This window comes from Gobio gobio, assembly GCF_949357685.1.
Source record: "Gobio gobio genome assembly, chromosome: 17".
In the NCBI taxonomy this organism is placed as follows: Eukaryota; Metazoa; Chordata; class Actinopteri; order Cypriniformes; family Gobionidae; genus Gobio; species Gobio gobio.
Genome location: NC_137110.1, coordinates 38,312,074 through 38,384,162, shown reverse-complemented (window position 1 = coordinate 38,384,162; position 72,089 = coordinate 38,312,074). Strand labels below are relative to the sequence as shown.

At 41.5% G+C, this 72,089-nt stretch overlaps 1 protein-coding gene across 2 annotated transcripts; it reads left to right on the top strand.

Moving 5' to 3' along the window:
* The first annotated feature begins 37,547 nt into the window (after positions 1 to 37,547).
* Positions 37,548 to 54,448, top strand: calcrlb (calcitonin receptor-like b). 2 transcript variants are annotated; one of them, XR_013818341.1, is made up of 14 exons: positions 37,548 to 37,636; positions 43,012 to 43,093; positions 43,645 to 43,792; positions 45,577 to 45,690; positions 45,785 to 45,897; positions 46,756 to 46,847; positions 46,941 to 47,067; positions 47,177 to 47,330; positions 47,448 to 47,508; positions 49,184 to 49,250; positions 49,931 to 50,149; positions 51,321 to 51,362; positions 51,487 to 52,046; positions 53,684 to 54,448. XR_013818341.1 is itself a non-coding variant. In XM_079841403.1 (13 exons), exons 2-13 carry the CDS (start codon positions 43,043 to 43,045, stop codon positions 51,703 to 51,705), a joined length of 1,407 nt encoding a protein of 468 aa, XP_079697529.1. In that variant the 5' UTR covers positions 37,548 to 37,636; positions 43,012 to 43,042; the 3' UTR covers positions 51,706 to 52,575. The 2 variants fall into 2 exon arrangements, 1 of the variants encoding a protein (XP_079697529.1); XM_079841403.1 differs by lacking the exon at positions 53,684 to 54,448 and having other exon boundaries at positions 51,487 to 52,575.
* Positions 54,449 to 72,089: the final 17,641 nt, after the last annotated feature.

Sequence of the window (72,089 nt, the reverse complement as noted above, 5' to 3'; positions counted from 1 at the left end):
GATATTTGTAGAGCTGCGGGCTGGGCGACACCTAACACGTTCGCTAGATTCTATAGCCTCCGTGTAGAGCCGGTATCTTCCTCTGTGCTCACTTCCCATAGTCAGTAACACCGATATGCCTGTTCTAGTGTCGGCTTGCTGCGCCATTCCCTCCCCTATGGTAGACGGATGCGTGCGCTTATTCTGCTCCAGTCGAGTTCCCCGGATCGGCGAACCCTGTTGAGTCCTCCGCAACCCACGGCAGTCGGACGTGGCGGAGCGTTCGACGCCAGGTCTAACACTCGTATGCATTGGTGGAACTTGTGTTAGGCTGGGTTCCATATGTAGTGACCCCCACGGCGGTCCCATATGTGTATTCTTCCACGGTACGGCTCCCTACGGCGAACCCATGTCTTTCCCTCGGCAGAGTCTCCTCTGCCGTCCCAGGTACGTGTTGTCCCCCTCCACTAATTGGCCGGGGCCACCCCTGGGACTTCTGTATGTTGTGCTGCCCACGGCCAGCCCATACGTGTATTCTCCACATGGTAACTCCCTCTGGGCATGATGTGGCTTCCGCAGCGGCCTTCACAGGCACGCCTTCCCAGCGTTATCCAATACAGTCAGCTGAATGGACTTTTGCGGAACAGCAGCTTGGACTCTCCCTGCGTGAATTCCCCGGCCGCATCAGATCGGGGTCTGAGGGGCTCATCGCTGGGCGCTGGAAGTGGTAGTAACTATGGCGTTTTCCATAAGGGATCCCAATTCGTCGGTACGTCCGACGTACGTCGAACGTGACCGACTGAATGGGAACGTCACGGTTACGTATGGAAACCCACGTTCCCTGAAGGAGGGAACGGAGACGTACGTCCCGTCGCCACAGTTGCTGTACCATCACTGCAGGTTGAGCCACTAAGTTCGGCTCCTCAGTGAAAAACAGCGTGCATTCGCTCTCGCTTCCTGTTTATACCCGCGGCGCGGGGCGGAGCTTGAGATGCAAATCTCGCACGCCAATGGCCCATTGGCCTGTTCTCTATATCTCGAAGCTGATAGGGGCTCCCTGAAGTGATCCCAATTCGTTGGTACGTCCGACGTACGTCTCCGTTCCCTCCTTCAGGGAACGTGGGTTACCATACGTAACCGAGACGTTTTTGCTCACCAGCCACTGTGGCTAGTGGTTTTCCAAAGTTACTAGCCACTCAGCATTTTCACTGGCCACAATGAATGCATGGACGTTGTAACGAGTAGGAATATAGTGTGGCCCCTTTAAGAGTGCACGCTCCCTGTTGAGAATGCGTATCAATAGTACAAGTGTGCAGTGTCGTGGAATGTATACGCCACGCAGTTTTTTGCGTGTATATGATACGCACTTTATGCCGTGTATATGACACACTCTTGGGTAGGATAGTGGACATTGCAGGACATCGCAGACGACTTTATTTTTTATCAGCACTTCCATCAGGCCGTTTTTATATAGGCTACGTAAATGTTCCAATCAATGATCCAGGCAGTGCGTTCTTGTCTCCCTCCTTCATTTTACAGCTCAAGGTCAAAGTCCAATACAGAATGGATTAATCTGCGTTATTTTTTTTTAACGCGTTATTTTGACAGCCCTAAAAAAATGCAAGATATGTAAGAAAATGTAAAAATATCAGATCATTTTACCTTTTTTATAAGAAGGCGTGGTTTGTTCAGGTTATGCAATATCATGTAGAGTAACTCCCCAAAAACATAATAATATTACTGAATTGATAATTGATGATATTGGTATTGTGGACATTCTTATTTGTCAGTGATGAAGATTTTGAATTGCAAACCTTCACCAGCTGAGCAACTGCCATTGAGATGCATGAGAATGCTAAAAGATATAAAAGATGATTTGTATTTCTTTTCTAACATTTTTGGAACTCAGTTTCAAAAACAGATCTTCAAACACTTAAAAAAAACAGAATTTCAGTTCTATAACTAGACGAGAGCGCTGTGTATGGGGGTTTGGAGGCCTTCCCTTTTGACAGTGTAGCAAAGGCCTGTATGTTTGTCTGTTAAACAGATCGGCTCAATGGCACATGCATTCAGATTCCCAAATCCCACTCTACCTCATTAACTCTAAAATATGAATATTCATAGCTTTATTAATATAGCCAATGCTTGCTGTCAGTGCTATAGAACAATGCAGCCGATGGCCTGAAAAATCCAGACAACCCAGTTGAATGTGAAGCATTATTTTAGCCTCCTTGATGTTTAAACTATTTATGGCAGACAACAAGCAAACAAACAAACAAACAAAACAAACAAACATGAGCAGTCAGTTAATTGTGCGTAATGATTTATCTTAATTACTAAATCAGTTCCACTAATGCTCATTACACACCAGCATGATTTTTAAAACATGTTACTGATGCACCCTGATAACAGATGCTGTTTAGACAAATATGATAGAGAACTCAGTAATTAAATATGAAACATGACTATGTATCACCATGAATAATTCATTGTGGTAATAAAGTGGACATGAGGAGTGCAACAGATAACAACCAATCACCTGATTATGGATGCCCCATGTTTTCTAATTATAATAATCAACAGAGCTCCATGTGGAGAGTGCTTACGTTGTTGCTGTGGATGGTTATGACCTAGGAAGTGGCCTTCCTTCAGGAACATGATATCAGAGTGCACTTTACTGCACTCCATTATTCATGGAACCATGAGAAGTGGATAAAAATACCCAGCATCCTCAGACTTCTGACAGTTTATAATCTCTGGAGGTTTTATTGTGATGGTCCCTCGTGGCTCTTGTTGCACTGATTTTCATTCAGAGACGTTTTCAACAGGCATCAGCACCTGACATATGATGCTATGGCAGGGCAATGAACCTGGGCTTTTCAAAGGCAAATGAGATTCTACATTTTTCGAGGCAAACCTCTCTGCTGAACTTTCAGGCTTTCTTTTTTTCTGGTTAGCAGGGCTTTACATTAACACTAGCCAACCCGCCAAATACGGGTGGATTTCAGCAGTGGCGTGTAACATAGTCACGCCTACTAACCACTTTGGCGGGTTGAATTTTATATATAATACACATTTTTCCATTGTAGTCATTTAAAGGTGTCATGAAATGGCTTTTTACATTTTTTTATATTGTTGTCTGAGGTCAACTTATGACGTTCACGTGGTTTTTACATTCAAAAACATCATAATGAATAAGTAATAGGCTTTTTTCTGCCTTGGCTCTCTGAAAAACAGTCAGTTTTGATGGGTGTGCTGCACTTAAGACTTGGAAATAAACGCCCACGGCTAGGATTGGATAAGATTTGCATATTTAATGAGCTTCAGCTCCCCTGTCAGTACACGTGAGGAATTGTTTTGAAAGCGTGTGGGAAAACACTCACAGGGCTTGAAAAATGTCTTTATCAAACAAACACAATGATTCACCTCTCATCCACCCGCGGTTGATTGGAATGTTATTTCTGTATTGCTTGGTTCGCCCGATCATCAGTGAATATAACCGCGAACCGTACACACACACACACGCTCGTGGCCGCGCGTGCAAGAAAGGAATGTTATTTCACTACAGCCCGTCGCCAGGCCGGTGATAGCCCGTCTGAAAAGCACATAGCCCCGGGACTTTGGGCTTTGCGAGCTGACGTTACAAGTCCGATTCTGATGACGAATGAACCAATAACACCTTCTCCAGCCTGGGACAGCGTGCTAATGTCTGTAATCAATAGATATCAAACGATCTGTAACAATGCAATACTAACACATATAAAAAAACATGTTTTACTCACATAAGTGTGTTGCACCATTCCTGTCGGATCCAATATGGAAGGCACAGCATTGTGTTTTCTCGACCTGTATCTTGTTTACAATCGATTCTGCGGTGAAATGAAGCGAAGAAACGCAATGTCTTACGCACGTGAGCTGGAACCAGGGCCGTTTGAAGGAATTTGGGGGCCCCAAGCAAAATGGACATGGAGGCCCCCCCCCCAATACCAACCCCTACCACCCAATACCAACCACTAGGGGCGCTCACACAGTTTGTCGTTGCATTTTATTCTTAACCTGTCGTTGTCTTGGGGCCCCAGGCCAGCTCGGCCCCCAAGCAATTGCTTGGTTTGCCTGCCTTGTCGCGACGGGCCTGGCTGGAACTAGGGGAGGGAATCTCTAGGCACCTCACGATTCGATTCGATTACGATTCAGAGGGCTGCGATGCGATTATAAAACGATTATCGGTGCATCTTTTTCTCTATACAGATTTTCTTTTTTCTCTATTGGTAATTTTAAAGCAAAGTATTTGTAATGACCCATAATGAATTTACTTCTAATATTTTGTATTAATAAAACAAATAGAAGTGTTACAGAAAGGTTACATTTGCCAGAATATGTCCCAACATTCGAAGAACCAACAAGAAACGTGTAGCAGCATACTTGTAAATTAATGCTGACTTCAGCATATTCTAAATCACTAACATAAAGTAATGAGCAATACCCTCCTGTTATGTGCAATGAATAATATAATCCTTCAGACATAAAAATAAAATAAAAATGTTGCTGTACAAAAATCACTTTTATACAAAAAATATAGAATTCTGTACCAGCAGCTCTCATACAAAAGTAATGCTTGTGGACTTCAGCATATTCTGAATAACTAGTAACATACAGCTGCTCTTATACACAAATAAAGTCTAGCACAGAAAATTTTTTGCTCTATACCACAATAAAAAAATATTTTATGCAACGAACATCTGAACACTAAATTAATATCTGCAGAGAATACGGACGCAAATCCTTGACCATCAAATTAGCGATTGAGTTTGTGGTCCTCTGGCTGGCAGCGTCTAACGTTACCGGTTCAGCCAAACGTTGGAAACGTGTGATATGGTTTTGCGTGTTTCGAAAATATTTTAGTTTAGTTTGACACAACTTGCATATATTGTGGCTCTTGTCCAGGTTATTTTCCCCTTCGACTTATAGAAGCCAATGTGCTTCCATATGTACGCTAGCTTTTAATGCAGAGGGTGCCGGTCTGATGTCGCTCAGTTATCATGCGTCTCTGTTATGTGCACACTGACGCCACAGGTGGTCCGGGCGCACGCTTCAGAGTTGCGTCTTTTGCGTTCCGTCAACATTACGCTATCAACATTTAGAAAATCGATTTTTTGAAATTTGTGAATCGATTCAGAATCGTCCACGTCCGCATCGCGATGCATCTAAGAATCGAAATTTTCCCCCACCCCTAGCTGGAACCGGCATGTTTATGTAGCACCGGTATCACACCACTTACTGCGCCACTGGACCAGTTCTAGGTTCTAAGGAGTGGGGAGCAAAAATAATTACACCAGAGACCGTTGCTTTAAATACAAAAGGCCGGCAATTTACTGAATGCAAAAACACATAGAATAAACAGAATGCAAAACAAAGAAAAATACCCTGCAGGTTCTTAATATTGAGGTAAGTAAAATAAATGAAAAGGTATTTCACTCTCTCTTTGTTCTTTAGTTCACTCGAGTTATAATCAGACTAATCTAAGTTAGACCGGTCTTTTTCTATCTTAGAATTCCTATTTTCTTCCTGAGTTAACTCAGTTTCCTTCCTTTTACAGGTGAGAAAATACCTTCAATTTACACAACCAATCAAAGTGGACCACAAGCATTTCAAGTAACATTCAACATATGAACTCAATTTGAAAATAAAAGTGTGAAACCTTAAACTCAAGTTCAAGTCCAAATGTGCGTGTTCAATTGTTCAGTCCAATGAAAAGTCTCAGCTCAATTCAGTTCAGTTCAAAAATGATAGTTCAATCGGTTTCCAGTTCAGTTCAAAACAATTTCTGATACTCCTACCACTCTGGCAGCGAGTCACCATACGCAGCAGATTTCCTCACTGATGCGATGGGGAAGATGAGTTGAAAGTCTGGGTCTGGCTCGCCATCTTGAATCCTGTCTGTGCATGCCATGTGCACACTCACACACTGCAGGCCAATCCTCGCTCCGACCGAGCCTCAAACCAAGCAAAAAAACCTGACCTGTGTAACAGGTCATAAGCACAATAAATCAATTTTTAAATCCTCAAATTACACAAATAAATGTTTCAGTCTCTGAGTTGTAACGTTACTGCTACAGTGCTTTTTTCACCTCTAAAATGGCAGCGGAGCGGTCTCTTTTAACACAGCTCCGTTTCCACACAACTACCGCACACATCTTTCATTTACAAAGCATACATTCACTTTTATAACATTCACAGTTTTCATAAACCCAAAATATTAACTGGTAAACAGTTTATGGCGAAGCATTTCCTTGTAAACAGCTACGTTTTTAATGTTAGCTCTCCGCCAGAAAAAGGAAAAAAATACAACATGGCAAAATGCAAGAAAACAACTCAAAACTCACCAAAACCGGGGTGGCTTAGTTCTCATAAAATCCCTGTCAGTTCCCAACCAGGTAAGTTATGTTTTTCAGCTGCAAAATCAACTTTATCACTCTTTTCTCTGCTAATTAAACACAGTTCGTTCTCTCCGATCTATCCTCTGCTCTCACATTCAGGCTTCCGCGCTGCAGCGTCACTGAAGTACTGTGTCTAACGTCACTAGTCTCTTAAAGGGGCAGTGACATTAATTTTCTGTCAGCATACTATTAATCTTAAACATTAAATTGTTGTATTAACATTTTTAACTCTGATGAATAAACTTACATTAAATTAATCACAACCTTCAAACTTATTTATACAGCTTTTAAACTATTTATTCTTATTTATGTCATATTTACATGGGTTACATTTAGCTCCACGAGTCGGCGGGCGGGCTTGAGGCGTTGCTTCTGCATCCTATTACATCAGTGGTTGACATATTGTGAGACATATCTCTCGTTTTCTGGGCCTGGTGTCTATAAAAGCTTTTTTTTGACTAACAAGGACGTTTTCAGCTCTGAAACTTACAGGATATTCTTATATCACGATGAACTTTTATATACCAAAGGCTCAAAGGAAAGTTGATTTCTCAATTCATCATCCCTTTAAAAAGGCATCTGAAATAATAAAAAGGTGCAATGTAGTGTTGTCAAATAATCGATTTTTCGATACATATCGATACTGAAATATCTGAAACGCTTTCAATACTCATTTCCTGCTGAATAGATACACGATACCAACTGTGCCACTCACTCACTCATCATTTGCTCAGGATGAATATTGTTAGTGTTACAGGGCTTGAATTTCGTAGGATTGCGTGTTTTGCGCATTATTTTACTCATTCACGTAGATTTTGGAAACAGTTGAGAAAGAAAATGCATGTCTAACAGTATAATGGGTCCAAGTGTCCGGTCCTAAAGTGACAGCAACCTAATATACCTGCTGCCAAATTATGAGATAATATAAAAAATACCTATGGCATCTATATCTATATGGTTTTTCCCCATGGCATCGTTGTCAAAATTGTGGCGAGTGAAAATGCTGAGTGGCTAGTAACTTTGGAAAAGCACTAGCCACAGTGGCTGGTGAGCAAAAAAGTTCATGTCAAGCCCTGCTGGTTAATGCTGTTCTGATGCTAGTCTAGCTGGTAGAAAAGTATAGCTATGCTGTTCCAAACATAGCATTTATCATAATATTGCAACATCACCTCTTTTCTCAGTGTCTGAAACGGTTCAATCAAGGATCCAGTCTCTCTAAACCCCTCCTTTCCGAGAGCCTACTCTGCTCTGGTCAAATATCAGTCAGTTGTGATTGGTCTACCGTTTGCTTATGTCGGAAATGAAATGCCCAATGCCATATCTGAATTTCAGCTCTGGAGGCATCCTCAGTGCTTGTATACACAGTTATACAAACAGTAACAATGGAGTCGGTTTTACTGTATAAGTTCGAGCATGAGTCTGAAAATAAAACATTGGAAGAGGTAGCTGATCAACCCAAACCACTGTTGTAAGAACGACTTGAGCAGGGCGTTTATAAGTGGTATATGTTGTTTGTGGGTAGCCAATGAAAACCATGGGTGAAAATTTGTTACAACCTACGTAGGGAGCAAGAAGTAAGTCAAGAATTACTGATGACTCATTTCAGGCAGTTAAGAATCGGTTCTTTCTTTTGGGAGACAATAAATCCATTTGTCATAAACTTTGATCTTTAAAACTTGGCAGACCTTTTAAATTGACAAACAGCTATATAGCACACTACATGAACGGTAATATCTGAAAAAGCATAATAGAAGCACTTAAAAAAAAACAGTTTTTGCATGTTCCAGTCCATTGAATTTGGCTGAGCGGCATTCCAAAAATGATGATATACAGTCCAGCAGCACTGGGCCTTTTTACTGTTTGTATCACTCTGCTTGTTCTTTAGTTTTTTTGCCAATGTAAATGTAGCTACTGATACATTAATTGAACCGTTTTTTTCCAAATTAATTTAATTAGAATGGAACACTGATTCATAAAAAAAAAGAGCTTTATTCAGGAAGGTAGGAGTCGGAACAGTTGATTCTGTTTAACTTTGTTTGTACTAAGCACAAATAGATAGAGTAAAGTGCTGTTCATACAAAAGACGATAACTGTAATGATAACTATAGTCCACACCACATCTTTTTTTTAGCTGGTGAACAATAAGCTTGAATATTTAAAGAGGGGGCAGATGATTTTTGGGGAAAATATATTTCAGTAGCATAACAAACAGTTAAAGATTATTGAATGCACTGTACTTCTATCTCTCACAACCTAGTGCACATTCCTGTCAATGTGGCACTGTCTAATTAAGGTCTACTGTCCGTTGGTGTGAATGCTTGCTCTTTTTGTGGCCAGCCCTTAACTGGCTAAAATGTAAGTTACTCACTATTACCTTCTTGTTTATTGACCTGTAAAAAAAATATCACTCCCAATTTGTGCTGGTCTGAATATTAGCACAGTCTTGCTTGTGTGATATTGCTTAGCTGTCTGTGAGTAGCTGTGATTTTATCAAATTCTCAAGAAGCCATTCCTAAAGGAACAATGTTGTGCTTGTGAATTATATTTCATTCTGTGCGTGATGAAATCCATGGCACATTTAATAAATCAGTTCTCGGTAATATAGGCCTCTCCAATGCAATCCATTGAAACCATCCAAATCACAGCTCTTTCTCGTCACATTCTGGAAGTCATTAAAATGAGTCTTTGCTGTTTGATAGATCGGCAGTGTTGATTCTGTGTTTGGGAAGGCTTGACATGCTTTATTGATTCCGTTCGTGAGAGACTGACAACAGCTGCTGCGTGTCTCGCAATAGAGAATCAACAAGCGACAGGGGGCAATGGCATATGGTGAGGGGTGGCCTATGTTACCTCAGGGCAAACATGCACACACTTGCATGACACAATACAAAAACATACACACAAGGCCTGAGGAAGCAACAGACGTGTTCTCGAATCAAACAGTATGTCGAAACACAATTTACTTATCTTTTTATAGTTTGTTATTTTGATGTAACATGAAATTAAAAGGTTTTGTGAGTAGTTTGTAATTCTAATTTGTGTTATTACCTTTACATTTTTGCTATGTATTGGTGTGTCAGTAATGGGAATTTTCCTAAACTCTTAAAAATATAAAAAAATATATTGACATAGTTCAATAAGTGAAAGCAATGTGTGTTACTATGGTAATCCAGGTTGAATTTCAGTGAAAAAGTCATCCCAAAAACACAAACACAGTTCCCTTTCGTTCAGTCACTACGACGTAACGTTAGTGACTAACGAATGGGGGTTTCGCTTAGAAGCCTATCATCTTCGAGTTTAGAGAAAACGCCCAATGGCGTGCCAATGCCATGGGGCATGCGGAATTTGCATACGTAACTCCGCCTCACCGCGTGAGTATATAAGGAAGTACGTGGCAATATCGCATTATGTTTCTGCTTTCGGAGCCAAGAGTACCTACCTCTTCACTCCTACAGCCTTCTGAGACTCTGTCAGCTTCTTCGAGACGAGCAGCTTTCCAGTCGGTGTTGGTGTGACGGCGCGTTCCAGTGATCGCATACTTCCTGCCTGCTGATCTGTGCAGTGGTCCGCCTGACAGCTGGTGTGTGTTTCCCTGGGCGCTTCGGCATCGACTGCAAAGTTTCCTCTCACAAAAAGAGCTTGCACGTGACACGTCCTTTTCAGGATGTTTCGTCCGTGCACTTCTGGGTGCGGTAGATCGCTTTTTTCTTTCGATGGGCACGAGCGCTGCGTGACGTGTTTGGGCTTTCAGCACGCTCAGGCAGCGCTCGTGGATGACTCATGTTCTCTCTGCGGGAACCTGGCCATCTCGGTGTTACGATCAAGACTCCGTGAATTCCGTGCTGATGCCGGAACGAGAGTCCCCTCCGTCACCCCCCAATCTGCGGTCTCCTCTGGAGGCAGCACTTTGGCTGGTGACCAGGGTGATCTGAGGGTGACGGTGTGGAACAAAGCTCCGACGCTAGTTCCTCAGCCCACACCCTCCTCTCATGCACCTGACCCGGCCCGTGCTCAAGCGTCTACATCGGGGCCGGCTCCTGCTGTCCCGACTGTGGCGTTTGGCACGGCGGAGGATGAGGAGATGTCTATCGCCGCATCACAAGGTGGGCTGGAGTCATCTGAGGATGATGATTCGGCTGTGCTGCCACCCTCGGGTGCGCCAGCATTGCCCGAGTCGGACCCAGAATTGACAGCCATGCTGTCTCGGGCAGCCGCAGCGCTTGGACTGGAGTGGAACCCTCCGCCTCAGCCTGAGCGTTCGCGGTTGGACGATTGGTTTTTGGGGGCGGCGCGCTCGGACACCCGTCCGACCGCTCCTCCAAATCCTTTCTTTCCCAAGGTGCATGAAGAGATTGCGCGTTCCTGGAAGTCCCCGTTGTCTTCCCGTGAACGTTTGGCGAACTCTTCCGCCTTCACCTCCCTCGATGGAGCCGCGGCTCAAGGGTACACTGGGGTCCCCCCAGTCGAACGTTCTGTTGCGATGCAACTGTGTCCTCAGAGCGCTTCGTCCTGGCGTGGTGACCCAAAGCACCCCTCCAAAGCCTGTAGGCTTTCGTCATCCCTGGTGGCGAAATCCTATAGAGCTGCGGGGCAGGCCGCTGCTTCTTTGCATACCATGGCAACTCTTCAGGCTTACCAAGCCAAGTTGCTGTGTAATATGCACGAGGGGGGGGCTGACCCAGGACTCAGCAATGAGTTGCGTGCCGCCACCGACCTCGCTCTCCGGGCGACGAAGGTGACCGCACGCTCCCTGGGTCAGGTGATGTCCACAAATGTGGTCCAGGAGCGACACCTATGGCTCACCCTGGCCGATATGCATGACGCTGAGCGAACCCGTTTCCTCAACGCCCCCATATCCCAGGATGGGCTATTCGGCGGAGTGGTCGAGAGCTTCGCCCAACAGTTCTCGGCCGCTCAGAAGCAGACTGAGGCTATAAAATATATCCTGCCTCAGCCTGCTCGCCGCCGAGGGTGCCCTCCTGCAGCTCCCTCTACCTCTGCGCCACCCAAGCAGCAGCCTCCACCCGGGCCGCAAAGAGGCAGCCGCAGGAAGGCGTCCCAGTCCGCTCCAGCCCCGCAGCCCGCGAAGAAACGCCAGGCTAAGCGGCGCTCCTGATGCGGACGGCTCAGGGATGGGCAGTTCTTTCCAGGAGACGGCGGCAGGGCCGTTCCTTCCCCCGGTGGAGGGCCGGGGGAGAATCTTTTGTTTAGCTGCTGGCCCCCGGGTCAGCAGCACCCTAATGTGGTTAAAGAAAGAACTGACAACCCCATCCCTGAGCCCCCAGAGATTGGTGACGGCAGTGCGCGCCACCCTCGGGTCTCGCCACTCTCGTCCCTCTCTATCGCCAGCCCCCTGGCAGAGCAGACCCCAGTGGAACGCGAGTCCTTCCCTGGTCTCCTCTGTCAGGGCGCAGCCGTTAACCGTGCCCCGACCCCGGGACGCCCAACAGCCTCCCCTGTCCGGGCCGGTAACGCTGCCTCGCTGCCCCACCCGGGGTACGTCTGCCGTCCGCATGACCCCGTTGGTGCAGTCTCTGGAAGCGTGGCTTCAGCTTCCGGGGCTGTCCCGCTGGGTTGCGCGGACCGTCAGGCTGGGCTACGCGATTCAGTTCGCGCAGGCTCCTCCCCGTTACAGGGGAGTCCGCTATACCGTGACCGGGGCCCATGCCCCCATCATGCGTGCGGAGATTGCCACTCTACTGGCGAAGGGTGCGATCGAGCCTGTCCCTCCGGCCGAGATGAAGTCGGGGTTCTACAGCAAACCGGTGGGTTACGACCAATCCTGGACCTTCGCATCTTGAACCGATCCCTTTACCGGCTTCCGTTCAAGATGTTGACTGCGAAACGCCTTTTCGAATGCGTTCGTCCTCACGATTGGGTTGCAGCGATCGACCTGAAGGACGCCTACTTCCATGTCTCCATCCTTCCTCGACACAGACCGTTCCTACGGTTTGCTTTCGAGGGGCAGGCATATCAGTACGCAGTTCTCCCATTCGGGCTATCTCTGTCCCCTCGCGTCTTCACGAAGATTGCCGAGGCAGCCCTTGCGCCCCTTCGGCAGCACGGGGTTCGCATCCTGAACTACCTCGACGACTGGCTCATACTAGGCCACTCTCGAGAGCAGGTGTGCGGACACAGAGATCTGGATCTCCACCACTTAGCCCGTCTGGGCCTTCGGGTCAACTGGGAAAAGAGCAAACTTTGCCCCGTGCAGAGGATCTCTTTTCTCGGCATGGAGATCGACTCGGTCGCCATGTGCGCGCAGCTTACGAGCGAGCGCGCGCAGTCTCTGCTGACTTGCCTCCGTCAAATCGAGAGCAAGAGTGCGGTTCCACTGAAACTATTTCAGAGGCTCCTGGGGCATATGGCATCTGCAGCCGCGGTAACGCCGCTCGGATTACTTCATATGAGACCGCTTCAGCACTGGCTTCGCGATCGAGTCCCGAGATGGGCATGGCAGTCTGGCACGCTCCGGGTCCAAGTGACTCGGGCCTGCTTACAGACGCTCACCCCGTGGTCGAACCTCAGTTTTCTACGGGCCGGTGTGCCCTTAGAACGAGTTTCCAGGCATGTTGTCGTATCGACGGATGCCTCTGCCACGGGCTGGGGTGCCATGTGCAATGGACAAGCAGCCGCGGGCTCCTGGACAGGACCCCAGCGCCTCCTGCATGTCAATTGCCTCGAGTTGCTGAGAGTACGGTTCGCCCTGCACCGCTTCCGAGCGCTGCTGAAGGGTCAACATGTGCTTGTCCGGTCAGACAACACGGCCGTAGTAGCGTACATCAACCACCAGGGCGGTCTACACTCCCGCCGTATGTCTCAACTCGCCCGCCATCTCATCCTATGGAGTCAGAAGCGCCTGAGGTCCCTTCGTGCTGTCCATATTCCGGGAGTCCTGAACCACGCAGCCGACGAGCTCTCGCGGTTTCAGCCTCTCCCGGGAGAATGGAGACTCCATCCCCAGACGGTTCAGCTGATTTGGGAACAGTTCGGCGATGCACAGATAGATCTGTTTGCCTCCCACGACTCTTCCCACTGCAGCCTGTACTATTCCCTGACCGAGGGCACGCTCGGCACGGATGCACTGGCGCACAGCTGGCCGCGGGGCCTACGCAAATATGCGTTCCCCCCAGTGAGCCTACTCGCACAGCTCCTGTGCAAGATCAGGGAGGACAAGGAGCAGGTCCTTTTGGTCGCCCCGTACTGGCACGGCCGGACCTGGTTCCCCGAACTCATTCTCCTTGCGACAGCCCCTCCCTGGCCTATTCCTCTGAGACCGGACCTCCTTACTCAGAGACGGGGCACCCTATGGCACCCGCGTCCCAACCTCTGGAGCCTCCACGTGTGGCTCCTAGACGGGACGCGGCAGGTTTGAGTGGCCTACCACCTACGGTGGTCGCCACCATCACTTCCGCTAGGGCAGAGTCCACTCGGCATGCCTATGCGTTGAAGTGGAACCTCTTCGTCACCTGGTGCTCTTCCCGCCAAGAAGACCCCTGGAAATGCCCGATCGGGTCCGTGCTTGAATTTCTCCAAGAGGGGCTGGAGCGAAGGCTGTCTCCCTCCACCCTCAAGGTATATGTGGCCGCAATATCTGCCCACCACGATCTCTTGGAGAACAAGAAGGTAAGCCAGCACGACCTGGTCATCAGGTTCCTGAGGGGAGCGAGGAGACTGAATCCTCCTCGCTCTCCTCTCGTACCCTCTTGGGACCTCGCAGTAGTGTTAAGTGCTCTGCAGAGACCTCCCTTTGAGCCTTTGTGGTCGGTTGATATTAAGTTCCTGTCTATGAAGACGGCTCTGCTGACCGCATTGGCCTTCGTTTAGAGGGTCGGGGACCTGCAGGTATTTTCGGTTGACGAAGCGTGCCTGGAGTTCGGGCCGGCCAACTCTCACGTGATCCTGAGACCCCGGCCTGGATATGTGCCCAAGGTTCCCACCACTCCGTTTAAGGACCAGGTGGTGAACCTGCAAGCGCTGCCTTTGGAGGAGGCAGACCCAGCCTTGGCATTGCTCTGTCCAGTACGCGCCCTCCGCGCCTACATAGACATGACACAGTGTTTCAGGACCTCAGACCAGCTCTTTGTCTGTTATGGTGGAGAGCGGAAGGGAAGTGCTCTCTCAAAGCAAAGGCTGTCTCACTGGATAGTGGACACCATTGTTTTGGCTTACCAGCAGCAAGGTCGCCCATGTCCCCTTGGTGTGAGGGCACACTCCACTAGGAGTGTGGCCTCCTCTTGGGCTTTAGCGCATGGCGCCTCGCTAGCAGACATCTGCAGAGCTGCAGGCTGGGCGACACCCAACACATTCGCCAGATTCTACAATCTCTGAGTGGAGCCAGTGTCCAACTATGTACTCGCCCCCCCGAGGGGCCGGTAATGGACCAGGCTCAGGTGTCTTCGCTTGCTCGCCATTCCACTCCACGGACTGGATACGTGCGATTTTTTCCTCAGGTGAGCTCCCCGAGAGCCCTGAGCTCCTCCAGCACTGTCGACGCCGACATCAGTTCAGTCTGCCCTTTCGAGCCCAGACCCTCATGTCCGGCCAGGTGCCCCATGTGCATGGTTCCCCTCCGGCGACCCCCACATGTGTATTTCACCGTAAGCCTCCGCAGTGAGCGGGTTTCTTCCCTTGGCGTGTCCCCGCCACCCCTAGGGTTAAAAATCCACCTTCGGCTGGTACCCTAGAGATCTTCCATATGCAGCCCCTACCGGCTCATATGTGTCTCTTAAGTCCTCCCCACGGGTAGGCATCTTGGCATTCCCTCACTGGGATATGCTTCCCAGTGTACCTTGGTATTCCTGTGTTAAGTGGGAGTCCTTCGTCCGTATTAATCTTACGACAGGGTACTCACACTTACGTAGGGCGCTGGAAGACAGCTGAGTGGCGGGATTATATTGGGACCCCCATTTGTTAGTCACTAACGTTACGTCGTAGTGACTGAACGAAAGGGAACTTCTCGGTTACGGATGTAACCCTCGTTCCCTGAGGAGGGAACGGAGACGTAACGTCCCGTTGCCACTTCAGCTGTGCTACCTGGAACGCAGGAGTTCAGTCTTGGCTCCTCAAGCAGGTAACAATGCGATATTGCCACGTACTTCCTTATATACTCACGCGGTGAGGCGGAGTTACGTATGCAAATTCCGCATGCCCCATGGCATTGGCACGCCATTGGGCGTTTTCTCTAAGCTCGAAGATGATAGGCTTCTAAGCGAAACCCCCATTCGTTAGTCACTAACGTTACGTCTCCGTTCCCTCCTCAGGGAACGAGGGTTACATCCGTAACCGTGACGTTTTCATGAACAGCTCGATAGCATGAGCACGACAGTCCAACTAACGAACATATAACAATTATGACCAGATTAGAGGGTTATATCGATCACGAAAAGAGGAACCAAAGGAAACAAACATATATTAGGAGTAGATTATCTTTCTTTTCGGACACACTCTGAGAGCTGACGATTGAAACAGACAGTGAGGAGGTTTAGAAATGAATGGGTAATTGTCATAGCTGAAGTGAACGACAATACGATTGCAAATGGACAAGCAAGCAAACATGACACATGAGCATATTCAAGCAAAAGCCAGCATATATTAGTTCTGTGAAACGAAACTAAATCAATGTTACTCGCCTATCAAAAATAAAGCAACCTCTGCCTTCGCTCCTTGAGTTCTCTCCAGCGCTGGAAAGCTGATCCGATATTTACACTGGTCCCACTTCTTGCCTGATCGTAAGCCTTCTTTTGTTCCACAGACATCTTCCATCATTAGTTTTTTTATCTGCCATCTCACTCTTTTTGTCTTTGCTTGGCTAATGTCTGTCCTGTGTCATGTCTTTTGAATAATGACGTGCACTGAGCGCTCTCTTCTCTCCGTCATTAGTAGACACGCCCCTTACTGCTGATTGGCTATAAGTTTGTTTTGGTACTCGGCCCGAGACACTTTACTAAAGCAGTTTTGATGAAATACCACTTACCCCACCTTTAACATCCATAAAAGCGTACCGTGGTGTTTCAGTCAGGGCTTTCACTAACGATCAACATAAAACATAAGCAACATAAAAGGACACGCGAGACAAAAAGGCAATTTAACTATTTATTGATACCACTGCACTCACGTGTGACACTTTAGGCAACTGGTGAAATGAATCAAAATCAACTCACTGACACAAATACTCTTAAACAAACAAACAAAAACACATACCAACAAGAACATCAAACAGTATTTGTCAGCTAACGTTACCGGATTGACATCAGGATGCACACAAAGCTCACGCAACCCATCATCCGCAGCGACCATAGCTTATTTCACATAGATCGCTCACAACCCGCAAAGTTCAAGCAGCTGATGACACATCGCTGGGCCTCTGGGGCGTTCTATCTCTACACATCAACATTTGATTGGCTGATGACCCACGTCAGTCAAAGTTATGACCCAATGGAAAATGTCAGCTTCAACTGAAGGCAAGCTATCCTACTCAAGGGGGTAATCCAGCACCCGGAAAGCGTACCTTCCATTGGGGCAGCCATTGCTAACCAAGCCATCACCTGATGTTAGCCTCCCATTGACTCCCATTCATTTGGCATCACTTTGACAGCGAATAACTTTACATCTGAGGCGTTTAAAGACTCCATTTGTCCATTGTTTATTTCTAAAGAAACACAACAATGTATAAAAGGCTCCATTACCTTGTATCTTACACTATCGCCCCGTAGAAGCCGTTTTTGTAAAAATAGGTTAACGATTGCATCATAACCATGCGACAACCGTCGCACAGTAGAGAAATTACTGTATAGACAGGAGGAGAAGCTTGCAGGCAATCTTTTACTGTCTATGAGGCAATTTATTAAAATAAATAAACACTATCAGGGTTTTTCCTGGGTCAAAAATGGTCTTCGGTGGTGGCTGACAGACATGGTCATCCATACACACACACACACACACGCACACAGAGTAAAAAAGTACCCTACCCACGTGATCTGCAAGCACAATACTGACAATACATTTTAAATAAAATCAAAGAAAGTTTGTAACTTTTGCTTATCTTATTACGATAACTTGATGTTTGTTTTTGTTCCTAATTTTTACACTATTTACTGATAATTGTTTTGGAATAATCATATCAATATTAAAAAGTAGTATTAAAAAAATGAACAAATAGCCTAATTTTCTGCCATATACAATTTCATAAAATTATAAGCTAGCTAACAACAACACTACACATTGTGAACATAAATAAGCTGAAAGACTGTGGATGATTAAAGCTAATTCTTACTATCCACTCTTGCTAAAGTGGGTAAGCACACTTGTGTTCTCATTTAAGGTGTTCTGAGTAAATTATTAAACTGATTCATGAGTTCAGTGTTGGACTGATCAGTTGTTCTAACCAGTCGTTAAAATGATTCGGTTCAAAGGAGTCATTAGGTGGCGAATCGGACATTAGCAGACGCGTTGTGTGTGAATCCCGTCTGTTAGAACATCGCAAAAGATTTGTCAACACACAGAAAACACTTCATAACCGGATAGAATTTGTTTCCCGTTTATTGAAATTATGGTTTATGTCAGCTGGTCAGAGAATCAGTCAATGTTTTTTGAGCGCAATTCACACCCAGCGGTAATTAAAGGAAAACATCGTCTGATAGCGTCACGTGCAACATGGATTCGGTCTTCCGACCTTTTGATTTTGATTAACGTAATATGTGAAACATTAGAAAGCTAAGAATGCTTATTTTGAAGACAGAGAGAGTGCGAGCGGGATCGCTCTCTGTCACTCAGTTAACGCAAGCAGCAGTCATCTACTACATCATTCATAAATCACAATAACTGATCAAATAAGGCTTTGGCGGCCACCAAAAAAATTTCAATGTAGGAAAAACCCTGACTATGCAAAATGACAAAACAATTCATAAGAATAATTACCAAAAGTTGCTCCTGCTCACGCTCTCCGTTTCTGCAAGATTCGGTGATTCAGATTTCACTTTGCACAACTACTAGAAGACTTACAACTGTCAGACAGGTTGCTTACGTCACATCTACGTCGTCAAGCTCAGTCTGAGGCTACGCAGTACGCTCAGCCATCAGGAAGTGAGTGCTTCTAATTGACTTCACTTTTCTGCGTTGAAGTCTATGGGGTTGCTGTGTCCATTTATTTTACTGTCTATGATCCTACAAGTGCTGGTCCACAGAGCTGTGATGCGTTTAGATAATGAAAATACAGATCAGCCTTACAAAAAATAACCACATTCTTTCTGTAAATATAATTGTAACGTACTGAAATAGACATTAATTTAATTTAGACACGTTCAGACACACATTAATTTAATTATGAAAATATATATATATATGATTTTGACAGGGCCAGCAGAGAAGGCCCTGATGGTCCTGACAGCCCACCACTGATAGAATCTTTCCATTGCACAAAAGGTTCTTTATAGTGGATAAAGGTTCTTCACATTAAGAAAAAAGTGGTTCTTTTAGAACTATTCACTGCAAAGTTCTTTGTGCAACCCAGAATGTTTCTTTTCTTAGCGTTGCTGCAATAATGCCCTTTTGGAACTCTTATTTTTAAGTGTTTTTTTTTCTTATTCAAAATGTGTTCTGCATGGACTTTGTGCTTTTAAATTAACTGCTAGCCACAATAAAGCAAGGACGTCTGCTTTTTTATCGACTATAATTAGGAGAGACCTGGAGATAACTATTTTAATGCTAGTTTATTTCGTTTATTTCAGCTAATCTCTGCATTGATTAGCAAACAGTGATGAGACTCTCTTCTGATCGACCGGGATCTTGGGAATAAACATGTCACAAGGAAATGTGGGTTTTGGATCTATTTAAAGCTTTGTTTGAGTTTTTTTTTTATTGTCATTTTTTAGTGGAATAGAAATATTTTGAGGCGTGTTTCCTGCCTGTGATAATGTTCCATTCTGTTCTGACAGAGGAAAGAGTTTTGTCTCTTTTAAAGAAAGATGATTCACTGCATGATTGACACTAGCTTCAGTCTCACTCCCTGAACACAAACAAGGAAATAAAAGCCTAACATTTTTAAAGTAAGGATCTATTTCTCCTTCCTCTTTGGGAGTTTTTTTTGGGGGGTTCAGGTTTCTTATTTTGAAATTTTGAGATTCAAATTGTAGAGCATTTTATTTCCCCCCATGTATAAGTGCTATATTAATGATTTTTCATTACTGCTTCAAAGAGAGTCACATGTGCTACTGCTTGTTAAAATCCAATTCAAATTGCTCCAATTTATTTAATGCCTTACAATCTACTGGAAGAATAGGTTTCCAAATAGACCTGATACAAAAGCCTTTGGAAACAAAAGCTTGAAGTGGATTGACTTGAAAAGGGTTAATATGAGACTACAAATTAGAGGCATGGATACAGAATGGAGAGGCAAAAAGCATATCACATTAAAAGAACTCATTCATATGGGGTCTTTCAGTAATTCAGACATTAAAGGGTACCTATTATGCCCTTTTTTACAAGATGTAAAATAAGTCTCTGATGTCCCCAGAGTGTGTATGTGAAGTTTTAGCTCAAAATACGCCACAGATCGTTTTCACAGCATGTTAAAATTGCCACTTTTGGGGGGCAAGCAAAAACACGTCCTTTTTGTGTATGTATATCCCTTTAAATGCAAATGAGCTGGTGCCTCCAGCCCCCTTTCAAAAAGAGGGCGGAGCTTCAATCGCATCTCACAGAATGAAAATCTCAGAACAGAAACTCTCAATAGCGATGTTCAGTTCAAACCGGAGTCGAACAATAATGCTTACACAGCCAGAGAATATATGCTGTATGGAGATAGAACGGGTATAGTTTAGTTTAATTACAGTTATAACTTATTTGTCATCTAGCTTTTGTTAGATCCATAACCACGTTAATTATTTTGTAATATTTTTCCTTATATTAAGAATAATTATGTTCTTGAAAAAGGCATGTTTATGTTAGTTTTGTATCACGTGACTGACTAGTTATATACCTATTACGTAGGCGCAAGAGAAAAGAGCAATGGCAACATTAACCAGCGCTGAAAAAAAAGATGATGCTTGCTCAGTCCAAACGATACCATTTGATTAACCACTCGTTGTCAAATATTTCAAAAACATTTTTCCTTCCTCTCCTGAAAGATTTGCGCCCGTCTCTGTCTCCTCAGTGCCATCACAAGCCCCTACTGGCAACTCCTAACCACTTGACAGACCTCTCGAGCTGTCTTAAATAACTGGGAGAGTAAGAGTGATTCTTAGCTTTAAGAAATTTGATAACTTGCTTTTATACTTCAGTTTGAAAGTAGGAGTAAATGTCATGAATTCTCAGCAATTAAGACTAAAATGGCACTTTGAGAAGCTTGATAAATATGGGCCCAGGTCACTCAACACAGTGCCAAGATTGTTAATTGCACTAAAGTAAATAACAATATCCAGTTACACTTTATTTTAAGGTGTCATTGTAACACTCAAAAAAATGCTGGGTTAAAAATAACTCAAGTTGGGTTGAAAATGGACTAACCCAGCGATTGGGTTGTTTTAACCCAGCAATTGGGTTATTTTAAGCAAACATTTAACCCAACCGCTGGGTTAAAACAACCCAATTGCTGAGTTAGTCCATTTTCAACCCAACTTGGGTTATTTTTAACCCAGCATTTTTTAGAGTGTAGAGTAATTATATATTAAAGCACTGAGTAATATTAATGACCTAAATTCATTTTATTTAGGGTTAGGGTAGGATTAGGGTTTGGTTGAGGGTTAGTTGCATGTAATTATGCATAATTTACTGTTATTACTGTGATATGTACATGTAACATATGTAACAAGGACACTGTAAAGTAAAGTGTTAACCAATATCCTTATAATCAAACATTAAAGGGTTAGTTCACCCAAAAATGAAAATTCTGTCATTAATTACTTACCCTCATGTCGTTCGACACCCGTAAGACCTCCGTTCGTCTTCGGAACACAAATGAAGATATTTTAGTTGAAATCTGATGGCTCTGAAAGGCCTCCATTGGCACAATGCACGGTTCACTCTCAAGACCCTTAAAAGGTACTAAAGACGTCGTTACAAAGTCCATCTCACTACAGTGGTTCTAAAATAACTTTATGAATCGGCGAGAATAGTTTTTGTGCGCAAAAAAACCCTAAATAACGACTTGTATAGTGATGACGATTTCAAAACAAGGCATCATGAAGCTTCGAAGCGTTATGAATCAGTGAGCCGAATCATGATTCGGATCGCATGTCAAACCGCCAAACTGCTGAAATTTGGCAATCCAAACTGCTCATTCGACTCACTGATTCATAACGCTTCGAAGCTTCATGAGGCCGTGTTTTGAAATCGTCATCACTATACAAGTCGTTATTTAGGGTTTTTTTTGCGCACACCGATTCATAAAGTTATTTTAGAACCACTGTAGTGAGATGGACTTTGTAACGACGTCTTTAGTACCTTTTAAGGGTCTTGAGAGTGAACCGTGCATTGTGCCAATGGAGGCCTTTCAGAGCCATCAGATTTAAACTAAAATATCTTTATTTGTGTTCCGAAGATCAACGGAGGTCTTACGGGTGTCGAACGAAATGAGGGTAAGTAATTAATGACAGAATTTTCATTTTTGGGTGAACTAACCCTTTAATATATATTAATATTACTGTGTATATTAATATCAATTATGCCCAACAGTCTGTAAAATTCTGAAACATGACACAGGCTGAACTGGACATAACTTTGATAATGCATAAACAAGAGAAGTGTGATTTATCTTCCAAATACATGGAGCAAACGTCAGGCCAAATATTGCATTAGGCAGCTGAATATAAACAAATATACAGCCAGATGTTGGCATCTACCCAAAGATGCAACCACATATTAGGGATTCAGGGGACTAGATATAATAATTTGGGAATCGGCAGAGAAAACTGCAAATCAGTTGAGTACTGAATATTGGAGTGAGATATTGTGGTTCCAGCCCTGCATCTGCCTAATTTAACTTGTGTCTGCCAAATGACAGATATATTTCTGTCATGAGAACTCACTGAGTGTTTGGCATGGTAATGGGTATGACAATGTTGATATACGTGGTCTTTGTTGAATAGATCTGCTACGCTGCTGATGCCATCGCAATACATTCAGTACATGACATGCTGTGAGCAAGACAGAAATACTGCTGCTGTACAATAGTGTACATTAATTACCCAGAGCAGATGTATACAGGTGGAGCTGGGGAAGGTGGAGGGTTTCTGAAAGTGCACTGCAGGCAAATACTAACAAAGTATTTGAAGGTTGAACACGCAAGCTCATTAGCTACTGATACAGCAGGAACAAATCATCCCTAGGCCTGTCGCGATAGTCAATAAATCAATTAATCGCACGATTTAAAAAAAATGAGCTTGATCATTTTTCCGGCCACGATAATTTCCACTTGCATGCTTGTTTGTTTTCCTCGTCTCTCTCTCTCTCTCTCTCTCTCTTGCTGACTGCACGCGCACCTTGTCCGTTTGGGGAGGTGTTTATACTCGGCGCGCAGACTGGGTACCAGCGTGATGAGACGTCATGCTCGGCCAGATTTGCCTGGAACTCGTGCTTCTACGGTTGCGGAGGCGCGCAAAGTTACAAAATTTGACGTGCACACCGCCAAGCGAAATGGGGTCTCGCGCACTCAACACGCAGTTTGATAAATGCAAGTTCATTCTTCAGCTTAATCTTTGTGTGCTTCAAGTTGAATCTTTGTGTGCTAAAAAGGCATATAAGTTCCTGTAGAGATAGCAATACATATTCTCCTTTTTTTGCCAAATAAAGGAAAAGCATGTCATCAATGTCTTCTCTCTTGCTGTATCAAAATCTCACCTAGCTTTCCTCAGAGATGGTCCCAATAATGTATTTAAAGTCAAGTCAAATTCAGTCTGTGCATGATTACATGATTTAACAATTTTTTTAATACTGTATCCTAAATTGTGGATAATTAAGCTAAATATCATATGCTGTAGTAAATTTCTGGAGTGTTAACGATTAAAAGAAAAAACAACAACAAGGACCGCACAGAACCCGAAAACCGTGAGTCTAAAACCATGATACGAACCGTGGGTTTTGTGAGCCGTGCCATCACTAATATGCACCTAAAACACAATCATCCGTTGCAGTTTTCATCCATTGTTTTTATTGTTTTTGGTTGTTTTGTTCATTTATTGTGGATATGTCAAATGTTTTCCATTTACAGTGTTAAATAGTCTTTAGAAATAAAAGTTTATTGATCTTTGAAAAGTTGTACCTGCATTATTATGCCATTATCATTATTTTAGATGAAAATGGTCTCAGAACGACAATATTATCGTTTATCGCAATAATTTCTTGGCCAATTTATCGTCCAGCAAAATGTGTTATCTTGACAGGCCTAATCATCCCTATAGAGAATGATATGATAGCAAGCATTTGAGTTAAGGAGCAATCTAGAGTGTCATTACAGAACTTTGAATTTGTCCCAAATTTCCCTTTGACAACTAAAGGGAAGCTTCCTTTTAAAAGCAGATAAATCTATTTATTTTGCTATTCTAAACATGCATGCTTATAACGCATGGTTATTGGTTAACAGTCTGAAGTAACTACAGATTGTAATTTAGAGTGCAAGATGATGTGTACATGCAGGTGTTAGCCAGTGTGCCTTTGTTTGACAATGTTGTGTCTCTGCATTAATTGATATGATGATTTAGTTTATCATGTAGCGTATGATCAGACTGCAACTGGAACACTTGTTATCCTCTCTGTCAGAGATGAACGTCTTGTTCCTCTTCATATTAGGTACAAGGCTGAGGATACAGTGAAGTAGAGAGGCTAGTTGTTTTTACTCCAGTGAATATAAATTCTAACAACTACAGGTTTTATTTTTGAAAGTTTCAGTATAGACACAAATCTTTAAGTCTTGGCTACAAAAAAAGCTACTGAAAAAGTCCAATATTTTTGGCCAGAAGAAAGGATTTATTGAACACACACTGACCTTTTTGTGAAGAAATAGTGAGCACATTGCACACTATATAAGGTAAGCTGTCACATTGAAACTTGCCATTAAAAAACCTATTATAGACTTTAATAGAATTTTAGGCAACTTTACAATAAGGTAAGTTTTGCCGCTAGAGGTCGCTTATTCAAAACAATCACAAAGGTGTAGTTTGATGATGCCGTGAATGAGCCTGGAATCATGGGAGGGCTTGCCTTCACCTTCACAGTCGATGGAAAGCAGTCTGACGGGACTCAACAGAAATCACGTTCATGGATGAGCTAATGTATTAAAGTTTCATTAACGTTACTGTGGTATGAAGCAGGGTGGGGCCGAGAGCCTGGGACATTTTACCTTGCAGTTTTTACAACATGTCCTCCAACCAATACGACCCATAGGAGCGTTTACTAAAGTTGCGCCTGGGGTGACCAGATGAAATTGGCTGAAATTCGGGACGGGACGGGACGTGACATTTGGGGAGGGGGGATGGGGGTTGTCATTGGTCTGGGGTGACGGAATGGGGGGCTTATTAGACTGCGTAGCCTATAATAAAAGATAATGAATTTCAAACCTGAACCAAACATATTTTTATTCAAAGATCAACAGTCTGTCATTAGTCTTTTTTAGTCTTTTTCTGACACAAAAAACACCATTAAAATCGTGAACTCAAATGTCATTGTGAAAAAAAACAAAACAATGACTGTTGTAAGTAACAGTGCGTAAATCAGACCTTTCTGTATATCCTAACACGAATAAACTTAAACGAAAATAACGAAATAATTGTGTATTTTTTTGTACACAGTGCCGCGAACAATCAATCACTTTTATCACTGTCCTACTCGCGGCTGCAGCAACTTGCGCTCTCTTCATCAAGGCTTATTACAAAAATGTGGACAAAAAGGTTGTATTGTCTTTACTTTCATCGCTTAAGGCTGTGGCAATCCATGGATACTTCCCCACCCACTCCTCCCGGTACCTGCAGAGGCGTTTTTGCTTTTTAGCAGCGCGTTGGGGTTCCGGTCAGCTACACCAGCCATGCCAACGGAATGAATGAAAATTAGATTATCAATGCATATCTAAATTCGCGCCTAGCAAGTTGTTTTTTTTTTACTTAGAATTTTTTTTTGCTTTATTATAATTTTCGGGACAATTAGGGCCAGATCCGGGATTCGGGACAACAGTTTAGATTTCGGGACTGTCCCGAATTTTTTGGGACGTCTGGTCACCCTAGTTGCGCCCCAATATCAACAACAGGACACTTTCATTTTAATTAATGAAATACGACCCATAGGAGCGTTTACTAAAGTTGTGCCCCTACTGACAACAGGACACTTTCATTTGAATGCTTTGTTTCCTTTTATTTGCGTCATATTTCGGGTTTTGCGTAGCTCAATTGATAAGAGCATTTCAAAATACAACATCATGTGATCATGCAATCGTGGGTTCGATCCCAGGGAACGCATGTGCTCATAAAGGGATGCACTATAAATCACTGGGTAGGTTTAGATGTCGGGTGGGTGTAGTTGTTAATAAAAAAATATTTTTGCTAAATGGAAATGTGACAAACGGTGGTAAGAAGTCCACACATTGGATTTAAATGAACAAGCATTTTGATTGGTAACGATAGTAGTACGTCATTTCATGACGACAGACGTAACACGACACGCCAGCTAGAGGGCGCATGACTTTAAAACGTAAATAAAGGTCGTAATAAGTTGCTTGAAAAACGACCTAGAGTCGTTTTTTTTGGAGGACAGTCTGAGTTTTTATTATTCTTATATGCCGCAGTCGGCCCCTGCCGCTCCTTTCATATGGTTGTTTATGCATACTTTACGATTAAAGTTAGCTACTATTAAGGTTTGTTTAACGTCTGCCTTCTTCTTCCCTGAACTTGAACTTTGTTACAGTTACGTTTGATTATCTAAATTTACATTATTTTATTTACCTAAATATACATTATTACTTCAAACAGGTCACTTTATTTGACAAATTAAAAATGTGGGGTAACACAGAGCTGTTTTACTTGCTCAAAACAATCATACTAAAATACATTTGAGCATATTGAAAGTTATTTATGTTATATAGCATTACGTGTGTTATGTTGGTGGCTGGTATGAGACGCTTGTTGCACATAGCAGTAAGCTAGATTGATATTAGAACATTGTATTAATAAAAGCTGGATGGCTTGTTGCTAAATATGTTGCTAAATGGCATACAATTAATTATAAAATATATTATTATTTAAAATGCTTTATTAATACCGTTACTACAAATAAAGTATGTTGTCTCTGAGGCATAGTACAAACATGTTACTTGTGGTAAATCAAGAAAACAAGAATCAAACAATAAGACTAAGGGCCCTATTTTAACGATCTAAGCGAATGGTCTGAAGCGCATCGTGCAAGTGCACTTAGGGCATATCTGAATCCACTTTTGCTAGTTTAAAGACTGGAAAAATGGTCTCTTAATGAGTAATGGGTATGTTTTGGGAGTCTTGTCTCCCATTGGCGGATTTCTCTGTACATGGCGGAATATAGACACCCTCAAACTTAAACCCTCACCCTCACCCTCACCTTAAACTGAGTCAGTTTAAATATATGTGTATTGCCACGATTGGTTAAATAAGTAGCCGAAAACTAGCAAAAAACACTTGCGTTGCGACCGGGGAATACAGTATTTATTAATCTTTGTTAACTTTAGTTAGGCTAATAAAAAATACAACTGTTCTTGGTTAGTTCATATTACCTGACGTCAATAAAAATATTACATTTTGAAATAACATTAACTTAGATTATTAAATGCTTTAGAATAATTTTTGTTGTTCAATTTAACGAAGGGTAAATAATGTAGTTAACTAATGCTAATAAATGAAACTTTAATGTAAAGTCTTACTGAATTTTAAATGGTAAAACATATTAAACAACACAATGAATGACACAGAAAATAAAAGGTAGCATATTAAAATGGTAAACTATTATTTTGGCCATCAGATATTGTAATTAATAAATTATAAATATTTAAAATTTAAAACATACAGTATGTGGAAACTTTTCCCCCCGACTAATATTATCGCCCAGCTCTAATCTGCTAAATGTGACTATAAAGCATGAAGATATTAAGATATTATAAATATTAACAATTATGAGAATGAAAACATAATGATAATGATTTTTTTTTGTGAAACAGTGTATTGTGAAAAGTCCAATACAAATAAATTAGTACATTCAGTATTCACATTTTTCCCTCTCTAAAATCTAATTTTAGAATGCTTTGAAGGCATTTACATAAAACACAAACAAAACAAAACCATTGTTGAAGTAAACGTGCATTTGTGCAATCATATTTATAGAGCCTTTGTGATATCTAGCCCTTTTGGCTGACTGTTTAGCTCCCTCTAGTGATTTTTATGTCATACATTTGTAAAACATTTTTAAACATTTGTAACAATTTGCTAAAAAATGCAAAAAGTAATGTGGATTTAATTTTTCCATTCTGTGATATTCTCCATTCACCTTCTTTGGAAGATGTCAGTCTTATTATGACCTATCTAGGATGAGCATGAACTGACTCCATACTATAACATGTACAAACAGCTGCTTTAGACACTAAATAAGAAATGGCTTACTCATTAAAGTTTGACTTGTGGGACAACAGCCGTGCTTGAATTCATGAGCAGAAGGTTGATTTGCATACCCTGTCCTATTGGGAAAACAAAGCCGGTATGGGTGTGCCCATCTGTCACTCACGATGATTGACATTATCTCATTTTATGATGCATGAATTAAATAATTGTACTTCTCCCTAGAGAGGAATTGGAAAGATCAAGGGTAGCAGCTCAACTGCTTCTCTCAGCCCCCTGTGAACCAACCCTCTCTGCCCTACCTGCTCAAATAAAGCACCGTCAGCCAAAATAGACAGTATTATATTCTTCACATGACTAAATGTATTAGAAAAGAGTGAAATAATTCCAGTCAAATTCACTTGACATTATGATCCTCCAGAGTCACTGTTCATAAAACTATAACTTTGAAAACATGTCTATGTTTGCATCCAGTATATTTAGAAATACTACTTTCCATTTTATTTGCATGCTAGTTATCTTTTTTCCGTCCACAGGTTAGTTGGTTTCTCACAAATTCAAGGCTTCTCATTTTGTGTGACAATTCCGTTAATGGGGTGCATACCTATTCATGTTAATAGAAAGAACACTTGGGGTTACTTGACTGTAACCCTGTTCCCTGATAAAGCGGAACGAGATGCTGCATAAGCCTATGCAAATGGGAATGTCTTTGACATAACCAGCTGTGAAAATAGTGTGAAAACACGTCAATGAAATTGACCCGGAGGTATTTATAGCCTCGGCCGGTGACGTCATAGGCGCACCTGCTGCACGAGGCTATAAATAGATGAGCTTCCGCTGGAGCAAACCAGATCTTCTTTGTTTGAAGACCAGTCCTGAAGCATCATCAGCACGGCCTAGCAATGCAGCATCTCGTTCCGCTTTATCAGGGAACAGGGTTACAGTCAAGTAACCCCAAGTGTTCCCTTTCAAAAGCTACACTCAATGCTGCATAAGCCTATGCAAATGGGAACGAGAATACCCACGCCGCCGTGCTTGATGGTGCCTGGACCCCTTACGGTTGTGTAGGTGTGCACAAGAACGCAAGAAGCCTCAGGCATTAGCCTGTGATGTCGACTCAAGGACATGAGAGCCCAGAGTGGCATGAGCATCCAAGCTATAAAGTCTTAAGAATGTGTGCGGAGAGGACCAACCTGCCGCATCACAAACACTTTGTAAGGGAGCACCCCTTGCTAACGCAGTAGAAGAAGCGACTCCCCTGGTGGAGTGAGCCCTTAATCCTATAGGCGAAGCTTGACCGCGCACCTCATAGGCAAGAGCAGTAGCATCCCTGACCCAATGTGACATTGTTTGATGGTGGCAGAACCTCTGTTACGGCCCCCATGGCAAACAAACAGTTGCTCTGACTTACGCCACTGGCTAGTGCGGTGGACGTAGGCCTGAAGAGCATGGACTGGACACAGTCTATGAAGTTTCTCCTGATCCGGCGTTGTGAACGGCAGAGGGCAGAAGGTTTCAAGAGTGACAGGATGTACAGTCGACAAAGGAACCTTAGGCAGGTAGTCAGGGCGGGGATGCAAAATCACTTTCACCAAACCTGGGGCAAAGTCTAAGCAGGATGGCGATATTGACAGAGCCTGCATGTCCCCAATTCTTCAGAGAAGTTATAGCCATAAGAAAAACCATCTTTAGAGTCAGAAGTTCGTCATACGCTGATTCTAGAGGTTCAAAGGGGGTCTCAACCAGACCCTCGAGGGCTAAAACTAAGTCCCATGAAGGGATCTTGGCTCTTAATGGAGGCCACAACTGCCTGGCACAACAAAGTGAGCAGGCAGAAGATGCCTCCCAAGCGGCACCCCATCCACCAGGGCGTGGCAAGCCAAAAGAGCGGCCACATAAACCCTGAGAGTGGAGGGGCAAGCTAATGTTTCAAAGGGGGTCTCAACCAGACCCTCGAAGACTAAAGCTAAGTCCCATGAAGGGATCTTGGTTCTAACAGGTGGCCTCAACCGCCTACCCCACGAATGAAGCGAGCGAGTAGAGGACACCCGAGCGGCACCCCATCCACCAAGGCGTGGCAAACCGAAAGAGCGGCCACATGAACCCTGAGAGTGGAGGGGCAGGTGCCTGATGACAACTTTTCTTGCAGAAAATCCAGAACTGAAGTTACCTGGCAGTTGACTGAATCTACATTGTGTCGTACACCACCTTTCAAAGACACCCCATTTATTAGCATAAACTTCCGAGTGGAGGAAGCTCTAGCACTTAGAATGGTCTCAATAACTGCAGGCGAAAGCCCCGTGTCCCTCAGTTGGTGCCCTTCAGGGGCCAAACATGAAGGTTCCACAGGTCGGGCCTGGAATGGAATATCGTGCCCTCTGCCTGAGACAGAAGGTCCCTCCTCGCCGGAATCGCCCAAGGCGAGCCGTTGAGGAGAGACACTATCTCCGAGAACCAAACCCTGTTCGACCAACGCAGCGCTATTGATAAGAAGCAAGACCCTTGTTGGCGAACCCCGGCTAGAACTCCCAGGAGCAGAGCGACTGGAAGGAGGGCATACAGACACATTTTGGGCCATGTATGAACCATCACATCCAGACCCAGCGGGGCTGGGTGACAGAGAGAAGCAGGGACATTGCGCTGTCTGAGAAGAGGCGAAGAGGTCCACTTCCTGTGGTCAGCTCTGTACTGGTGATTATATACAAGATATTTAGCTGTACTGTCCACCCGCACTAGGACATGACAGCCCCTCAATTGGGGGAGAAAGTATTTCAGGGCCAGAAATACAGCCGTCAACTCGAGGCAGTTGATGTGCCAACTGAGTTGATGACCCTCCCATTCCCATTGGGCTGGACGACCACTTAAGGCCGCACCCCAGCCCGTCAGGGAAGCGTCCGTCGTTAGCAACTTGCGACGACAAGGTACGCCTAGAGTGGGACCCAAGGCAAAAACCGGGGTCTGAACCACATAGTTAGTGTACGAAGCCACATGGCGCGCCACTTTATTTGCCTGAGGATTGGCCCTAAGTCCTCTGGCTTTGAGCCACAACTGAAACGGTCTTATGTGCAACAACCCCAAAGGGAAACCCGTGGATGCTGATGCCATTAGACCTAACACTCTGGTGCTGATGATCAGTAAGATCTTGGTCTAGCCTGACTTTGCTCAGGGAATACTGAATGGTCTTGATTCAAGCGGGAAACCATTGTGCCCACCTTGTGACCAAAAACCGAACAAACCCTAGATAAGTCGTTCTCTGGGCAGGAGAAAGAACACTTTTCTTGGTGTTGAGTCTCAACCCTAGAGAAACTAGATGAGCCAACACACTGTGTTGAAGCACCATCTCATGTGATTGTGCTAATTTTAGCAATCGCCTTTGTAATTCAAAATTTGAATGCCCCGGAATCCCAATGGAGCCGGTAATACATCCATACATTTTGTTTATGTGCGGTTACAAGGCTAGCCAAATGGAAGACCCGAAATTGGTAAGCTTTTGCCCCCAAGAGCGAACCTCAGGAACTTCCTGTGTTGTGGCAGACTTTATATGCGAATACATGCGTCCTTCGGATCAATCGTGCCGAATCCAATCACAATGTTGAATATGCGACACGACCGCCTTCACTGTAACATCTTGACCTTGAGTACTTTAACTGCTTCACGGTTTAAGACTCGAAGATCTGAGATTAGACACCCCCCCCCCACCCTACTGGGGACCAGGAAGTAACTGCTGTCACTTGTGACAGTACAAACGCCAACTCCGCCTTCACGGAAGTGGAGACCACGCCGTTCAAACAAGGAGGATGACAAATAAATTAGTTTACTAATTTTTACTGTGCTTAACACCCATGCAGAAACGCCTGGCAGAAGTTCACACGCTGCCTGAGACTCTGAGAGTGACAATTTTAACACTTCCTGTTGAGGGGATGTTAGACGTTCTATGTCCTGGATGATAGCAGGATTTAAACACTGAACGTCTAACATTTCACTGGAAACCACTGCCCCCCCGAATCACCAGAGGCGGCGGGGATGGAGTAGTTTTGAGGATAACGGGGTGGGGCGAGCAAATGTTTGACACGCCCTGTCCCGTGGGGGCAGACTGGGCACCAGACCACCGGACTTCTTATTATTCTTATATAAATCATATACAATATATATTCCATATAAAATAATATATTATATATATATATTCCATATAAAATAATATACAATATATAATTCATATATATAAGCTTTGCCCATGACAGCCGACGTTTATTTTCTACATGGCTTTATGGGGAGGTTTGTCTCTTTAATGAAAATGCAGACCCAGGCGAGAGATAGCTCTTGAGCGTTTCCCACCTGGGGTATTCACATATCCACGCGATTTCGCACCCATGATAGTCGAAAATGTCGACGTCAAGGGTACAAAAACACGTGAAGTAAATGTTTTTTTTTTTTTCTAGACAGAAACCTCAAGCTCACTGCGTTCGGGGATCTCTCATTCACGGTACCAGACTGCCCTGGCCACCGCGCGAACAACCACCTCGATAAATTCCTCGTATGGATTCACTATCATGTGAGGAACGATCGCAGGCGGCTGCTCGAGGTCCGCGGACCCAGAGATTCATCATCATTCCCCGCGCGAGCCGAAGAAACGCCGGAGCGCGCTTCGGGATCACGCGGGGAAACATGCATTTGTTGAGCGAGCAAGCGAAAGGGACGGACCCGTCTCTTGCTCGTCAACAAACCCATTCGAGAGCTCCGAAAACTGGTGCGGACTGAAAGTAGCCCAGACGAGCATAAAGCATTCTAACTGTAAAGGCTTGCAATGCTCGCACTCGTCTGACTCAATGCAGCGACCGCATACTCTTCCCCAAACACACACAGCAATAAACGTGTGCATCCAGTTCTGTTATTTGAAAGAGAACATGGATATACAGCGTTTTACTCTGCTGACTTGTTTCCAACTGATCAGATTTAACTAGAACTCTTTCCACATATGTTTCTTTGTAACAGAGATGAGAAAGAGAGAGAAATCTGCACACTGCCATGTTGAAAACTAACTCCTAACAAAGATCTCGAGTTGAGTCTTGAAAGAGAGAGAGAATTTTTTTTTTTTTTCAGAGACTTTGTAACACACCATAACACAGAGTTGGTCTGAAAACAAAAAGACCTGGTTTGCTCCAGCGGAAGCTCATCTATTTATAGCCTCGTGCAGCAGGTGCGCCTATGACGTCACCGGCCGAGGCTATAAATACCTCCGGGTCAATTTCATTGACGTGTTTTCACACTATTTTCACAGCTGGTTATGTCAAAGACATTCCCATTTGCATAGGCTTATGCAGCATTGAGTGTAGCTTTTGAAAGGGAACAAAGAATTTAAACGTATAGCCACACACTTCATTTCCAAACCAGGATTCAATATTTTATGAATATTGCATTGAAATAAATGACAAGTCATTTACATTTTCATACTTGTCATTTCCACAGTTTCCACGAATGAATTATAATACCTCAATGTTCTAAAAGCCCTCATTAAAGCGCTGACATCCATTTATTCTTCCAGACAGATATAAAGGGCAGATCACAGGGTCAGCGAATGAGCAAAAGTGGTACAAGGACAGTGAAGGCCTGCTGGACCAATGACATTTCAGACTTACAAGTGGATCAGATTAAAAACACACAGTGTCCAGAACATTGCTGCCTGACACCAAGTTAGCTATTTAGGTCATTATTCTATACATGTCAGCGTCTACATTCACAAGCACCAGTTAATTTGAACAGAAAAGCAAGCATACTGAAATTGCGTTCAGAAATCAACAGGTATGTTTGTGATTGGCTACATTACTCAACACTGCAAAACACATTGCAAATAGAAAGCTTTGATGCTCAGAGCGCAAACACAGATATGCAGAAAGATCCTAGAGGTTGTAACATAAGATGTCTGAGCTTCATCACCATAGTTACACACACCCTCAGTCTTTGTCTGGCCTTGTCTGATGCCACAGACTCACTTTGTTAACTAGAAAGTTCCTGAGATACTCTACCAGCCTTGTTACCTTGATCCAGTCATCCAAGTCACCATTAGTAATGGGTGAATCTTTATTTTTATTTGAATATTTAGAAATATAGTCCTGAACATAGCAAATACTGAACCGTACCGAAACCGTGAACCTAAAACCGTGATACAAACTGAACCGTGAGAAAATTTTCAAAGGGTGCCATGACTGAAAAAAGGTTGGGAAACACTGCTATAGAGGACAGGAACGCATAAACCATCACTTCATGAGAATTTACCATTTCATTTGAGAAAACTGTCATTTCATAAAATGAACAGACACTCAAAGGTGTTCACGGCAACCCGTCAAAATAAAAGTTTGGTTTAACGTGAGAAATTTTTCAGAATATATTAGGCTACTGTTGTAGCCTACAGTAGATTTAACTTTGTCTCTATGTAATAATAATTTATCTCAACTAATAATAATAAAAATTATGCCTAGATGGTTGCTTATTTTTCACTTGATCTTTTTTATAAACAATGTTTACTTTTAAACAGCATACAGCCTTTAAATGTTTATGTATTATTTACTTATAATGATTATCATCATAAATAACAAACTTATTGAATTGCATTTAATATACTTAAATAAAAAAAATTAAAATAAAATTGTGGTACCGAAATTGGTACAGATCTGGCACGCATCTCCCTGTATCATTGCGTGATACTTTTGTATAATTTTTGTAAAGTTTTAGCCTGGTTGCTATTCACTGCCATTATATGGATAAGCGCGTACAGGACGTTTTTAAAACTTTCTGCTTTTTTTTTTTGTTAAAGTCTTTGCAGCTAGTGTACTTGAATTTTATTTATCTGCAACAATATGTTATAATTACAGTTTTGCACAATAAATGTTCTCAAAACTACATACAACGTTTCTTTCTTTAAAAAAAAAAAAATACATTCAGCAGTTTGGCTTTCCTTAGGGTCTAACCTGTTCTGAAATGGTTCTTTTATAATTGTTATATCTCTATATATATCTTTATCGCAAGAGGCTGCAATGTATATCGCAATATGGATTTTAGGCCATATCGCCCATCCCTAGTGTGTGCATGTATGTATACCCTGCAAACCTGTAAGACAATTAAGCTCAACGTTAATATCAAGTATTCCAAGTTTATGGACTGATATCCTCAGTTAAACACCTGTTTGAACTGATCAAGCTCTGTTCCCATCATTGTGTCTAAGCCTGTAGGCCTACGTGACACCTGCAGTAGGCCTATGTATACGTAGATATGTATATATGTTACATTTATAATGAGAGAATTGCATCAGTTATGGTATATACATATATATATATATATATATATATATATATATATATATATATATATATATATATATATATATATATATATATATATATATATATATATATATATATATATATATATATATACATGGGTTTCCTGTTTACAAACATTACAGGGTGCGTGCGCATCCTGGAGGCAGAAAGACAGATCGCTGAGCTGGTCCGCTACTGCAACAACCTTAAGTATTGAAGCTTTCCTTATTGTTTGTATATAACTGCTGACTCAATAAAACGTGGTTTTAGTTGGATCTGTTTGTCTGTCTTTAATTTTGCAGTGTTGCTGTGATACATGATGTATGAATGATCATGTTAGGCTAGTAATGTACTAGCCGCATCTACTGGACAGCGCGATTTTTTTATTTACGTGCCACATTTCATGACTGCACATATATACACAAAATACTAAACTGTAAATAAAATATTTGACAATGGATTACGTGGGAAGCCTTTACCTCCGACCGTGCCGATTATAGCTATATATAAAAAAACTTACTCTCAGCAATGGTGAGATCTTGCCAGATCCTTACGCTATACATGACGATCTGTGGATTGTGGATGACAAAAAATGGCCAGCAATTGAATCGCCTGATATATACAATTATCTAATTCAGACACCAAGTGTGTATACTAGAGAAAGTATTAGAGCGTACAAATCCCTCGATGCATAGGCAACTACGTGCGGTCATGTGCAGCTTGTTAAATACTTTGATGCTGCACCGGATTTTTGCGTGTTGAGGTCAGGTGTGCTCCCTAGTCAAAGGCAAGGGATTAAAGCCAAGCCTTATGATGCCTGGGTGTATGTCCACAAGGCCCTTGGGTACATCCTCACGGCTAACTGCAAATGCATGGCAGGGTACGTCTACCTATCAAAATGTACCTGCAATAACAAAAATAATTTTTTGGCAAACGCATGCTTCCCCCTAGGTATGTTAAACATCAGGCACCCAGCACTGGCTCTGTTGGTACAATTAACCACGCAGCAACTCCTTGGCATTTTGACTTACAAACACGCCGCTACCAACCTACAACACGAGAGGTTTCTTCTTTCTGCCTCTCGGGTGCGTGCGCAAGCAGTGATGACGTCGCCGAGAAATCCATGTATTGTGATTGTATATAGATTGTGAACAAGTAGCTTCCTGAGGATTAGGTTGTGTAGGCCTGTCTGTAAATGAATGTTCTTCTCAATAATGCAGCAGGAGACAGTACATTTTTAATTAAATTTGATCACATTTTAATAAGGTGTTTTGTGAATATAAATCACTTTACTTTTACACTTTTAATTTTCGTAGTGGCTGAAGGAACTGTTGAATATTTTATATTTTAGAATACATAATTTCAGTCACTCAGAGCCACTTGTTACACCCTGTGCAAAAAAATGGGTCAGAAATCACCAATGGAAACACTAATAAACAATTATAGACCATATTCAGTGGATGTGAGTGATAGACTTACCGTGTTTTCATTTACATCCCAATTTCCACAACGCATGGAGTTTTTGGTCAACTGAAGTTTCTCGGAAAGATATTTTTGCAGTGTCTCGTCAGCAGAACGAACCAAACACACATTAAATAGGCTAACAGTACAACCCACTGAAGAGACGTAGGCCTGTGTCTAAACAAATATTAGACATACCCGTGTCAATGCCGTGGGCTATTTTTTTTTTTTTTTTTTTTTTTGCCATTTGGTAATATAGTCTAAATTTAACACCAGGAGGCGCTATAATAGTAGTTTATTTCCACAAATCGCATGCTTCAGCTCAATGCAATCAAATCGTGCTACAAACATTAACACAGGTGCTGTAGTGTTGTAAAATGTTTTTTGTTTTATTTATTTACCCTGGCTTTTGTATTTTCTATGATAGATTCTATGTTATAAAATATTTTTAGACTTTTGTTTAAACTAAATTAATTAAATCACAGACATAATTAATTAAATCTCAGACATAATAACCATAATTTATTTTGATGTCTTGATTATTTAATTTACTTATTAATCGTTTTCATCCATTAATTTATTTATCATGTTATTTTATTTTTATTTAGACTTTTTTATGAATATATATGGTATTTTCAGCGGGCAGACTCTGATACATCTCATCTACATTGTAGCCTATCAGCGAAGCTGGCGACGCGACGCGACAAAACTAGAACGCTCCCTCGTTCGCAAATGTAACGGGACACTCAGATGAGCTGATGTCACAGGAAACCCGTTACACACACTCCTTTGGTGCTTCAGGGGCCTCAACTAATCACCGAGCACATCTCCCAGTACACACTACATACTGCCACAGCGGACAACGCAGGACCGATCAAACAAGGTAAGCGCGAGAATTTATTAACACATGTCCACATGTAGATTTACTCTCACGACGCTTATTCCCCTTTCATGGTTTCTAAATTAACTCAATGCGCACTTACGCAAACTTTACAACATCCTGATGTGCCATTGCTCAGAACTGAAATAGAAAACTTATTTAATTTTTTTTTTTTTTTTTACTAATTCAATTCTGGTTCTTATTGTTAGCGTAATGAATCACTTAAAATGACACGGTAGCTGTATTAATTTTCTTGTTATTGAGAAACCTTTAAAGTTTGAAAGGTTCAGTAGCCTACCAGCTTAGACTAAATCACCTTTTCCTAGTAAAGACTGACAGTTTGATAAATGATCTTAATTTTAATAAAATGTTTAAATAGTAGCGTAACACTTTACCATAAGGTCTCATTTGTTAACATTATGTATTAGCTAACTAACATGAACTAACAATGATCAATACATTTGTTGCAGTATTTATTGATCTTTATTAATGTTAGTTAATACAAATCCTACTGTTTATTGTTTGTTCATGTTAGATCACACAGTGCATAAACTAATGTTAACAAATACAACATTTGATTTTAATAGGCTAATGTATTACTAAATGGTCAAATGAACTAAGATGAATAAATGCGGTAGCAGTATTGTTCATTCTTAGTTCATGTTTACTAAAGTAGTTAATTCATGTTAATGAACCCTTATTGTAACATGTTACCCCTACATTAATCAGTGTTCAGAATGATTACATTTGTAATAACTTTTAAACATTATACAACAATAAAACTGTCATTTTACCTTATGCCACTACTATAGTAGTGGCATACTGATATATCGGTTAATCTGCCAAAATAATCAATAACCTATTTGGCCACTTTCAGTGGGGTTCAGTAATTGTGCCAGATTTGATAATTTATAGAATTGGTTGTTTGCCTAGTGTCATTCCAAAATCAAACGACAGCTTTGTCCCTGTGTGTGCTTATTAAAATTGGGCAATTATTTGTATTACAGACCCGGTGACACCCCAAATTCCACCATATGCCATATTTACTTTGATGTCTTTTAATTCTGAATTCTGAATATATTGAACACTTGATTAAAACATAAATGTAAACAAATACTGAGAGCATGAGTTTTAAAGAAGACATGATAGTATAATAACATATTCACTTGACTGTTTAGATGTGCGTTTTGACCATTCTTGACTTACAGTATAGCTGTTACATAAATATAAATGTTTACTGCTTACTCAATTTACATTACATTTTAAGTACATTACATCATTTGTTATCATCATGTTAATGTAGAATGCGCACGCACAAGAAATTCATTTTATGGCAAACCTTTTAAAAAAGGCTTGAGATTGACATTGACATTTCTTTAAAAATGACTTTAGTCAAATTATAATATGAATACAACTTTGTGCTCTGTCACTTTAAGATAAATCCATATAAGTGAAGAGTGGAAAAATTGTGTGTTATATTCATGGGTGTATCCTAAACGGACATGAGTTAAACAAACTGTCATTGTGCTTCCTGATTTAAGGTCTGGAGGGTGGCTTTTTGCGACCAGGCCCAGTAGAGAGAAAGTGACAGAGAGAGAAAGGGAGGGAGGGAATTGAGGGTTTGGGGGTGAGAGAGAGGGGTTTCTGGGAATGTCACATCTATAAACCACTCCTTTAACTTAGCAGGAAGGGCAAAAAGTTATCATGTTTCGGCCCTCTGTTTTTTCACCAAGTGCCAGGGGTCATCCAATCATCAAAAATGTCTAGGAAAACACTTTATTTTCACATTCCTATTAGAATGACATGTGATTTATGCCCACTGCCAGCACCTGAATGGTGCAAGATTTATAGCTGTTTTTCCTCTCTTAAAGTTTCATTAAGTAGTTTTATGGTCTGTTTTTGTATTTCTTTCGTGATGTCAGTCTTTTTAATGTAGATGAATAATGATTTACTGTCAAATCAAAAATCAAGAGAATGTTCAGCCAATTAAAAAATGTTATTGATGAAGGCACACTTAATGGATGCTGTTATTTCATAGTTCCACACAGTCGTCATCCTTTTACAGAACCTCACTATAACTTCTACAATTCCTTCTGAGCTTTGGTTCTCAAAGTATTCAGTGTAGAAAGATAATGCTACTACTCTGATATCTTTGTATATGGGCAGCTGACAAATGATAGAGATATCAAGATTCTAGGTACAAATAAACTGTCCTGTGAATTGACAAATTAATTTTCCACAGAACACTCTTTTTGAAAAAAAAAAAGGTTCCAAAAGGGGGTTTTCGCAGCGATGCCATTGAAAAACCATTTTAGGTTTCCCCAAAAAAACCTTAAAAGAACCTTGTTTTCTTAGTATAAAGAACATTTTAATAATCTAAAGAACCTTTTTCCTCTACAAAGAACCTTTTGTGCAATGCAAAGGTTCCATGGATGTTAAGGAACCTTGATTTTTAAGAGTGCACAAATATTCTATATAGTTCTCAATAAATGTTTATCTGGAATGAGGGATTTTAAAAGGACTGAGAGTGGATCTGTCCAGTCCAGATCACCCAGAAACACTTCAATTCTAAATTCTTAAATGTTACATTGTTTAGACAAATATTTTCTGCAAATAGCAGTGGCACTGAATTGGCTGAACTAGAAACAATTCGACACACTGAAGAATGGTGACCGCGATGTTAGGGTTACAAATGACGCAGCTGACAGTTGCAAATGACTACTGTTTTCAAACTGGTTTCCCGAACGCTGGGCGACTGGACAAAGGTCCGGCCCCAAACTCATGCCATCGCTTGCGCCAACATTATGTTGAGCTGGCTGGGATTTTCAGTATCACAATGTTAACACTCCTCGGTATCTGACACACTGGATATTGCAAGAGAGACATTCATTGAGCTTGGAACTAGAACTTGTGTGGTTTTCTGAATTAAATAAATATACAGACTCTGTAAAATGACAGAGACTTTCCGTCTGAATCAGTAGGTCAGGGGAATTTCGTGAGGTGTCATTTGTCATAACTTCAGCCACAATTAAAAATGTATGACAGCCAATTTTTGCATTTGAGATTAGATTACATCTAACCATTTCATTTTAAACAAAACAAAAAGATGTTTGCTTTAAATGAAATTGTCATCAGACTTCATGTCAAATTGAGTTGCTTGTGTCAAATTGAGTTGGTTAAAACTAAAGTGAAGTTAGATCTGAAAAAACCTCTTAGCATCATTTGCTTAGTTTTTTTTACTGCAGTGTATAATTCATATATGGTGTGGTTAAATTATGGACATCCAAATATTGTTGTATATCATAGGGTGGCTCTCTTTCTCTCTCCCTACTAACCAGAACTCATTTTCTCTTAAAGGCTTAGTTCACCCAAAATTTTCTGTCATTAATTGCTCACCCTCATGTCGTTCCAAACCCGTAAGTCCTTTGTTCATCTTCGGAGCACAAATTAAGATATTTTTGATGAATTCCGAGAGCTTTCTGAGCCCACATAGACTGCAGTGTTATTACCAGTTTCAAGGCCCAGAAAGGTAGTAAAGACATCGTTGAAATAGTCTATGTGACCCCAGTGTTATGAAGCGACGAGAATACTTTTTGTGCGAAACAAAAATAACGACTTTATTCAACAATTTCTTCTCTTCCATGTCAGTTTCCTACGCTGTTCACGTAGCAAACAAAGTGCAGCGCTTCTGGTTTCTACTTCAGAATGCCAGCTCACTATTGCCCGACGCTGAATTCATTAACTAACTGGTTAACGTGAGCACCACGACGCATGTATGTGATGCTGACGCAGGAGCTGGCCAATCAGTGGCCAACACTGAGCCGGCGATCTGACGTAGAACCCGGAAGCGCTGCATTGTGTTTACTACATGAACAGCGTCAGAGACTGACACGGAAGAGATTAAATTGTTGAATAAAGTTATTTTTGTGTGTTTTTTGCGCACAAAAAAAATTCTCGTTGCTTCATAACATTAAGGTTGAATTACTGTAGTCACATGGACTTTTTTAACGATGTCTTTACTTCCTTTCTGGCCCTTGAAAGTGGTAATTACGTAGCTATAGGAGGTTCAGAAAGCTCTTGGATTTCATCAAAAATATCTTAATTTGTATTCTGAAGATGAATAAAGGTCTTACGGGTTTGGTTTGGAACGACACGAGGGTGAGTAATAAATGATAGAATTTTCATTTTTGGTTGAACTAACCCTTTTAATTATGTTGCATCATCTGATCTGTCATATCTGAAACAGAAAACGCATTAATTTAATTTGAAATAAAATGAAAAATAAAACACTATTGTTTATTTATTAGTCCGGAACAGAAAGGGCAGATTAATTCTTCCTCATTTAATGCAGTTTCATCTAATTAAAACAGATAAAGCAAGGTGAACTCTATATACAGTATAATACCTTTTTTAGTATCATGAATTCAAACATTTGTGTTATTACAGTAGTGTGACATAAAAAGAAACAGACATTTCTTCAAAAGTCATGATTATTGCCATTTTGCACCAAGAAATATTTCCTATCCAAATGGAAGTTATAAAAAAAACAAAAAAAACACATGTACGTTAATTCACTTTGTCTGGACTTCTGGGAAGACAAATCCAAATCGATAATTTTCCACATATGAGTCTAGTCATGTGGTTTCGGGTCCCCATCCAAGCAGGAAATGTTTGGAGGCCGAACAAAAGAATCACATGATGTTTCAGCCCCTTGGCCATGGTCATACCGACAGGTATTAATTTAAAAAGGAAATAACAGCAGAATCAAGGCAGATGTTAAAGATGTTTTGGAATGCTCTGATAGTTCCACATGGAACACCATAAAAAGAATAAACCGGGCTTGTGTATAATCAGACTGTAGTCCAGGATGTCATAAAATATTAGCATGTAAAAATAGTCAATTCTTTTTGCAAGCAACTTTATTGTGGCTATAACAGATCTTCCTAAGCTTTGAAGCTGATTTACGATGTTATCTGTATCGAGCGAGCCAAAACAGCCACGGTGAACCATGTAGCCTAATGTATGTTTAATGATGCCGCCCTGCCTTTTGTGGTGATTATCGGCCTCCTGATGGACTGAACTTTCATGGAAAGCAGACTTTGAATCCGCCCTCTTCTCCAACTTAACAACAGTGCTATCACCGCACTCCTGGGAGCGGAATAGTTCGACAGTTCACCTGCCTCTAATGGCTTGTTTTTATGGAATTGACAATTGACCTGACGAAAATAACCAACAGAAATTCTTTTGGGAAATCTCTCATTTTATGTTTTCATTTTGGCTCACCTTCTGCACTCTTTGTTTGGTTAAGACATAACCTAAATCTACTAGCAAAGTGTCTGTTCAACACTGGATGTATAACAATCTCTGTTTGCTTTCAGCTGAATACACAAGGGCCAAAACAGTGGAACCATGTTTGGATGCTGGATTACCTCATTTCTCTTACTGTTGGCAACCTCTGAGGTATTTGCTTGTCAGAAACAATGTCTTAAAAATGTATTTATTGTAAAGCAATTCATTAATCCCCATTAACGCAAAGGGATTGTTCACCCAAAAATGAAAGTTCTGTCATCATTTACTCACCCTCAAACTGTTTTAAACCTGTATGAATTTCTTTATTGTGCTGAACACAAAAGAAGATATTTTGAAGAATGTGGGTAACCAAACAGTTTCTGGTCCCCATTGACTTCCATAGTCCCTGGGGACCAGCAACTGTTTGATTACCAAAATTCTTCAAAATATCTTATTTTGTGTTCAAACAAAAGAAAGAAATTCATAAAGGTTTAAAACAGTTTGAGGGTGAGCAAATGATGACAGAATTTTGGGTGAACTGTCCCTTTAAGTATAACAAAACAAACGTATTAAAGTTAGAAGAGTTTGCAAGAATTAAACGTGCCACATCTATTATGCATTTCAAAGATCATTGATCATTTCCAAGGTTTATGTATCTGCAATTCTCTATTGTTCATCAGCTAATGCCATTGTTTATCTCTCTTCTTTGTATTTTTGAACAGTTTTTTGTGGTGGTCCTCTCAGAGAACAACACTGGAGGAACAGCACAAAAGAATCACCATGAATTGAACTTCGCTCGACACAATATTTTGACTGCCCAGTTTGAATGTTACCAGAAGATTATGAAAGACACTAATCACAAAAGAACAGGTGAGAGGTTCTTATATTCACAAAGATTCTTAACTATGAGCAATGGCTATAAACTATGCTCAGACATGTTGTTTGTTGGATCTAGAACAATATTCAGAATCTCAGATCAGCGTGTGTCTTTCAGTTAAGCCGTTTTAACCTTTAAACAAGACTTTTGAAAGCGTTCATGCTGTTTTTTTCAAGCTGGGCCTTCGTTCATGGGTTTGTTTTTAGTAAAGGTCTGCTAGTCATGGCAGTTGCGGAATTCCACTGAAAAAGGGAGGTTTATATTCTGCCCTCAGTTTCAATTAATCTTTGACTTGGATTCTCGTAAGAACATCAGGGGACAGAAACCGCATGTTGTTTTGTCACTTCATCCTGAAAATTACGGGAAAGCTCTTATGTGGGAAGGATGTTTAAATGGAAACATTCTGTGTATGGTTCACTGCTGCGTATGAGACACAAGTTACTACTGAAGGACGGCAGTTGAAGCTTGACACAAGGGGAGGAGGATGTTCCATGACAGCTATTTGGAATGGAAAGACCTTCCTAAAATATAATGGCAGACAAAGATTTTGTGTGTAAAAAAATAGCACCATTGTTTTTTCGCAATTTAATCACTGGTATTTTATTGTCGTTGTACTAAGCCAAAACCAATGATTAAACTATTATCTGTATTATCTGTTTTACTTTGTGTTTATATAGTTGTGTTCATATAGTTTACAGTGTACATCATTTCTCTACAAAATAGTTTTACCTAAATATTTACAGACAAAAGTAAAAAAAAAATAGGTTGGTCTGCCTCAGCGGTCTAACAGCGCTTGTCACTGTCAGAATGAGTGAGATGGCCAATCAAATCAAAGAAGGCAGGGGTTACTGTTAGAGTGAATTTCAATGCTTTAGTTATAGCAGTGAAAGAGTGCGTCGTAAGATGTAAGTAGCTAAAAATTTCATATTTGATAACTGTTTTACAATAGAAACGGTCAGCAACCAACAGTAATATAAAGTGATGCAAGCTACCTGACATTTATGCAACTTCACCATTTTGAATTGAAAATAGGACATTATTTATGTACTGTAAATCATAACTGAATTTGACGTGACAAGAAACGTTTACATATTAGGCAGACGAAAATAAGAGTGATTGTGTGCATATTTAAAAATAAATTACTTCATAACTACAATAGAGCTGGAACTGTTACCATTTTTATTTATTTTTATTTATTTCCTTGAATCCCTTTTAATCCTATAATATTTTAATTCCTTTAAATAAACCAATCAGACCAATACCCCTCTCCCCCTCCCCACGCAATAAAATAAAAAACTAACTTTGGTCCCCCCCAATGTCTAAGGCATGGTTACGGCCTTGCTGCAAGCTTGTCTGAGAAGAAGAGAACTAAATACTAAGACCCATTCTAAGATATTTATATTAAACAGAAGTTGCGATAGGCGGGACTTGATTTTGATCAATTTGTAGGAATTGATTGGATGGTTGTGGTTTGCTATCGTTGTGATCTCATGTGAGTGACAGATTGTCCCGCCCTCACACCAGCAAACACGTCATCAGAGAAGTGAAGAGATGCAAGAGGGAGAGGAAGCTGTTTTGATTAACAAATACAAGGGAACATGATTTAAAAAATAAAAAAAAATGATGTGGACAGAAAAAATGTATACTGCAATATTCCATAAAAAATAAGAATTGTCAATTTTGATATCAATGGGACTTTACAAGGTCCAAAACCAAGATCACAGGATTAAGATTCCAACTATTCATTTAATAATAACTGCAAATGACTGTATTGCAGATAGTTCTATGTGTAAACGGACCTGGGATGGATGGCTGTGCTGGGAGGATTTGGAAGCAGGAATCACTTCAGCCCAGCACTGTCCAGACTACTATGATGACTTTGACACCTCAGGTGAGTCCCACGCAAGACTTGTATCTTGCAGTTGAATGAAGGTTACTTCTTATACATAAAAAGGCTAACCGATTACCAAATTGTGCTTTATCAGAAATGGCGACGAAGATTTGTACTGATTCAGGCCAATGGTTCATTCACCCAGAGAGTAACAGAACATGGACAAATTACACAGGCTGTACGCACAAGTCTAATGATCACAAAAGGGTGAGTTCTAATTAAGCAATACGCAGGGTCCTGGAGACCCCAGTTGTCCATTCTATCTTTATAATTCACACACTTCTGCTTTATATACTGTACACTACCGGTCAAAAGTTTGGCAAAACTTTTTTAGGCTATTTATTTGATTAAAAAGACAGCAAAAACAGCAATTCTGTGAAATATTATTACAATTTAAAATAATTGTTTCTTATTTTAAGATATTTTAAAATGTCATTTATTCCTGTGATGGCAAAGCAACATTTTCAGCAGCCATTACTCGAATCTGCAACGGCAAAGCGATGTATTTACATACATAATTGCATAATTGGGTGTTTTTGAAAGAAGTCTCTTATGCTTACCAAGGCTGCATTTATTTGATGAAAAACAGTAATATTGTGAAATATTATTACAATGTAAAATAACTGTCATTTTTAAAAATGTATTCCTTTGATGTCAAAGCTGAATTTTCAGCAGCCATTACTCCAATCTTCAATGTCACATGATCCTTCAGAAATCATTCTAATATGCTGATTTGGTGCACAATTTGTATACATTTTATTGATGCTCAATTACTAATAATTTATTATTATTATTATCAAGTTTTTGCTGGTTAATATTTGTGTGTAAATGCAAATGATGTTATCTGTAATACATTTTTTCAGGATAAGAATAAAAAGAAATGTCTCTTGATCACCAAATCAGTATATTAAAATGATTTCTGAAGGATCATGTGACACTGAAGACTGTAGTGATGATGCTGAAAGGTCAGCTATAACTAATAAATATAATAGAAAACCTGGTAGTTTAATTTTGTTTTCTCTGAATGATAAATTTTGTATGCGTATAACAAATTTTTTTTTTTAGAATCCACTTGATCTCTACTATTTGACTTTGATTGGTCATGGATTGTCGCTGATCTCTTTGTTTACTTCTCTGGGGATATTTTTCTATTTTAAGTAAGTCACATGAAAAATCTTATTTCAGTATCATAAAAATCTATCTCTCTTTTCACCCAGTCTAATATAGTTTGCTGTTTTTTTCCCACTCAGGAGCTTAAGTTGCCAAAGGATAACTCTACACAAGAATCTCTTCTTCTCCTTTGTGCTGAACTCCGTTATAACCATAATCGTTTTCACTTGCATTGCAAACAACCAAGGAGTAACCCAAGCCAACCCAGTAAGTGTACAGAATAGTGGGCTTTCACGTCATGCAATATATGACCAGGAATGTGTATAAAGAAAGTGAACAGGGTCATATTAACACATATTGATGTGTTTTCTCCCAGGTGAGCTGTAAAGTGTCCGTGTTCATCCACCATTATCTCATAGGCTGTAACTACTTCTGGATGTTGTGTGAAGGCATCTACCTGCACACTCTCATTGTGGTGGCAGTGTTTGCTGAGAAACAGCAACTCATGTGGTATTACCTTCTAGGATGGGGTACGTTTCTTTAATCAACTTACCAAAATGCACCAAAATGAACTGGATTTCTGTTTGATCAATGTTGCTGCTCCATTAACATTTTCAATCATTTTATTATTTTCAAATGTTTTCCAGGCTTCCCATTAATACCTGCATTTATACATGCAATATCCCGAAGTTATTACTTCAATGACAAGTGAGTTAATAGAAGTTGTAATAAATGTAACATTCCTGCTTAATAATTATGGTTCCATAGTGATTCCATTAAAGGGATAGTTCACCCACAAATGAAAATTCTACCATCATTTACTCACCCTCATGTTGTTCCAAACCTGTATGAATTTCTTTCTTCTGCTGAACACAAAAGAAGATGAAGAATGTCGGAAACCAAACAGTTGATGGGCCCCATTGACTTCCATAGTATTTTTTCCTTCCATCAACTGTTTGGTTACCCATATTCTTCAAAACAGCTTATTTTGTGTTTAGCACAAGAATGATGTAATTTTCATTTTTGGGTGAACTATCCCTTTAACATTTCTTTTGAGCAATCATCCATCCTCCTAATAAGTGGCCGTAGTTATATACTGAGCAACAGTACTATTTTTGATATCACTATTAAAAATTAACCATATTGTTTTGAGAACATAGTTTAATGTAATATATTAATGTTTAATGTTACATATAGAGAACTCTCGTTCTCACCAAGACTGCTTTAATTTGATAAAAACAAAATAGTAATACTGTGACATATTATTACAATATAAAATAACTTAAATGTATCAGTTTTCAAAATCATATTTTAAATGTATTTATTCCTGTGATGGCAAAGCTGAATGTTCAGCATCATTTCACTCATCATTAGTCTTTAGTGTCACATGATCCTTTAGAAATCATTCTAATGTGCTGATGGATGGATTTTTATAACAAAAAAGAAGAAAGCAATACATTTATTCAGCAAGGATGCATTAAATTGATGTAAAAGCGCCAGTAAAGACATTTATAATGTTACAAAAAAGTTTTGGACCCAGTTTATATGAGGTGGCCTTAACTACTATGTACTAAAAATTTTATTAATACTTTGATGTATGTATGTTTTTATATTGTACTTACATTTTAAAAATTACCTACATGTAATTAATTTCTGTAGTTACATTTATAATTACACTGTTACACTTCCCTTACACCTAACCCTTCCCTTAAACTTACTCATACCACCACGCCTGTTACTAACATTACCGTATCCCTCCTCAATATCAGCAAACGTGTTTTGCAATACAATATGAACACAATAAGTACATTGTACTTATTTTTTTTATGCAAGTACATAGTAGCTAAGGCCAACTAATATAAAGTGGGACCAAAGTTTTAAATAAATGCTGCTCTAATCAGCATATTAAGGATTTCTGAAGGATTATGTGACACTGAAGGCACTGAGCCTTGGTGAGCTTTTATTCAACATTTTAAAAAAAAAACATTCTTCCAAATGTTTTACTGATTTCTGTATTTCTTACTTTTTTACCAACTCTTTTGCTTCAGTCATAATAAATTCAGAATGGACATTTAAACCACTGCTAAAAATCGAATGTCTTATTGTGTAGATTTAGTGAATAGCTGTGCAGTAAACACTGTCAGAGTATTGCAGTACGGCGGAACCAAATTTAAAAACGGAATCAGTTCTCAACTTCAAATCCAGTGTCAAAAAATGAACGTCAGATTCATCCCAGCTTCTGTCAGGACACAGGAATACACTGACCAGGCAGAGGCTCTGTAGAACATCTTGTGAAATCATAGCAATGATTTAATCAAGTATTCATGTTTTCATTGGTTCTGCTCTTCGTAAAACTGGACTTTTCTCACACTTTTGTCCACAGCTGTTGGATAAGCTCGAACACTTCTCTGCTCTACATTATTCATGGGCCCATCTGTGCAGCCCTGTTGGTAAGTCTGTTTTCTTTTTACTCTTACGTTCTTTCTTTATTTCGTTTTCTCACACTTTATCTCTCTTGTTTATCTTCTACTCACTCTTGGCAATGTATGTGCATCTGCTTGATCTTGTTTAAAAAAAATCAACTTAAGATCTGGCATTCGACCCTTTTTCTGTGTTCTCTTTGTTGTTTGTATTGGTGTCATATGTGATATTTGATTATGCAGCACATAAAAAAGCATGTAATGGACAAATACTCTGTATCGAATTAATCATGGACTGACTTCAGCTGGAACTGCCAGTTTAAAGCTGATTATATGTAATTATAAACAGTTATTGCTGTTTACAGGGCCATTTAGACATCCAGAATGGTGGTTGATGACGACTATAGGCAACTATTTGGTCCACCAAATATATATCTGAAATATATAACTATAACAGAATCCAAACTTTAGAATTCTGCTTTGAATCCCTGCTAGAATGTATATAGTGTGGCATGTAGTGTATAGTTTTTTATTTAAACCCGTGAATAAATGAAAGTTTTGCATTTTGAAAATGTAAAATACACTAAACATGTGACATACAATTAAGAAGAAATACCTTTATGAGTACCGTGTCTTGGTTTTGGGGTACTGCAAGGTATTTCTTTTTTTCTCTCTTCATAGCTGCTCTTTTCTCTGTTTGTCGTCCTTAGGTTAACCTCTTCTTCCTTTTAAACATTGTGAGAGTGTTGATCACAAAGCTGAAGGTGACCCACCAGGCTGAATCCAGTCTGTACATGAAGGCCGTCAGGGCCACTTTAATCCTGGTACCTCTGCTGGGCATTCAGTATTTATTTGTGCCCTACAAACCCGATGGACGGCTCGTCTCTGAGATATTTATGTACACAATGAACATACTTATGAATTACCAGGTAGGTGTTGTTGACAACAGGCAATGAATCAAACATCAATGTATTAATTCAAAAATAAAAATGCTAATAAATGAATACATTCTCTAATTTACATATTAAAATTATAAAAGTGCTACTAACCCTAAACCAAACCAAACCCTAATCCTAACCCTATAGCAAATACTTGTAGTTACTTAATATTACTCAGTACTTAAATGTATAATTACAGTTTAACAAAGACGCCTTAAAATAAAGCGTAACCCATTATTAACACATGTTGGTTACATTTTATTTTGAGGTGCCCTTGTTACAGTGTAATAATATTAATGAACAACATGTACTTACTATATAATTAGGGTTATGATTAGGGTTTGGTTTAGGGTTAGTTGCTTGTAATTATGCATAGTTTAATGTATATTTAATGTTTTATGCATAATTTTAACTATAGTAAGTACGTGTGTAAAAGGGACACATGTAAAATGAATTGTTACCCAAAATTTGCGACTTGCATTATAATGCATACTTTATTGGCATTAAATCAAACCAGGGGGATTTTTAACTCACTTGGAAAATGGATAAAGAAATGTGCTATCTGTAGGTGCTTTATAAAAATTTACATTTCTAATTTATACATTTTAATAAAAATAAAAAAAGTAAATGTTACATTTAAAATGATGTATCAGATTATAACGTATTGGTACATTTAACAAAATTTTTATACATGAATTAATCTATCTAAATGTATTTGTTTATATGTAAAAAGTTTATTATTTATTGACCTTTTTATTTATGAATTAATACATTCATAATTATTCTGTTCATTTTATATTTAAGTGGCACTCATAGACACACTCTAAAAAAAAAAAGGTTCTATATGGCAACAAAAAGGGTTCTTCGTCGCAATCATAGAGGAACCACTTTTGGTGCTATATAGCACCATATCTTAACATGTTCTGTATATGGTTGCGGTGCTATATAGCACCTTAGTCAAAGAACCTCTGAAGAACTGCTGAAGAACCACCGAAGCACCAAAATTGGTGCCATATAGCACTTAAAAATGTTCTCCCTATGATAACGAGCCAAGAACCATTTTTGGTGCCATAGAACCTTTTTTTTTTTTTAGAGTGCATTTGTTTACGCTAGACAAAAATCTGTGGCTTATGAAATAATTTGTTTTTTTCTTTTCCCACAGGGCCTTTTGGTTGCCACTATATTTTGCTTTTTCAATAGCGAGGTAAGCCGTTTATGTCCCTACAATTTCAATGCATTGTTTTCCTTTGATTAATCTCCACAGGAAGCTCAAAACATAAAGATATTTGTCATTATACTTAATATCTGCCTCTCTTTTGTTTGTTTAGGTGCAAGGTGTGTTGCGAAGGCACTGGAACCAGTACCGCATCCAGTTTGGCAGCACATTTGCAAACACGGACGCCCTGCGCTCCGCATCCTACACGGCCTCCTCCATGACAGAAGTGCATCGATGTTACAGCATCGACAGCCACATGGAGACTCTAAACGGCAAGAGTTTTCACAATCTGGAGACCACCATTCTCAGATCAGACAACCTTTACATGTGAGAAACTCTGTGACTTCTTGGGAGAACAGCCTTCTAGAGAGCTCCACTGACTGAGATGTGTGCCCTACTGGACATATATCTGGACACTTTGGACTGTAGACCCCAAGAAGCCTTTCCGTTTCCCTACACGCTTCAGTGATTTCCAGTTTATGGATGGGAACTGGAGAAAATACTGTATTTTATTTGGAATATTAATGTCACATGGACATTTTCCACTGTGATCCAGTGAAACACTATGGAGAACATCACACATCGTCATCATCGTTCTGATTTCTTTGATTGAAATGGAGAAGTTTGATATTCTATGGGTGAAACTATGAACTGAAGAACATACCTTAAAAGGTCCCATGGCATGAAATTTTCATTTTATGAGGTTTTTCAACATTAATATGAGTTCCCCTAGCCTGAATATTGTCCCCAAGTGGATAGAAATGTTGATCGGTGTAAAACCGAGTTCTGGCTGTCTCTCTCTACCTTTGAGAAAATGACAGGCCAGACTAGCCAATCCTGAAGTCTCCTGGTTTGACGTCCAAGCAGGAACGGTTACCTCCCTTTCCTCCGCCCAGGAAATCTGGCACGCCCATGCAAACGCTCGAGAGATCATTCATTGCTTGTGAACGAGTGAATGCTGGCAGTTTCTCAGTGTTTGGATGTACAAATGAAAACAGAAGTCTTTTTTCAGTTCCTTCTGATCTGTGATCAGTGATTTCTTATGTGTAGCTAATTATTTATTATTCGTGCACACGCTGCGGCTTCTCTCTCCTCCCGACAGAGCGGTGTTTTCGTGTTTTCTATCTTGTGAGTCAGTGTTTTTGTACGTCCGCGTCGCGTCTATCTGTTCTAAAATGTGCATACAGTCGTTTCTGCTTAACATCAGCAGAGCCACATCTTTAGAGATAAACCTCACACACGCCGAAGCTCGGGCTGCACTGACCGCGGTCGGCCTTCAACATCCCCGACCCCCAGTACTGCATCTGGCCCACAGTGGAGGCACCAAACGCGGCGCGAGATTAAGCAGACGGGGGGTAAGCATGAGCATATCCGGGCTAGGCTAGCCAGCTATCCCCACAATAAACTGGATTACATTCGATTAATGCTGTTGTGTCTTTGTTTGCGCTGTGTACTCAATGCGCGTCACTGACTCTTTTCATATGATAGGAAAATATCTAAAAAATAATGCTATTATCAACACTTACTCGTAACTCGTTCATCTCGACAGCTGTAATGGTATACTTTGCATGTGTTACAAAGTTGGTCGAATAATGATGCAGACGGACTCGGTGTGACTGGGACTCGTGTTTATTCAGAACTCTCAGATACAAACACAATAAACTTGCGCTGACAGACAGCGCTCTCACAACTCAGTAGTTACTATAAATAACTTTGTTAGCAATCGCTCCGTCTCCGTGATGTCTGGTTCGCGAACGAATCATTCTTTTGAACCGGTTCTTTTTAGTGAACCGAATCAGTTCACCAAATCGGACTGAATCGTTCTAAACGGTTCGCGTCTCCAGTCAGCGCTGATTTACTAAAGTTACTAACTTTCTGACATGAGTGACAGTCCCTCCGACTAGAAATAGACTAATAACCTGAAGTATATGCTGTAACTACAACAGTTCACTAAACTGAGACGTGCTGAGAACTGATGTGAAGTGAACTCAGGTCCATCCGTCTCTCTGGCAGCAGCTCGTGCCTGCTCGTGCCTCGTAGACCTCGTTAAACCACGCCCCCTCCGCTCATTTCAAATGCAAAGATGTCAGCCAATCACAACAGTGGGCGTTTTTACTGAAGTCTCACAGCAGACACGCCTCTTGTAACAGGGCCTTCAGCCACAGGGCAAACATCAGTATTGAAAAAATGCCTTTTATTTCTAAATTATGACATTTTATGATGTAAAAATCATACTAACAATATAAGTACACCTCAGGAAACATTATAAAATAATAGAAAAATGCCATGCCATGGGACCTTTAATGAAGCTTTATTCTTTATGGCACTGTGTTGATTAATTGAAGGTTCAGCCACCCTGATGCCTTGGATGATGGTTGTCATGTCTATGGATTTATGGATTATTCTAGCTCAAAGAAGAACGGAATAAATAATGGAAGACACAAAATCACTAGGATGAGATTCCAGAAGATACTGATGACCTCGTCTTGCTCTTTTCGTTCATCCTGAACTTCATCTTGTTATCAATTATGAGATTGATTTTATGTGAAATTTTAATCCATGTACAGGGCAATATTGACAATATATTCTATATATGCAAAAAATGTTGTTGTCTCTTAGGAGTTCTGAGTTTGTATATGTGTATATATATAATATTTGATTCAAAAAACCAAAACATGAGTTACTGTCATCAAAATATAGACTCAACATACATTTCCCTGCTAAAAGACTAGCAGATCTTGGATAGATTAGGAACAAACCAGTCTGGACTATATGTTAATTCCTGCTGTCCTTTCAGCAGGGTTATCTTATCCACTTTTGATTCATTTAAATGTCTTTCTTAAACTAATTTATCTGTAGTTCATATAAATCTTGGTGTAGTCCTGTTATTCAAGGGCAAGTTACATTAGCACATGTGGGTTTACAGTTTTTGGAGATCTGCAGATCTACAAACAGATGAGGTCTCTATGTGTCTCTATGTCTGGAACATACAGATGCGCTTTTTTCACTGTTGTGTTTCTTAAAACATTTTATGTGCACATGCTGGATAAATAAACATTCCTATTTTGAGTTTTAAATGCATTTCTACATCTATGTCTTATGCAAGTTTGCATGGTTGTACTTTGTGTATAAGAGTATAGGAAACACTTTACAATAAGGTCCCATTCATTAACATTAGTAATGCATGAGTTAACATGAGCTAAGAGTGAGCAATATATTTTTTACATCATTTATTAATCTTTGTTTATGTTAGGTAATAAAATTACAATTCTTCATTGTTTGTTAGTTAGTTCACAGTGCATAACTATTGTTAACAGATACAATTTTTGATTTTAAATTGTATTAGTAAATGTGAAATGAACATAAACTAATATAACAGATGCTTTAAACCCAGCTAACAGGAAACATTCTCTGAACATTAGCTAACATTCTGGCAAGGTTCTCTCAAAGTTATGAACAAACGTTCTTCCTGTAACATTAATAGAATATTTCTTCAAAGTTGTCCGGTCTTTGATAATGTTCTCGAAATGTTAGCACAAAAACATTATTTATACATTGCTCATGGACCGTAACCCAAGGAGTGTGAGATGGACGTTTGTCTAACATATTTTAAGAATTATTTCAGGATGTTCAGAGAAGATTCAAAAGTAAAATTGCTATAATGTTTGAAGAATTATCAAATGGAATGTTTCCTTAATGTTCTCCTAACCAAGAAAAAAAAATGTGCTAACACTTTACAATACGGTTTCATTAGTTAACATTAGTTAATGTATTAACTAGCATGAACGAACCATGAGGAACACATTTGTTACTGTATTTGTTAATCTTTGTTAACGTTAGTTAATAAAAATACAGATGTTCATGGTTTGTTTATGTTAGTTCACAGTGCATTAACTAATCTTAAAAAGATTTTAATAAAGTATTAGTAAATGTTGAAATTAACATGAACAAATTTTAAAGGGTTAGTTCACCCAAAAATGAAAATTCTGTCATTAATTACTTACCCTCATGTCGTTCGACACCCGTCAGACCTCCGTTCATCTTCGGAACAGAAATGAAGATATTTTAGTTGAAATCTGATGGCTCTGAAAGGCCTCCATTGACACAATGGCACGGTTCACTCTCAAGACCCTTAAAAGGTACTAAAGACGTTGTTACAAAGTCCATCTCACTACAGTGGTTCTAAAATAACTTTATGAATCGGCGACAATAGTTTTTGTGCGCAAAAAAACCCTAAATAACGACTTACATAGTGATGACGATTTCAAAACACGGCATCATGAAGCTTCGAAGCGTTATGAATCAGAGAGTCGATTCAGTAGTTTGAATCGCCAAATTTCAGCAGTTTGACGGTTTGACACGCGATCCGAATCATCATTCGGCTCGCTGATTCATAACGCTTCGAAGCTTCATGATGCTTTGTTTTGAAATCGTCATCACAATGTAAGTCGTTATTTAGGGGTTTTTTGCGCACAAAAACTATTGTCGCCGATTCATAAAGTTATTTTAGAACCACTGTAGTGAGATGGACTTTGTAACGACGTCTTTAGTACCTTTTAAGGGTCTTGAGAGTGAACCGTGCCATTGTGTCAATGGAGGCCTTTCAGAGCCATCAGATTTCAACTCAAATATCTTCATTTCTGTTCCGAAGATGAACGGAGGTCTTACGGGTGTCGAACGACATGAGGGTAAGTAATTAATGACAGAATTTTCATTTTTGGGTGAACTAACCCTTTAATAATTGCTTTATTCGTGCAGTTCATTATTAGTTCATGTTAACTAATGTAGTTAACTAATATTAAATAATGAACCTTATTGTAAAGTGTTACCAAAAATGTTTTTAAAACATTTAAAAAAAAATGGCCGTTTTAAATGTTCATTTTCATAACTTAATGGGAACACTGTAAAAAAGTTCTTAGAATTTTTTTTGTTAGCTGGGGAAGTATTGTTCATTGTTTTTTTCATGTTTACTAGTTAACTGATGTTTACAAATGAAATCTTATTGTAACGTTATCGAAATATTTATAAGGCTTTAGTAGGTCTTTCTTTTCAGACATTAAAAAGGTCCAGTTCTGCTGTTGTTTGTTTGTTTGTTTGCATCTAATATTTTACAGTGGAACTATCAAAAAAAATATTATTAATTAGTCATAATGACACCTGGGATTTCAGAGTTCTGTAAAAATGTATTTGTTCACTGTTTTGAAAAGAATGTTGAAACTGTAGGTGCATTCTGATGAAAGTATAAGCGCTTAAAGAGCAAATTCAGGTTTTAAACATCTTGGAATGATTTATAAGATGTTTTAGGTATCCTGCTGAAAAGACCAGCATGAATTTCCACTTTTTGCTGTAGTCAGTTACTATAACTGGAAAGATCTAGCCTCAAATTATTTCCTGTTTATCTGTGTCAGTCAGCTCTGTTCTTGTTTATTCTCCAACTTCCTATATAAATAATCATGTTCATTTACATGAGAGAATTATGAAAAGTGGCGTGTTAGTCATAATAGACACATATGCCTCTACAAATGTGATCAAGATATTATTAAAGTATAACTTCAATATACAAGGTGTAGCGCATTTCCCACCGGAATACTGTTTTTAAATGTGTTCTGTTAAAGGCAGCAGATTACTAAAGATACTGTTGGAGGTCACTTCACAAACGGATATGTGACTGCTCCAACAGGATGTGTAACTTCCTCACCAATACACACAGACATGCATGCACACACACTGTGGAAAAAAAGTTGCTGAAGTAAACAGTGTGCAGCTGACATGTGTCTCTGCCTTGGGGAACAGCACAGGAAGAAGCCTCGGATTTGGTGCTGCCACACACTATGGGTCTCTCTTCTCACTCACTTTCTCTCTAAATGTGTGTGTGTGTGTTATTCTGTAAAATCTTCATTTATCAAAGTTTGCAAAGATTGATGTTCTGTGATTGTTTGCATTGGTTCCATATGCGGTTTAGGGGCCCAGGGGGAAGGGCCCTCCCTTGTCATCAGCTCTCCTCTCAGCAGAGGAATTGCACGGATAAGGACCTGCAGAAAGTGCAGGCAATGGGCCTCAAACAAGAGAATAGTTCAAAATATGTTTTGACATGCGAATGAATAATTTTAAGTGAATCGCTCGCAAAGGATCATCTTTAAAATTACAATGGAAGCAGAGAATTCATTGAAATAAATGTAATCATACGCATTATTTTATCTCTGTGTCTAATTCAAAGCGGGCAGACTGCTAGATCTAATGAACCGAAACTGAAAACCATCATTTTTATCCTTCCGGTCAAATATTACGCTGCAGACATCAATCAAAACAGCTTCAAATGGTCAATTCTGACAAATGTCCATGGTATAAGCAATAGGCCTATAAGTGATTTTTTTTTTTGCCTCCGTCATGCAATAAAACCGTTTAAAGGGGTACTTCAGCGCTGGAAAGATGCATGTGTATTTTAATTTGGGTCATTTATGTAGTAGAAATGTGAAATTATTTTTGAACCTGGTGCCTTCTAGACTGAGAAAAGCCAGAAAATGTATTTTTGGCTCATATGGATGAAAGAAAACAACTCCCAGAATGCACTTGCATCGCTGCCCTACGAGGCCACTCCCAAGCCACGCCTACCAGTTACATCTTTTGCCCTCCGTGGCACCACCCCACCGTCGTTTTGATTTTTATAGTAATAAAATCACTTCGTTCAGTTAGAGAATAGACACTACAATTAAAAACTGAACGTGTCTGCTCAATACAGCACGAGCTGAATAATTTCATTCATCAGAGTGTCAGGGTTTCTGAAACTGAGGACCCAGATGCAGAGTGAACAACGAAGACTTTAACAACAAGACTCTAGACAGGGCACAACAAGGAAGTGGTAAGGTGTGAGTTCAAACAGCAGGGCAGGGGACAGACACCACAATGACAGGCAGGGAGGACGACCACTGAGACCAGTCCAGGGAGACCATGAACTTGAGGATGCTTGGAAGGCAACACCAGGCAGATGGTGGGAAAACGTCTCGGTTACGTATGTAACCCTCGTTCCCTGAAGGAGGGAACGGAGACGTACGTCGGAACTGACCGACGAATTGGGATCTGTTTCAGAGACCAATCTACTTCGAGTGTATTAAAAACGAGCCAATGGACATTGGCATGCGGTGCACGCATTCCACGCACCGCCCCGCATTGCGGGTATAAATACGGAAGTGGAAGTACCGCATATTGTTTTCAACTGAGGAGCCGAGAAGAGTGGCTCGGGCCTTCAGCTGAAGCACAGCACCTGGCGACGGGACGTACGTCTCCGTTCCCTCCTTCAGGGAACGAGGGTTACATACGTAACCGAGACGTTCCCTTTCAGTCGGTCACGTTCGACGTACGTCGGAACTGACCGACGAATTGGGATCCCTACCAAAACGCCAGGGATGCTGGCCCTTCCAGCGCCCTGCCTGAGCTCGCTGGACCACTCCTAAGTTGGAGTGGGAGTCAGGGCTCCCGGCAGGGAAGGACAGTCACTGCTGTTCCTGCAAGACCCACTCAGCGTGACTATTGGATAACGCTGGGAAAGCGTGCCCGTCTCGGGAGATGGTACGCTGCGGAGCCACATCCTTCAATGGAAGGAGAGGTGGAAATACGCATCAGGACTAACCTAACCTAGGGTAGTGCAACTATGGAAAATCTCTGGGGTGGACCCAACCTGATCCCAGGGGGGGAAGAACACATCCCAGAGATGACAGAGCGGGCTCTGTCGAGGGAAAGACACGGGGCTAACCGAGCAGGGTAGCAGATACCGTGGAGAATACACATATGGGGTAGCCGTGAGGGGACCGCAACATATGGAACCCAGCCTACACACACGTTCCACAAGCATACGGGTGCAGGCCTGGCGCCAGACGGCCGCAACGTCTGGCACCGCAGGGGTGACGGAGGAACTCACAGGGTTAGCCGTTCCCGGGGAACACAACTGGAGCAAGAATAGACGCACGTATCCGGCCCGGAGGCGGGAGTGGCGTTGCAAGCCGACACTAGAACGGGTACTTAGCGCTACTGGCCCTGGGGGGGCGAGGATGCGGGAAGATACCGGCTCTACACGGAGGCTATAAAATCTAGCGAACGTGTTAGGTGTCGCCCAGCCCGCAGCTCTACAAATGTCTGTCAGCGAGGCACCTTGAGCCAGCGCCCAGGATGAAGCAACACTCCTTGTTGAGTGAGCCCGCACCCCGAACGGGCAAGGTACGTCTTGGGACTGGTAAGCCAAGACAATGGCATCCACTATCCAGTGGGCCAACCTCTGCTTGGAGACAGCCTTTCCCTTCTGCTGACCTCCGTAACAGACGAAGAGCTGCTGTGAGGATCTGAAGCTTTGTGTCCGGTCAACGTAAGCGTGAAGAGCGCGGACGGGACATAAAGCTAGGGCTGGGTCTGCCTCCTCCGAAGGCAGCGCTTGCAGGTTCACTACCTGGTCCCGGAAGGGAGTGGTAGTAACCTTGGGCACATATCCAGGCCGGGGTCTCAGGACAACGTGAGAGTTGGCCGGCCCGAATTCTAGGCACGATTCGTCGACCGAAAGCGCATGCAGGTCCCCTACCCTCTTGATTGAGGCCAATGCGGTCAGGAGGACTGTCTTCACGGACAGGATTTTTAGCTCGACTGACTGCAAAGGCTCAAATGGAGGACCCTGGAGTGCTCTAAGCACCAGGGCTAAGTCCCAAGAGGGTAACGAGGTAGAACGAGGAGGATTTTAGTCTCCTCGCACCTCTGAGGAACCTGACGATTAAGTCGTGCCTACCTACGGATTTACCGTCTACTGCATCGTGATACGCCGCTATTGCAGCGACGTACACTTTGAGGGTGGAGGGAGACAGCCGCCGCTCCAACCCATCCTGCAGGAAGGAAAGCACGACGTAATCGAACACTTCCGGGGGTCTTCCTGGCGGGAAGAGCACCAACGACGAACAGGTTCCACTTCAGAGCATAGAGGCGCCTCGTAGAGGGGGCTCTAGCTGAAGCGATGATGTCTACCACAGCTTGCGGTAGGCCATCTAGAACCTCCGCGTCCCGTCCAGGGACCAGACATGGAGTTTCCAGAGGTCTGGACGCGGGTGCCATAGAGTGCCCCGTCCCTGAGAAAGAAGGTCCTTCCTCAGGGGAATCGGCCAGGGAGGGGCTGTCGCGAGGAGTGTGAGTTCGGGGAACCAGGTCCGGTTGGGCCAATAGGGCGCAACTAACAAGACCTGCTCCTCGTCCTCCCTGACCTTGCACAGGGTCTGTGCAAGAAGGCTCACTGGGGGAAACGCATATTTGCGTAGGTCCCGGGGCCAGCTGTGCGCCAGTGCATCTATGCCTAAGGTACCTCCGGTCAGGGAGTAGTACCACTGGCAATGGGTCGACTCCGGGGAAGCAAACAGGACTACCTGCGCAACCCCAAAGTGGTCCCATATCAGCTGGACGCTCCGGGGGTGGAGTCGCCATTCGTCCGGAGGTGTCGACTGGCCAGAGAGCTCGTCGGCTGTCTGGTTCAGCGCACCTGGAAAGTGAATAGCACGAAGTGACCTCACAAACTTCTGACTCCACAGGAGGAGATGGCGGGCGAGCCGGAGCATGCAACGGGAGCGTAGACCACCCTGACGGTTGATGTACGCAACGGCCGCAGTGCTGTCCGAACGGACCAGTACGTGTTTGCCCTGGAGCGGTTTCTTGAACCGGGCCAGGGCAAGACGTACCGCCAGAAGCTCTAGGCAATTGATATGCCAACGTAGTTGGGGTCCCGTCCACAGTCCCGAACCTACGTGCCCGTTGTACGTGGCCCCCCAACCCGTGGAAGAGGCATCCGTGAAGACCACAGCATGCCTCGACACCTGTTCTAAGGACACACCGGCCCGGAGAAACGAGGGGTCAGACCACGGGTTGAAGGTTTGGCGACAGTAAGGAGTCACTGGGACCCGGTACTGACCGCTGTGCCACGCCCATCTCAGGACTCGGTCGTGTAACCAGCGTTGAAGCGGCCTCATATGAAGCCATCCGAGCGGCGTTACCGCGGCTGCGGATGCCATATGCCCCAGGAGCCTCTGAAAAAGTTTCAGTGGGGCCACTGTCCTGCCATTGAACGTATTCAAGCAGTTCAACACTGACCGGACGCGCTCCGGAGTGAGGCGCGCCGTCCGGCTGACCGAATCCAGCTCCATACCGAGACAAGAGATCCTCTGCGTGGGACAGAGTTTGCTCTTCTCTCGGTTGACCCGAAGTCCCAACAGGCTGAGGTGACTGAGCACCATGTCCCTGTGTTCGCACAACTGCTCCCGAGACTGGGCGAGAATAAGCCAGTCGTCAAGATAGTTGAGTAAGCGAACGCCGCGTTCTCTGAGCGGAACAATGGCTGCCTCTACGCCTTTCGTGGAGACGCGAGGCGACAGGGACAGCCCGAAGGGCTTCAGGTCGATCGCTGCGAACCAATCTTGGGGACGGATGCACTGAAAATTGCGTTTCTGCATTAACATCTTGAACGGGAGCTTGTGCAGGGCCCGATTCAAAATGCGCAGGTCCAAGATTGGTCTTAACCCACCACCTTTCTTGGGTACAATGAAGTAGGGGCTGTAGAACCCCGACCTCATATCGGCTGGAGGAACCGGCTCGATCGCGCCCTTCGCCAGCAGGACATCGATCTCTGACCGCAAGACATGGGCATCCGAGCTCCACACTGAGGTGAAGAGGATGCCCCTGTACTTGGGAGGCCGGCGTGCGACGAATCGCATAGCCGAGTCTGATGGTACAGATGAGCCAGCATGACGGTCCGGGGAGGCCTTTTAGCCAGGCCCCCAGAGACCGAACAAGCGGGATCATCGGCACCACAGACGTACCCGGGGTGAGGCAGCGAGGTGGAGCACTCAGACCCGACTCGGGAGGCCCGGAGGCGGCCCGGAGTGTTGTCTGAGTACTCCAGGTGGGGCAGAGTGTGGGTGAGAAGGCCCGGGGGCGTCCTCGGTGCCCACACTGCTGCCCCCTGGCGAAGGGGGGAAAGGAGTGGCAAGGCCCGGGGGCGTCGCACACTGCCAACCTGACCCTCTCAGAGCCCAGGGAGGGAGGAAACTGCTCTGAGAATGTGGGTACCGCTGGACTCCGGAGAGCCAGCGGCAGGACCGAACCAAAAAAAAATATTCTCCCCCCGGTCCTCCTCCGGGGGAGGGAGGGGTGCGGACACCTTCTCCCCGAGCAGCTTGCCATCTCGCTGGGCTGCCCGTTCCAGGGCCGCTCGCCCATGTGCTTGCTAGCGGACTCGCGGTATCCTGGACGGGTTGGGCACATCCCCTGCGCCCGGCCACCTGCTGCCCGGGTGGAGGCTGCTGCTTGGCTTAGCAGGGGCGGAGGCGGACGCAGGGGGGGCACCCTCGGCGACAAGCAGATGGAGGTGCTGCAGCCGACGACTGGGTGGAGGCAGCAGCTAGTCGTCGGGGCAGGATGTTTTTTTTTTTTTTTTTTAAACCTCCATCCACTTCTGGGCCACCGAGAACTGCTGGGCGAGTTCTCGACAGCGTCGCCGAAGAGGCTAGCCTGACAGACAGGGGCGTTGAGGAACCGAACTCTGTCAGGCTCACGCATATCTGCCAGGTCTAGCCCCAGCTTCCTGGACCACTAACGTGGACATCGCCTGACCCAGGGAGCGTGCAGTGACTTCTGTCACCCGGAGAGCGAGGTCCATCACTGCACGCAGTTCCTGCATAACCCCTGAGTCAAGACTACCCTCGTGCATGCAGGAAAGAGGGTAGTGAGAGAGCGAAAAAATTCATACAGATTATGGCCCTTTTGGCGTTCCATATTTTGACACCAAAAGCTCCACACTGCTAAATTCTTCCAATGCACATCCAGGCAGCCACCCTGGAAGGCATGGCTGTCAACACTGAATCTGATTCAGCATGAGCACACACTATTATAGTGGGAAACTCAGCGTCATCATCTCCAGCGCATAACAGCCCTCTCTCCGATGCAGCAATTGACATCTGTCCTCTGCCAGAGCCACAAATGAAATGCTGGGTCCCCCTTTTTTTTTTTTTTTTTTTAAAAAGGACCAGCAATCCCATCTGGGCTACCAGCAGGCATGAGACAGTGGGCGTGGCCGCCAGACTCGACGGCACACGGCACGCTGAACGCTCAAGCCCCTATTAAAGGGGCAGGACGAACAACGCGCCGACGTGGCCATGTCCCCATGAGAGAACATGAACCACCCACGAACAAAGTCTCAACATGCTCATGATGCGATAGAGGAGTGGGGGCCCGAAGAGATGTACCCGGCGGGGATGCCCCACTGTAATCCTCAGGTCACCAAGGCTTATTAACCAAAATAATCCTTTTCTGGAGCACCAGAAAAGAAACTAGATTAGGGAATAAGCAAAGGGACTCAACCCCGTTTGAGGTTTCATAGTCTGGACCGCGCATCTAGAGAGCGCCGAGTGACGCGCTGGGTTGCCGTGGCAACCCCCGCTGTCAGCCGGCGCTCGACGGCACACGGCGCGCTGAACGCTCAAGCCCTTACGAGAAAGGGGAGACGAACAACGCGCCGACGTGACCATGCTCTCCTGAGAGAGCATGAATCACCCACGAAAGCAATCTCACATGTTTATATGTGAGAGAGATCGTGGCCGTCAAATGAGGACAGGAAACAACCGCATCCAGAAACACACGGTTTGAATGACATCTTGAAAAAGACGCAGGGTCAAACCGTGTTGCTCTTTTAGTGATAGAGAGAAGAGAGAACCGCTCCAACAAGTGCCGAGGCACACAGGGGAATAGCCGCGGCTCACAGTGGTTTAAAGGTGCAAGCCCACTGTAAGCACTCAGAGGAAACGCCCAGCGAACCGACAGATTTCTTCTGCTCGCGACCACCGCTGTAAAGCGCCGTCACACCGACACTGGAACAGGTAAGCTGATCTTCTCGTAGAGACTCGTTTAGTTTGTGTAAACACACTCTTCGTAGGAACATGTAATGCTCGGCTCCGAAGTTGAAAGCAATATGCGGTACTTCCACTTCCGTATTTATACCCGCAATGCGGGGCGGTGCGTGGAATGCGTGCACCGCATGCCAATGTCCATTGGCTCGTTTTTAATACACTCGAAGTAGATTGGTCTCTGAAACAGATCCCAATTCGTCGGTCAGTTCCGACGTACGTCGAACGTGACCGACTGAAAGGGAACCCAGGCTGGAACACCAGGAAACTGATGCTGCGTTCCATTATGGTCAACGATCCGACTCGGCCCTCGGATATGACGTCACTTCCACACTTCAAGCGTTCTGGTATGTTTTGCGCGTCCGAGTCGGAGAAAAACATGGACGGCGCCTCGTCATGCAGTGCGCGCTCCACACTCCGCACACACACTTGGTTATGCGCCTAATAATAGCTAACAATAATCTAGGTTAACGTTATCAAATCAAATCATGCATTTTCTAACGTTACCTACCGCGAGTCAGCGCTGCGCCAGTTTGAAAAAGGCGGGTACAGGACCCTTTTTAATGAACGTTTGTTGTAGGTCTACTAGGCATAGAGATATCTGAACATCTTTGCCAAATGAACATTTAAACAACTAAATCGGTCCAAAAACAATGAAAACAATTCATACTTACAAGTCACACAGGTCGCAGCCATCTTGTATTCCGAATCGGAATTCTTGCTCGGTGTCCTCACGGTTGTCCAAACTTCCGAGCGGCAAAATCCGAGGAAAGGGGGCGTGTTGGTGCGTGTTGCTTGGTAACGTCTGTCTTCCTAGTCGGAGCTCCGACACGGATAAATAATAGAACGCAGCATGAGACTTGATGTCCTCTCCCAGAATCAGCTCCAGTCTTGATTGCCAGGGATAAAGGAGACAGTGGCCAAGGGAGAACCAACACAAGACACACACGACAAGACAAGAAGAGATAAACAAGAGCAAAAATAAAAACTAAGAATAGGGAAAATGCAACTAAGTAACAGAAATCTAAAAAAAACAAACAAAAGAGAGATAAATATATAATTCAAAAATAAACTATAACAAACAAGAGGAGCTAAATAAATACTAGAAATAAAAGACTGGAACTAGAAAAAAACCCAAAAACAATTGCAACCTTGCAGGAAACTAGAGAGAGAAAAATAAGACCACTAAACTAGAGAGAAACAAAATCAAAGCTAGAGAAAACCAAAAAATAAGGCTAGGGAAAATAAGGCTAAGAACAATAACTAGGCAAGAGCAACAGCTATCACAAGGACAAGATAAGCCAGACAACGAATGCACAGTGCACACAAACGCAACAAACCAGCAAGGACATGAGGGAAAGTAGCACAATATAAAGGGACCAGAGCACATGAGGATCAGGTGAGCACAATTAGTGAAATGAGGACTAGACAAGGGGGCGTGGTAAAGGGAAACAAGGAGGCAGGACAAGATGAACACACACAAACAAAGTGACAGCCATGTGCTCAAGCACAAGACAAACAAAGAAACACTAAACAAGGACAAAACAGACAAGACTGTCAGGGCAGGATCCTGACACAGAGAGTGAGGAGCTGACAGACCAGATGATCACAGAACACAGGCACCTCTTTAAGTGAGTTTGTCGTTATACCGTTTTGTTGTTGTGTTTTCATGAACCCACAATTCAAGCAACCCGCCCTGAATTGGCGCTAATTTTTAACCAAAACTAAAATGAGCACGGACAACCGACATTCATTCACGGCCGCATTGAGTGCGTTTACACGCACGTCGGTTCTTAAAGGAACACGCCGACTTTTTGGGACTTTAGCTTATTCACCGTATCCCCCAGAGTTAGATAAGTCCATAAATGCCATTTTCCTCTCAGTGCATGCCATGACTCTGTCTGACGCACCCACCGCTAGCCTAGCTTAGCACAAAGACTGAAGGTAAATGGCTCCAGCTAGCCTACTGCTCAACAAGTGACAAAATAACACCAACATTTTCCTATTTACATGTACACTTGTGATGTGTATAGTTACATTGTGTACTAAGACGACGGAAAAAGAAAAGTTGTGGTTTTCTAGACCGATGTGACTAGGAACTATTCTCTCATTCCTGCATAATAATCAAGGAACTTTGAGCCGTACCATGAGTCCAGCGGCGCAATGATATTATGCAGCGCCTGAAAATAGGTAAACTTCCATCAACATAACCAACGTGACAACCTGCTTGCACAAAGAGCGTGCTGTGGACTATTTTCAGGTGCTGCATAATATCATTGCGCCGTTGCACCCATGGTATGGCTCAACTCTCAACTTTTCATTTTCCGTCGGTCTTAGTACACGATGTAACTATACACATCACAACATGTAAATAGGAAAATGTTGGCGTTATTTTGTCACTTGTTGAGCAGTAGGCTAGCTGGAGCCATTTACTTCCAGTCTTTGTGCTAAGCTAGGCTAGCGGTGGGTGCGTCAGACAGAGTTATGGCACGCACTGAGATGAGAATGGTATGTATGGACTTATCTAACTCAGGGGAAAATGGTGAATAAGATAAAGTCCCAAAAAGTTGCAGTTTTCCTTTAAGCCGATTACGCTTAATAAGCCAACAACGAACATGGTCATGTAAACGCGGTAACCCGTTTTCTTTTATCAGAGTAAGGTCATAAACGGCTTAAGCATAAAAAGGTCAGAACAGGTAGTTTTTTGCTTCTTACCCCGATTTTGCGCGGCATGTAAACGCATTAACCTGCTTCCCAGCTAACAAAAAGAACGTTTTCGCTGAACATTATGAGAACATCAGTCAAGCACAAAAACATGATAAAGACGTTGCAAGAACGTTGTTACGAGAACGTTTTTGCGCAACATTATGAGAACATCAGTCAAGCACAAATAACATGATAAAGACGTTGCAAGAACGTTGTAGTGAGAACGTTTTCACTCAACATTATGAGAACCTCAGTCAAGCACAAATAACATGATAAAGATGTTGCAAGAATGTTGTTATGAAAACGTTTTCGCTCAACATTGAGAACATCAGTCAAGCACAAAAAACATGATAAAGACGTTGCAAGAACGTTGTAGTGAGAACGTTTTCACGCAACATTATGAGAACATCAGTCAAGCACAAAAAACATGATAAAGACATTGCAAGAACGTTGTTATGAGAACGTTTTCGCGCAACATTATGAGAACATCAGTCAAGCACAAAAAACATGATAAAGACGTTGCAAGAACGTTGTTACGAAAACGTTTTTGCGCAACATTGAGAACATCAGTCAAGCAAAAATAACATGATAAAGATGTTGCAAGAACGTTGTAGTGAGAACGTTTTCACTCAACATTATGAGAACATCAGTCAAGCACAAATAACATGATAGACGTTGCAAGAACATTGTTACGAGAACGTTTTCACTGAACATTGAGAACATCAGTCAAGCACAAATAACATGATAAAGACGTTGCAAGAACGTTGTTATGAGAACATTTTCGCGCAACATTATGAGAACATCAGTCAAGCACAAAAAACATGATAAAGACGTTGCAAGAACGTTGTAGTGAGAACCTTTTCACTGAACATTATGAGAACATCAGTCAAGCACAAATAACATGATAAAGACGTTAAAAGAACGTTGTAGTGAGAACCTTTTCACTGAACATTATGAGAACATCAGTCAATCACAAATAACATGATAAAGACGTTCCAACATTGTTCTAAGAATGTTTCCTCTCAACGTAACGTTCAAACTATGAAAACATTATAAGAATGTTCCTGAGACATTATTTTAGGAATGTTTTTTTCTAACATTTACATAACTTTTACATAACGTTAGTGAACGTTATGGAAACGTTCCCTGTTAACTGGGTTTCTGGCGGCTTATTGAAGTGCGCATGTGTTTTAGGTGACAGAAATGCATACTTAGAGCAGATTTAAACACATCTAGACAGAGCAAGTGTTTTGCATGAAAGAAAGAAGGAAATATATCACAAATGTGTTCTCATCTCTCATGCAGTAGAAGTCAAAGCGTTGCATCTGTAACTGTATGAGAGAATGATATATGAGCCATAAGTTTCCCGCTGACACGTTGTAAGCTTTATTTAACATCACAACTGACATAACATATGGAATACTTCTCAGTCAGATACGGAAATTATTATTTTTGACATCACTACAAGGAAATAATCCGATTTATTAATAAAGTCCTGTAAACGCGGTTTACTTGCGTTGTCAGTTTACTGGTTTGCATGTAAACGGGAAAAAAATGGTTATTTCAATAAGCTGCTATTTGTGAGTTATCAGCTTACTGGTGTGCATGTAAACGTGCTCAGTGTCATTCATTCACGGCCTCACAGTCATTCACAGTACGTGTCCAGTCTGGCACATTTTCAGTTCATGCCTATGGAAGTTTAACTAATTAATTGGAATTCATTGAGAACACTCGCTTTGCTTCGCACCGCTCCGTTATGAATGTCCGTGCGGCAGTCTGTGTCTTACATTCTGTGAGTGAGATCTCTCTCCTGTGAACGGGTTGAAAACATGCAGAACTAACTCCTCCTACTACTGGCTGTAGTCTCTAGCCTCTGGCCAAAAAAGCCTCTGATGACACAAAATGACGATATTTGTGTCATCGGAGGCTTTTTTCCAGACATAAAATACATAAATCTCTCGTCTCTCTGAGAATATGAGAAGGGGAAACACGATCATTCAAATATACTATTGGGTTTCTACTGATACAAAGCTTAATGCTAAATCGCTGAAGTAACCCTTTAATACATAGCTAGCCCTTATATAAAGTATAAAGGCTTTAAGTAAAGTGTTACCGGAAACCTTTGAAGATTTTGCAACAGGTTCAAGTTTTGACCACACTCTAACACCTGCATGTGTTTAATAGATAGCTCTAGTGCAGCTTGTTTGTAATATTGGATTATGTTGGATTGATTTTATTATTGGATTATTGGAGTGTCTCTCTTGCCTGATGAGCAAAAATTATTATAATGTCAAAATCCATTAACTGTAATAATAGAATGAACTGTTATTAATTAATTAATGAATCCACTATCAGGACACAGAAGCTGTTATTTTCCATTCTTTAATCAACTCTTTTGGCAGAGGACTGCATCACTTCCCTTTTCTATAATTGTACTGCGTGAACTTCTGCACCCATTCCACATTCACAGACACCTCTGACTCTTCGAGAACACTCTGGTTTCACTGGGCCAACAGTCATAGACTTATCACCCAAATGAAGACAAAATAGCCTAATTCTGATAATCGAAAGAATTTATGAATTGGCTGTAATAATTAAGAAAAGTGTAGATGGGTAAAAAAGCAATGAACAGCACATCATCAAGTTTGGCGGGTGACTGAAGTATTTTTTGTTGATCATGTGTTTAGTTTATGCTGGTGTCATATTGTATTTATTTATTACGAGCTTGTGAAAATCATTTAATGCTTTACTGCAATGTTCACATTGTGAGAGCTTTCTAAGCGATACAAATACTAGAAAATTCCTTGTTAAAACCACAATCATTCATCATCATAACAATCCAGCACAGTCCCTCAGTAGGTTCCCCAATTCCATGAAATGTAATATGCGAGATGTTTTTATTTATTTTTATTTTTTATATTTGTTGGGGGTTTGTGTGCGTGTGTGCGTTTTTTGTATCATTTTTCAAACACTGTGAGTTAATATGGGTTTGATTCAATTCTTGCTGGTCTGGGATCATGCTTAAGCTCTAAATTCATAAAAACTATAATCGTGACACATTCTGAAATACCCTTTGTGTTCATATTACTCACTAATTATGATTGAGTAATTGTAAGGATTGAGGTGATATCTGAAGCACAAGAAAAATAAACTACTGACAGGTAAGTTAAGCCAAAAAAAGTTGGAGAAGTGATCTTCCTCTGATTGTGTGTGCTTACTGGCAGTCTGCTCTGTTTTCAAAGAACACTGATTACTAAGCACCCACCTCATTGTTCGGTTAAGAGGATTTAAAAGTGTTCAAGTTTCCTGCTAGGTTCTCAGCATTAATTCATTAATTTGTGGTCCGTGCACTGAAGCACTGACCATTTCCCATGAACCTTGGACATGGCTCAATCAATGCTTTCATCATTTATAACCTTGCTGATGTAAATCAACACATTTTGTTCAAGAAAAATGCATGAAAGATGATATTACATTCAATAATCCAACATCAAGGCATACTTTGTAGATTGAAAAGGAGATTTTAATTTCATCATCATTGCCAAAGTACAATAAATATCTAATTACTTTATATGTATAACATATGGGAGACCAGGGGAATTTATTGGGCTTTATCTCAATAAGTAAAAGTTCCAAAACACAAATGAATGTACAGTTGAAAACCATTTTAAATTGGGACTCTCACATGTGTTTTTCAAAGTTTCAATTTAATAGAATTATATTTATTTTGTGTATTTATAATGTGTTTATTTTTTTGGCCAAAACTATCGTTTACAATTATTTATACATTTTATATTATATATATATATATATATATATATATATATATATATATATATATATATATATATATATATATATATATATATATATATATATATATATATATATATATATATATATATATATATATATATATATATATATATATATATATATATATATATATATATATATATATATATATAAATAATTATATAATATCTATATCTATATATATATATATATATATATATATATATATATATATATATAGATAGATATATACATTATATAATTATTTATATATATATATATATATATATATATATATATATATATATATATATATATATATATATATATATATATATATATATATATAAATTATATATTTTTATATCAATTTCCTATATATATATTTTCACTTTCACTATATATATTAGGAAATTGATTTTTCACACCCCTGTTAAAACTTAACTGAATAAGTGTGCACACCCCTGACCTAATACTTACTTAGTCTTGGCCTCAGGCGTCATGCCCACGGACCATTGGCTGAATGTCTGATGCATATGGCACACTTATCTAACACTTCAGGAGTTTCAGAGTCATCATCTGATTGGTTGAATTCTACAGGATGTCCGCGAGACTTGTGTGTTGCGTTCTTTAAAGGTCCGCCTGGAAACAAATGCAGTGACTCCAAAATCCCTCATGGAAGAAGAACACTGTTGTGTTTACAACTGTGACAATTACCCCTTTTCCACCAGAATGAACCGGGTGCTAGTTCAGTTTGCCGTATTTTTGTATAGACAGAGATTACAAATGAGCAGCAGCTGTTAGCTCCATTAGCTGCTATTTCAAAAATGGCGGATCTCCAGTTTGTGTTCGTCTTGTTGACCCCGCCCCAGCGCCTGACGTAATCGGTTCTTACTTCTAGCCCTGCAATGTTTTGGTGCTACTTAAGAACCACTTTTACTGGCTCGGAGCTGGTGCTTTGGGTGTGGAAACACAAAGAACCGATTTGAAACTAGGCTCTGGCTCCGAGCACCAGCACTGCCTTGGTGGAAAAGGGGTAAATGAGTGCTTACCTGGATTTTCAAAAGTGTGTGAAGTCCGCGGCTCCATTGTTGCAGTAAACTTGAACAACATTTTTGAATGAATAATTTATAGATGCATGCCACACCCTCAAGAGTACAAAACTGAACCTTTTAAGGTACAAGTGGCCGTCACTGGGGTTGTACCCTTAAGGCTACTGTAGTAAACGTTGTTTGTGCGGGAAGAAGGAGGCGGGAACCGGCGGACATTCAAAGTATTTAATCAAAAATAAAGACAA

Bases quoted from the DNA above. Each gene is read 5' to 3' on its own strand.
- calcrlb (XM_079841403.1), top strand. From the start codon at position 43,043: ATGTTTGGATGCTGGATTACCTCATTTCTCTTACTGTTGGCAACCTCT. The intron at 43,793-45,576 runs GTGAGAGGTTCT...ACTGTATTGCAG, and splicing joins CACTAATCACAAAAGAACAG to ATAGTTCTATGTGTAAACGG. The intron at 45,898-46,755 runs GTGAGTTCTAAT...TTTTTTTTTTAG, and splicing joins AGTCTAATGATCACAAAAGG to AATCCACTTGATCTCTACTA.